The sequence below is a fragment of the Mastigoproctus giganteus genome, chromosome 8, assembly GCF_048544385.1.
Source record: "Mastigoproctus giganteus isolate SK-2022 chromosome 8, ASM4854438v1, whole genome shotgun sequence".
NCBI classification, from domain to species: Eukaryota; Metazoa; Arthropoda; class Arachnida; order Uropygi; family Thelyphonidae; genus Mastigoproctus; species Mastigoproctus giganteus.
Window position 1 is genome coordinate 103,697,240 of NC_143582.1, and position 72,089 is coordinate 103,769,328.

Sequence of the window (72,089 nt, forward strand, 5' to 3'; positions counted from 1 at the left end):
CCTTAGCCCTGTGGTCACCCTGTTAGATTGCGCCTAAATAAGGTTTCCAAGGCAGCTTTAGACTTCTCGTAAACTGTACCCTCTGGCAGGGTGGGATCCAGGGGAAGCTCCGGTGGCTTGTCCTCGTCGGCGTCCTTTTCGTTTGTTTATTTTTCTGTTATGTCTTTTGATTCAGTTTGGGAGCTCATCTCCCCCTCCGGTTTAGGTGTTGGCTTCCTATACTTGCGTTTTCTTGTTAGGGTGCCCCGAACGGGGTTCTGGCATCTCCTGTTGTTGGTTTGTGACGATGGGGTCGTCATTTTGGCTCTCCGACATTTGAGGGTTTTTCAATTTCCCATCCAACTTTACGAATTTCGGATTATCGAATTTTTACTGATAATCGGAGTTCATGAGTTGCCGCTTGAAAGAGCTCGTGAAGGTGAGCAAGAGGCCACCTTCCTCAAGTCTCTTCGAATTTGGAACTGAATAGTCCTTCAGCAAAGATTTTGGGCTATCCACCTGTCAGTTGGGGAAATGTCCCTAGAAGAAAGGGGTTAATTTCCTATGCAAAATTTTATATCGACGAAGACTTTTGTAGTGTTATTTTGTTATAAAGATCATCGGAACGGAAGTAGCCTCTCTCCATGGTCAGTTTATAGTAGAGGGAGGAAAAATCATTGTTTCCGGTTGGCATTTCACTCAGTTTGATAGAAATTAGTTGGGACACGATCACTGCCCAAAGTTACATTCACTGAATACTTCCCCAGTCACGAGCCAGATAGGTACGTGGCGCCCGCGTTATATCGGTGCCCCTCTATTTCCTTGTTGTGTGCCACATGGTGACCAGTACAGTTTCACAACAAAGGAAATAGATACTAACGTAAATATCTGGCTATAACCCAGTAAAGAACCAAAAGTATCTCACCGGAGGAATCCACTGGTGTTACTCTTTAGTTGAAAGCACTTTTCTGGAGATAAAATACACTTACACCACATATTTAAAAGCGAAGTTCACGGAGCGATGAATAACACGTCCGAACACTTCCTGATTCATTTCACAAATATACGTGATCTCAATTCTAATCTCAACGATGTCCATTTCCACTTGCAGTCTGCCAAACCCCAAGTACTTTTTCTGACAGAATCTCAGTTATCGGTTGATTCAACTACTGCTCATCTCAGATGCCCAATTTATTCGCTGTATGATTCCTTTCGCCTCAATAGTGACTCTAGCCACCAATGCGGAGTAATCTCTGGTTTTTTTTTCTTACATATTTTAGATGTTCTTGGAATGAAAGGTTTTTGTCAAGGCCGATGCCTAATTGTTTCAGCTGGTTCAGTAGCTTGATGGCAACGCCGTCTATTTTGATTTGCGGCGGTCGCTGCAAGTTGAGGGTGCCTTTAAGTAAGATCGATGCTGTCTTTGTATGTGATATGTTTTGCTGGTTTCTGCTAGCCCATTGTTGAAGGAGACTGCCGCTAGGTGGCGAGATACGTAGCTGCGTGTTAATTTGTGCTCTTAAATTTAACTAAACTTAATCAGTTCTAACGCTGCTTAGTGATATGTTATAGCTCTGAGTGATTACTGAAGTTCATATTTACCAGCTGAGAACATTTTCTACGTTGGATCCGAAAATGCAGTTAAGTAATTTTTAATTTATTTTCTGGATATCAATTTGTACTGTAGTACATAATGGTGGACTACATTGTATTCTTATTTAGACCTAGGCTAGCTGTACTTCACGTGTATTTTGCCTTTCTCTTTGTTGTTTCCTACCTGCCAACGTGCACCGTTTAGTCGCGACCAGGCGCCTCCAGCAATACACCTATAAGCATTCAGTCCTTCGGATATAACCCACGTCCCTAGGAAACTTCTGCAGCCCCTCTCTTGTTTGACTCATTGTCCCATACAGCTGAACAATGTCAAGTGTAAACAAGCGTATACGTGGCAATAACAAGACTGGTATCTGTCACCTATGTAGAATGGAAAGAAACGTAGATTCAAACTCTCATATCAAATGCACCGGGCGCAATAACCTTATTTGCCGTTCCTGCAGCAACATCGGGCACAAAAATTAACTGCCAGCAAAATCCCGGCGTTATTTTTTAGGGGAATGCTGCAAACCCCCCAAAAATTCGGTACCATCTCTTGAATTGCCAGAAACAAACACCTTCCAGACCTCTAAGTCCGAACTAAGGATCTGCCTCACGGGAACTTAGGGGCAAGTAATGGCAATGAAATACTGTGTGGGGTGCCAAACAACCGCAAGAACAACAATATTGCGAAAGGAACTACACTAAAGGACTAAACGGCAGAAAAATCACGGAGCGATCACGAGATCGTGAAAATAGCCAGCGAACATAAAACACCTTTCTCCTTCAAACCAATTCACGATAACATTATATCACGCAGGTAAAATCGCCTGCAAATGACATCGCCGAAATTAATGACAACTACGAAGTAGCATCCATTAATTTAGTTATTTCAAGACAGCAAGTTTTAAATAACAGGATTAGAAGGCGACACGTCAGCGACAGTCACTTATATATCAGCCAACTTGGTAAACAAAGCCAAGCTGAAGCTGGCACTAAGCAAGAAGAGTACTCAGTTCAGGTAAATATAACCCCCGACGATGACCTAGACAATAATGAAGATGCAAAGACAGGCACTGCCTCTAAGACTGACCGAGAGACTAGGAGTGCTAGTGGATTGAAAGAAGTACAAGACAACCAGTGCTCACAAACGAAAAACGCTGAGAAGGGGACAAAGCAAGACTCTATCCCACCCCTGGGCCCTTCACTACCGGAAAGAACAGCTCTTGAACAGATGTTTGCCCTGCGCACTCAACTAGAGAATTTAATGTCCAAATCAAACAGTAGAATCACCACCGGTCTCCGTTGTGAAATCGTGACAATTTGGACAAAACTGGAGACTATAATATTAAACCAGCACGTAGAACAGGAAAGGGCGAAGGCCAAGTTGGAGGTATACCTAGACGAGCGGGGAAACCAAATGCCACAGTGTGCCCCCTCGTATGCAGACGCGCTGAGGACTGCACCCAATGGGACAGAGCTGCCAAATGCAAGTGGGCCCCCCCTTGGGGAAGAAGACAGTGATCGAACAGCCAAACCTGGTCGTTTTAAGACCAACAACGCAGGATACTGCACAAACACGCGAAGACATCAAAAACCACGTTATGAAAAATCTAAATGAAGAACTGAAAAATACTAAAATCAAAAGTATAAGGAAAACCAGAAACGTGGGAGTGGTCAGAGAGACTGAAACCAGGAAAGAAGCCAAAGAAATTATGGAAAACTCAAAGATCCAAACTCTAGACCTACCTTACTGCTGCGGTCCCCAAAAGAAAAGGGCCGTCAATTGTCATCTTCGACGTAGATAAAGACATCACCCCCTCCGAGATCACCGATGAAATATACCGACGTAATGTACAAGGACATCTCCCGCAGCACGACAAGAGTGACCTTATTATGCCCAGATACTCAACCAAGCCAAGAGTCGGAAATGGAGTATATTGGAGGGTGGAACTTGTGCCGATTGTCTGGCCATTCTTAAAAGATCAAACGAGGATCTATATTAACTGGGGCAGTTACCGCTTCAGGGAGCACATGGCTGTACCAAGATGCTAAAAATGCTACAACTTCGGGCACACTTCACACACCTGTGCCAGGCTGTCAGGACCTATGGCCACTGCGCTGAGAAAGGACATGAACACAACACATGCCCTAACAAAGAATCTGAGCCTGTCTGTGCAAATTGTAAAAGTAATAAACTAGACCACCACCACTCTATGCGGGACAATACGTGTCCGTCCTATATAAACGCCAAGAGTTTATACCAGATGAAAACCGATTATGGGCTCACAGCCTAAAAGATATAACTACGGAGTTAATAATTTTTTTCGAATCAACGCACAGCGGGACAGGGCGGTGGCCGATCATATAAGAATAAAGGCAGACGAAGAAAATGCTGATATTCTCATTATACAGGAACCGTACACTCACACGAGGCAGGTGAGAGGTTACCCCCTGACCTACAAAATAATTCAAACGGACCAGGATACCCTCTGGGCTTCAATAGTTATTCGAAATCCAGAAATCACAGCAACTAAAATCTCAGCACTGTGTACAGCCTGAGCTGCGTGTGCCCACCTGATCAGCTCCACGGGATCCTTTTACGTGATCTCCTTTTACTGTAGACCAGGCAAGAGATTACCTATTCTATCAGATACCTGGAAGATGTCCTGAGAACTCTGCCAAACGCGAAAATCATCATCGGAACTGATGTCAATTGCCGATTACCGGTCTGGCTTAGTTTGACACCAGACAGCCGGAGCACTGCAAATAGACAACGCCTGGAAGACTTCCTGGCAAACTCGACAATGACAGTCATTAACCAACCGAACAATCCTACCACCTTCTCAAACACCCTATGGGAGGCCACTATTGTTATCACTATGGCCTCAAGGAACATTGTCGGCAACATTTCCAACTGGAAGGTCAACGAGGCGTGGACTATATCGGATTACAGGGTTATTTCCTTCCAGCTAAACCGATCTCTAGCTAGATCCCCAGCCATACCAGTCATGTTAAAATGACTGGTATGAAAAGGCGAACTAGAGACCCAACTAATGAGACCCAACCCCACCTACTTCCTGACAACACAGATGCCCTCCAAGGAGAAGTAACTGATCTGATCGCAACTGCCTGCAACTTGGCAATCAAAATGAAAAACCCTACCCCGGGCGCAAAGCTCTGGTGGAGCCCAGAGCTACATAGGTTGCGCCGAGAAGTCATTATAAGAAGAAAGACTTTTCAGCATGCCCGGAGGACCTGGCCGGAATGTGAAATGGAGGCGCTCAGACAGAACTACAGGAAAGTGCGAAACCAGTACACGACCCTGATCCGCAAACGAAAACAAGAATCCTGGCAACACCTGGTCACCACCACTGGCAATACCGACCCCTGGGGAGTGGTGTACAAGATCACTACAAACAAACTACCCAGGGGAGAGGTCACCACTGCAACCAGGCGCTTCCATAGCCAGGTGGGAAAGAGCAGCAGTGCGTAGAACACGCTTTTTGACTAGATCGGGGTTCGAGCCCGTCACCACCACATACGGAGGATGCAGAAAGGCCAGGGAATGACCACCGCATATCCCGGAGCAATATGGTCTTAGTTGCTAATGCTCCTAAAAATCAAATAACAAACAAACAAACAGAACCACTGCAACCAAGTCATGACAAGGTACGGAAGCAATTACATGGCAGCAATCCATAAAAATATTTTGGACGCTATCCTACCACCAGGAACAAACCCAATCATTCAGGAACAAAAATCACTCTGTGTAGAGAATGAGACTTACTACACTGAAGAGCAGGAATCTCTCTTTGACTTAGGAGAACAACAAACTGCTGCGGCCCTAATCAAAGATAGGAAATGCCCAGGACCGGACCTGCTGGAGCCGGAGGTTATAAAGAAAACAGTGGAGGGTGCCCCCGAATTAATACTTCATCTATTCAATACCTGTCTACGTATTGGTCACTACCCAACAGATTGGAAGTCGGCCAACGTAAAATTAATCCTGAAGAACCCGACGAAACCACCTGAACTCCCGAACTCCTACCGTCCCATCGCTCTCCTGTCGGTACTTAGTAAACTCTATGAAAGGCTACTCTAGTACAGACTTCTCAAACACTACAACAATGCAAACATGGCTTCTCACAGACAATTTGGATTCAAAACGGGGCACTCCACAATCTCCTTGAAGCAGTAGGAATTACCCAAAAAAACATTTTTCTGGTCATCGCTGTCGACTTAGCATTAGCATAAGTAGAGGCATTTGATGCAAGAAAGCAAGTTTATGCAGCATCAGCCAAAAAAAAAAAAAAAAAATTAAATTAAATTAAATTAAAAATAAAAAAATAAATAAAACCACTTCCACTTCACCCCTCTGTTCGTTCAAAATACCTGTCCAGCTGAGCCTAAAACTTATTTAGGCTATCAACTTCCACGACAAGGGATGGAAGTCTGTTCCACCAACCAACCACTCGCTGGCTAAAGGCAAATTTCCGCACGGCTATCCTACATCTTTTCTTTCCTCAATTTGAATGTATGCCCTCTCAGGTGATTATTCTGAGCGAGAGGAAGAATCCCATCAGCATTGAGCATGCTCAAACCATTCAACGCTTTATACACCTCTATCAGATCACCTCGCTGGTGCCTAGTCTCCAGACACTGTAATTTGGAAAACTTAAGCCTTTCTTCCTAAGAGCACCCCTTTGTTCCATTCACTAATCTTGTTGCCCTTCTCTGTACTCGTTCCAGCAGTTCTACATCCTTCTTGAAATGAGGCCTCCAGACCTGTATACAGTACTCTAGGTGTGGCCTGACCATTGCCTTATACAAGGGAATAATCACCTCCTTATCCCAGCTAGAAAAATTCCTATATATAATTGACAATACACCATGAGCTACTCTTGCAGCCCGTCTGCACTGCTCAGAGAACTTCATATCTGCCTGCACAACCACCCCCAGGTCCCTTTCATTCTCTACCACTGTCAGTGTAGTACCACAGAGTTGATACGTTGCTCTGCGGTTGCTGTTTCCCATGTGTAGTCCTTTACATCTGTCAATGTTAAACTTCATTTGCTACCTCTCAGCCCATCTGCTAAACCTTTCCAGATCCTGTTGCAGCAGCATAGTGTCAGTAGTGTCCTTGACAACCCTGCCTACCGTTGTATCGTCTGCAAACTTCGACATTAAGCTTGATATACCATCATCAATATCATTTATGAATACAGAAAACAATAATGGAACCAACACTGAGCCCTGAGGGACTCCACTAATAACATTAGTCCACGATGAGCAGTGTCCATTGATTACCACTCTCTGTCTTCTCCCCCTCAGCCATCCCTTTATCCACAGCAGCAATTTGCCTCCAGTATCACACTGCTCCAATTTGTGCAGAAGTCTTCCATGTGCAACAGTATCAAAAGCCTTTCTAAGATCCAAGTATATAATATCAAAGTTATTCCCTGCATCCAGTTCCTTTGTGACTGCATAATAGTATCCAATCAAACTGGTCAGGCAAAACTTCCCCTTAATAAAACCATGCTGTGTCCGAGCTATAACTGAAGTCTTGTCTAAATGATCCTGCAGTGCTTCTTTAACTAGTGCCACCATTAGTTTTCCTGGAACAGAAGTTAAACTCACAGGTCTATAATTGCTTGTGTCAGCCTTTGATCCTCCTTTGTGAATTGGGCTCACATTTGCAAATCTCCAGTCTGCGGGTACCTCCCCTGAGTCCAAGGAAGCTCTTATAATTAAGGCTAAGGGTTTGCTTACTTCCTCTTCTGCCTCCTTTAATAAAACTGGATAGATCCCATCCACCCCGGGTGCCTTTCTTGTGTTTATCTTCAACAATTTCTCCTCCACTTTACTCTCAGTTATTACAAGATTCTGTAGCTTAATGCTAGAGTTGAATACACCTCTGGCTTTCCCCTCGCTAAATAACTTCTCATGTGTGAATGTCGATGCAAAATATTCATTTAGTTTGTTAGCTACCTGAGCAGAATCATCAACAGTTGACCCATCGATATCAAGTGGACCAATCTGATTCATCCCCTTCCTTCTAGAGTTTACATAAGTAAAGAACTCTTTGCTGTTTTTCTTTGCATCCCTTTCCAAAGATTTCTCGTACTCTGCCTTCGTCTGCCTAACCTCCTTTGTAACTTGGTTACAGATCAACTTGTATCTATCATAGGCTTCTGTGTCATGTGTTAATTTGTATGTATCCCATGCATGTTTCTTCTCTGCCATATGCCTCATCAGTTCATCTGACATCCATTTAGGCCTAAACCTTGAACAATATTTCTTAGTTGGTATGTAAAGCCTAGTAGCTTCCAAGATAAATTCTTTGAATGCTTCCCATTTTGCATTTGCTGTTGGTAATATCATCAGTTGGTCCCACTGTATAGAACTTAAATACTGTCTCAGTCCATCGTAGTCGCCTTTACGAAAGCAATAACCCTTCCCTTTACCCCTAATGGTAGTTACCTCTTTGAGTAAATCCCACTTCAGCACACTGTGATCACTGCCACCTAGTGGTTCATTTATCTGCAGATTCTTAATGCATGAAGAATCACTGCTAATAATCAAATCAAGAGTATTCCTCCCTCTAGTTGCCTCCCGAACATGCTGATGTAGAAAACAATCATCCACTAAATCCACAAAAGCCTTGCTAGTGTGTGAGTGACCAGCCCCCAAACTCCAGTCAATATCTGGTAAATTAAAATCTCCCATTATAAGACTCTCTGATTTACTGGCCCACTCTATTTCCCTGTACAGTTTCTTATTATACTCATCAGAGTCATTAGGCCTATAGCACACTCCTACTCTCAATTTTGATCTCCCAATGCTTATTTCACACCAAACTGACTCGACACTGCACTGTCCAGCGATGTCCACTGGCTTCACTTCCTTGGATTTTATGTATTTCCTAACTAATAGCATAACCCCTCCTACCTTCCTATCCAGTCTATCCTTTCTCTAGACGTTGTACTCCCCAAATTCCAGTTCAGCATTCCTTATATCTGTGTGACACCAAGTCTCTGATATCCCAACAATATCTGCCTTTGATGTTTTGAGCAATACCTCAAATTCATCAAATTTATTTACTCAACTCCTAGCATTGGTGTACACGCAAGTATACATGCACCGATTTCTGTTCTTAGCTACCCTAACACAACCCATGTGTTTACTTGTACCGCAATGACTCCCAGCAGTCTCTGAAATATCCTGAATCTTGTTGAAATATCCTGACTTTGCTGGGGCGTTCGACTCACTTTGGTGGCCGAACGTCCTAGGCATACTGCGCCAATCAAAGCTTCCAGGAAACCTATATAACTCAATCAAAAGCTACCTTTCCAACAGGTCAATCACTGTCAATGCTCCATATATGAAAATCACCAGACAGGTATACAGAGAAAGCCCACAGGGCTCGGTTCTGGGCCCATTCTTCTGGAATCCTGTTTACCGAAATATGAATCGGCTGCAAAGTACCAAAGAATTGTGAATAAAAGTGAAACTTTCTGCTTTAAGAACAATAATAATTTGTTGACTGTAAAAATATACCTTCTGTAACAGTTATGTAAATATGTAAGTTATAGATGGAATTATTACTGAATTGTAAATATATGAGTTGTAGAATGTATGTACAGAATGATTAATGTGTAAATACTGTATATATTAAACATAAAATGTGTATATAATATTTCGGGACGAGACTACGTGTTCAGTATATGTAACCCACTGCACGTAGTATCTCGTACCCTGATATGTACTTAGCACCCTCCTGGCACTTTGCCGTCCCGGGGTGGTTTCCTTATGGAAATAAACAGATAATAATAATAATAATAATAATAATAATAATAATAATAGATGTGTTATCTCTATTCCTCTATGCGCGTCACAAATCTGGTCTTCAGCTCCGGAAGCACTATCAAGGCTTTCCTAGGAATAGAATACTGGCTCTTGAGATGGCTAAATAGAATTACCACTAAGCCTTTTACCATCTGAAGGGGTATACTATACTTCAATTTAGAAGTCACTCCCTGAAGACAAACGATCACTACAAATAATATAATGACACTTGCTCAGATCTTAACGGGACGGCTGGATTCACCGAGAGCCTGAGAGTGGATAGTAACACCTGGAGAAAAACAAAGACGAGTTAAGGAACAGCAACTCAAGCCCGCATTTACGCAGTTCGATAGTCTGGGAAGATTCTTTCCAGCAAACACTCTAAAGCTGTTTAATACCCTAAAAATCAACCCTGAAAACCTCTGCACAAGCAAAACATACAGAAAAGAAGTTCTCAAAAACTGTACCTGCAGATACAGATGTAAGAAAAAAATAAATAGCACTAAGAACCTCCATACAGGAATCAGGAATCCCGACCTCATCTGGAAACGCTCTCCTGGATATGTGCTATCTACTTCACTATACTCCCACAGAAGAAACAGTAAAAATGAACCTTTACCTTTTTATTCTGTATTAAATTATATTCTAATATTCGCGCTAATGTAAATATGGTGATGTTATACTTTAAACGTAGCAGTATAAAATTTTACTCGTTTATTTATTAAGTCTTAAGCAGATTAAAAGTTATTAATGTATCGTACAAATTTTTTTTGTATAATTCTGATAATAAGTACTACATGTATCGTATAATTTAGTAACGAGTGTTACATATTAACGTAAAATTAGATATAATATTATTCTCTGTTCCATAAGAGAATATGTATCTACACCCCTAGTCAATGGTTGTAACCGGGTGTTCCCTAGGAGAAATAAAGATAATAATAATAAAAGACCAGTTGACTGTGCTCGAGGACTTGGTCTTGATGGTGTGGTTTGGTGTCACATGATCATTTAGATTTAGATCTGGTAAATGTTTGAACAGATTTCTGTCAAACAGTTCTCTTGCGACCTCCTCTGGTTTGATATCCTTATCTATGCCATATAGAAGAATGGAGGGCCCTTTCCTTCTTGGGGGTTCAGCTCTGAGCCCCAGGGTTGCGATCTTGGGGTTGGTTATTATTTGGTTTATTTCCTCTGTGGTCTCTGTTTCGATAACCACCCCTAGATTCCTTGTCTTTTGTACTGATTTTATTTTCGTGGTCCTTATGTCATCAGAGAGTTTATCAATTATTGCCTGTTTAGTGCCTTAACTAGAATGTTTGTCCTCTTTATTAAGGGATCTCAACACTACAAGGTTAGGGGGCCGAATGGTGGATTTCTCCTTGGCTTGTATTGGTTGGGTGGCTGTGTGGTCACACTGAGCCGGTGTCCTCAGCGTATCTGCATAGGAGGGAGCGCGCTGTGGCATATTTTTTGCTCCTCCTTCCCTATAACCCTCCAGTTTAGCTGTGGCTATTTCAGATTCTAAGTATGTTTGGAATAAAACGGACTCCATTTTATTCCATAAAGTAACAATTTGGCCTCTGAGGGCTGCAGAGATTCTGTTGCTCTGGTCCCTAAATAGGTCCTCTAGGGCTGTCTTAAGAGTGCGTGCTTAATCCAAGGGGTGTCTCTCTGGGAGTGCAGGATCCAGGGAGGAATCCTTCGGCTTGGTTTTAACTTGTTTTCTTGGTTGTAGGGAGCCAGAATCATCATGAACGTTCTTTGGTTGGCTCTGGTTTCTAGTTGCTCTGTCCGATTTAGGGACTATTTGGTTTTTATTTTTTTCTTTTAGCCAAAGGTGTCGGTTTAACTCATTAGTATGGATCTGGTATTAAGCGTTAACTTGTTCGAAGTCAGAATCAAGTTGTAGCACCTTAGGCTGGTCACTGTCTTTTTTGTGTGGTTCTCCTCACCATGTTTGTATCCATTTCGGATTTTCGAAGTTATACGGATTAGTGGGTTCCAGGAGCGTTATTTCGTTAGAGGGCTCTAAGAGCTGTTTGATTATATAAACCACTAGTCCGTGGGTATATCTGTTGCCTTGCAATCTGCAGGCGAATATTTGGGTACTCCCCACTGGCAGTATGGGGGGCGAAACAGCCCAGTATAAAAGTGGCCCTATGAAAACGGGGTTACTTTCTCTGGGGGGTTTTGTTGGCTCCGATAACAGTGGTGACATCAGATTTTGATATGAGCCCCTGGCCTTTGGCCGTGACGGAACAATTGCAACTTCATTTACATCTATATATGTACATTGAATTCATTTAGTTGAAATAAAGATTTTCTCTCTCTCTCTCTCTCTCTCTCTCTCTCTCTCTCTCTCTCTCTCTCTCTCTCTCTCTCTCTCTCTCTCTCTCTTTTTGCACTACTGTATATTTGCTAAGATCCATTCTGTCCACGGTATTTCTATGGCAGAGGGGCGGAAAAGACACAAAATACAGGTTTCACTAGCACAGTAACGGTAATTAACCACAGATGACGGAGTGCGCTTGCGACTCCGGTTTGGCACAAGTCAGGGTACCTCCCCAGTCAAATGCAGGGTATTTACTTGGTCGCTTTTTATATTGGTGCCTCTCTATATCCTTGCTGCCAGCACATGGTCACCACTGCGGTCTCTCAAACAAAGGATATAGATGATAACGCAAATAGTCTGCTAAATTCCCAGTTGAAATTTAAACGTTTCTTACCATGGGAGTCCACTAATTGACTTCTTTAGGTAAGAACACTTTTTGGGGCAATAACTATAATTTAAACGCATATTTAAGCACATTTTTCATGAGCACGTCCGACTAGTATATTGGCTCTCCCACGTCAAGTAAGTGTAAGAGTTTTCAGAGTCTAACGACAACAGAGGTTACCCCCATCTGCGCATGGCTTTTATTGCGGGTGTACCAGTTCACTGGGAAGGCCAAAGATTTAAAAGTGCATGGATTATGGAAGTGTGGTGTTTTGTACCGCTGTTCCTCGGGCCATTTAGCCGCTGGACTTCTGCTGAGGCCAAACGTTGCCCCACTTACGCCCCGTGGAGGCAAACCAGGTATCCTGGTTTGCTTCCACGAGGCGTAAGTGGGGCGTAAAAAAAAAAAATGTCTATAGTTCACTCTGGCAGGTCGAGCCACCTAATTTCCTGAGTTTTCAGTGGCTAGGACCTAAAAAAAAAAAAATGTACACATATATATGTATAGATATATAGGTGTGATATCTCTCGATTGCGTAGGGTGATGTAGCTTGAATAAGGAAAGACTGAAATATTGGCGTAAGTTAATTTGGTTTCATTGAATTTGGGTGTGTGGGGGCATTCGCTTGTGTAAAGATAGAGAGGGGGAGACTGAAGACTGGGGGTTCAAAGGAGGAAGGATGAGGCCAATAGAGTAGGGGCACTCAAGTTGGTGTCAGCAGGGTATGCCCATGCCCTGCCAGAAGGAAGAATGGGGGGTTGCGAAGAGGGGAGGAAACAGTATGATCATCTCCTCCCCCACCGGAGTCGGGTAGAGAGAGCCGGACAAGGGTGAGCCCACAGATCGCCAATATGGCTTGTGTGCAACGTGGCTGCAGAGTGGCTAGGTCATTAGGTTCAGGACAGCATCCCGACAGTGGCCTCACCAGGAGGTACGTCCAGGGAGAAGGTCTCTACCGACTTGTTCACACATCGGTTGACTGCCGGCGTTGGTTGTGGGATCAAGGTCCCATCCAGTTTGTTCGTGGTCATGGTCATGGTCTATCTATTTCCATTTTGGGTGGTCATTCTTGGGATGAGTTCACTTCCACTGTTTGTTCTATTGTCTGGGGCCCAATGCAGTGGTGTCATTCCTGGGATCTGTGACCTGTCCAGTTGTTCCGTCTTCATGGGACTTTTGGTGATTTTCACATCCGAGGGTAGTTGGTGGGATAAATGACATGCGCTGTCGGTCCAGTTGACAGGGTCTCAGCGTTTGATAGCGATGTTCGTAGGAGCAAAGTCCCATCCGATATCGTGTTACTCTGTTCTTTCTAGTTCAGTTGACAAGGTAATGGCATTCATGGGAGCAGAGTCCCATCTGGTGAATTGTAGTTGTAGTCAGGTCATGCATCAGGCCTGGGGAGGTTGGTGCATTGCTCTTAGCCGTGTAAACAGCTCATGTGCAAAGCAAAAGAGAGCCTTGTAGTCTCCTTCTCATTTTATATTAGGTGCTCCCGTTCCTTCGGTTTAAAGCGTATTTTTGTGTTGAAATGACATCTGATGTCCTCAAACAGAGGACAATCGTGCATTAGGTGTGACCATGTTTGGTTTTTTCCACAGTGGCATAATGGGGAATCCGTGATGCCGAATGTCGACAGCTTGGCATTAATGGAGCCATGCCCCGTTAGAAGAAAGGTTGTGTAGAGCCCCAATGAGAACCAGTTTGGCTGTTCAGTGTACACTTGGGTAATGTCCGGGATGAACTTCCAGGTTGTCTCACCTTTAGTTGATTCCACCCATCGAGACTGCCAAGTTTGTTGAAGATATTTGGTTAGTTGTTTCTTTTCTGGTTGCTGTTGTTGGTCGAGTCTGTGGTGAAGCCAATGCAAGTTACACTGTTCCCTCTTGATAACTGATATAGCATGCCACAGTGGACAATCTCCAGGTCAAAGGGTAGGAGCTCCACAAGGGCCTGCAGTGCGTGTGAGCTGACCGTACAGCATGCTCTGGAGACGGTAAGATGCTGTGTTGTATTGTTTCTAGTTTTCTTTTATTGACTGCGGTGGTTTCTTTTCGTTTAGCCCCAATCCTTTCGCGAGACTCTTGCTATGTGGGCTGGGTAGGTTTTGATCTTTTTTTTAGATATACGAGGTGTGGAGTGAATATTAGAGTTTTATGAAGGATGATTCCTAGGCATTTTAATTCCGTGTTCAGTTTTATGCGTTTTCTCTCTATTTTTATCTGAGGTGGCCGCACGATTGTCTTGCCTCCAACATCAGGACCGGGTCATCTGCGAAGGCTTGGGCATCTGTTGCGGTTAGATCCTGGTTGAGGAAGCCGTCCAACAACAGGTCCCAGAGGAGAGACCCATGACTGAACCCTGTGGGCACCCCGGAACACGGGCCGGGTGAGTTGGCTGTAGGGTGTAGATACTTGAGCCTTCTGTCCGAAAGACAAGATTTAATGCATTGGTATAAGTTGCTGGGAATGTTTGCCTCCCGGAATCTTCCGAGGACACTTGGCCACTATAGTGAGTCAAATGCCCCGGCAATGTCCATGGAGATTTTTTTTTGTTGTTATTTGGTTTTTAGGAGCATTAGCAACTAAGGCCATATTGCTCCGGGATATGCGGTGGTCATTCCCTGACCTTTCCGCATCCTCCGTATTTGGTGGTGACGGGCTCGAACCCCGGTCTAATCAAGAAGCGTGTGCTACCACTGCTGCTCCTTCCCATCTGGCTACGGAGACGCCTCCATGGAGATAATAAGGAAGTATTTACTATTGCTGTTTGTGGCTGCATTTATTATACGTTCCAGAGCATCCACGGTGGAACATTCTAGTCGAAATCCAAATTGCTTGGGAGAGTGGAGACCTGCTTCTTGGTAGTGAGTTTGTATCCTGCTGCGTAGAAGGTTTTCGTACAATTTACTTAGTACTGGCAGTAGGACTATGGGTCTGCATGTCTCTGGTGTTCCTGTAGTTTTTTCGGGTTCTTCAGTATGAGTCTAATCCGTGCAGCTCTCCAATCATGAGGAAAATATCCTGCAGATATGCAGTGGTTATATAGGTTTAAGATGGTTGTTTGGATATATTGCACGGCTTTTTTTACAATTTCTGGCTCCAGGTAGTCTTCGCAGGGTATTCTCTTATTTGTTATTTTTGCAGTCGCCATGTAGGTCTTCAAGTGTGAATGGGTCTTACCGATGTGCTGCGCAGTAATTGGTATTTTCCTCACAGAGATGAAGTTGCTCAGGAGTGTGATCTGAGAGGAGTTTCTGGAAGGTGGTATTTAGGATATTAGATTAGTGCCAGGATGTGGTATAGTGGCCATCAGGTGTTTTCGTCGAAGATATTACTTCTCCTTTGGGTAATTTATTAGTTTCCACTTTGAATACAACCCCACAGGTGTCCTCATTTGCTGTTGTTGGGACTTGTGTCTAACATGAACATTTTTTCCAGGTTCCTATCAGGGCTGTGTATTTGTTTGTGAGCTCACGGTATTTTTGCCTAAGGACTTCTACCTCTGCCGCCGGCCAGGATCTTCTCGCTCGCTGGAAGCTTTTACGGAGTGTATTTACTTAATTCCGCAGTCTCTGAAGCTCAGGGCACCACCACGGGACTGAACCTGCAGATGGTTTCTTTCTTTTTATAGCTATGTTTGAAGCCTCTGTGAATAGACTTACTGTAGCGCGCTGATGCTAGTCCGGGGTGAGGTTTGTGTTGTCGAACAGAGCATGTTAGTGATTCCTATAATTTTTCCCGGTTTGCTTTGGCTACAGCAAATCTGTCGAGGATTGTTCTGGGTGTGGGTGGTCTATTGAGGGCACGATGCATCTGGAAAGTTATTACTCTATGGTCAGAGGTTGTCCAGTCCTCTCTGACCTTCCATGAGGATGTGTATCCTGCTGTGGAGCGAGTGGCTAGGCTTATATCTATTGTCGCTATCCATTTGCAGTTCCTCGTCGGTCAACAGTTTTACTGTGCCAGGCCAGGCTGGTGACCTGCAGTTCACATCTGCACAGACAATTATTTTAGCATTAGGGAGCTCGTGGAGGACATTTAGCAGGTATTGGGTTGCAGGGAGAATATGTTCGCCGGGTCGGCATACTGCCGACCCGGCGGAAAAATTCTACTACTGGCTTATGTTTTATTTTTATTTAATGTTAAAATATTGGATATATCTTGGCTTCATATGGAGGATTTGCATGTCGCTGCCTCTAATGAAAGCTCATTATTTATTTATTTATTTTATTTTAACTTTTGTCATTATTCAAATATAATTCAATGGTAGTAATGGGTTGATATGCTAATTAAGCAGCGCCTGTGCCGCCATCTATTTTCCTTTCTCTTCTATATAAGCTCTGTTTATAGTGCTATCTGTTCTATAATTTATTTGTCGCTGCATAAGGACCACCGCTGTGCAAATCCTCTGCATTGGTGGATCGATCGGACGGGAAAGGGTTAATTGGTACTTCGATCTTTTCGTCTTTGCGACGATTTGTATAGCGATTGAAACGTAGCAATTCCATGACCATTATTGGCCTCGTGGTCCTCTGTCGATATGGGGCATAATGGTCAGTCTATTTTATTTTGATTTTGTTATCTTTTAGTAGTTCCTTTAACACTTTCTGGTGATATTTCACGTCTTTCGGAACTGGTACCTCTCGTGGGACTACCGCTAAATTATTATATAATCGGCATTATTTTAAATTTATATCGGTCTTATTAACTGGATTTAAAGTGTGAAATTATATAAGGGTTTCTCTGCTACTGTTTATGTCTTACCTTTACTCTCCTTTTTCCGTTTGTTTGTTTTATTTTGGGTTATTTTTATGTTAATTTTCGCTCTACAGTTTTTGCCATGCTACTGGCTTATGTTTTATTTTTTTTTTTTATTTAATTTTAAAATATTGGATATATCTTGGCTTCATATGGAGGATTTGCGTGTCGCTGCCTCTAATGAAAGCTCAATATTTATTTATTTATTTTATTTTAACTTTTGTCATTATATATATATAAATAAATTGGAGAAGTCGCGAGCGTAGTTTAGTTAGCTAAGGTTCTTTTAAACATCGTTTGGGATTTACACCGAAAGTCTGTAAGGATTAAAAGGTCGGGCATACATTTTGGCGTGTCTTAAATTGATGTTGGGCTAATCGCTATGTAAGATGACAGTTTTGGGTGGGGAGGCAGAAGACTGGGGGAGAAAGTAGGAAGCATAGGGGTCGATAGAGAAGATGACCCCCCGTTTTTCAGTGGAGCATGCCCATGCCCCACCAGAGGGAAAGAAGGCGCTCTACTCTAGCTCTGGGACGCTTCAGTGTTGGTCTCTTTCAGGAAATTCGTCAGTGTGACGAGAATTTGTCTTGTCTGGGGTAGTTTTCCTCAAGGTAGTTGTTTTCTCCATTTCCTGTAAGCAACTTTGATTACTAATCAAAGTTGCTCACAGGAAAAGGAAAAAAAAGTCTTTTAGGCACTAATGGTGCATTTTTCTCTACTGTTGAATTTTCTTCTTTGATTCTGGTTTGTTTGAATTTCTCCCTTGTTCTCGTTCATCCATTCCTTCCTAGTGCTGGTTTTTCTATTGAGTGTTGATGTCTTCCTGCTGGACAGGTTGTAGTGCAATAATTGTTTCCTTCTTGTAAATAGTTGAGTTGCAAAGTTGGTAAATGCTACAAACTCCTCTTGTGTATTCAGGAGTCCGGATTCTTGGTTAATTGGATTGTACTCGATGTTTGTAATGAGGCTCGCTCTTATGTCGTCATAATCTTCACATTTATGCATGACATGAGTCCATGATTCGGATTCTCCGCAAGTACAATTTCTCTCTTCTGTTATGCCTAGCATGCTTAGTTTTTCCTTAAACGGGCCATGGCCCGTTAGTAGATACGTAGTGTTAAGGCCCGGAAAAAACCACGGTGGGGCTTTCGGGTGCATTTTTGTCACTAGTCGAAGAAATTTATGGGTTATTGCTCCTTTGGTGGTTTCATTCCACCTTCTTTGGCAGGTTTCTGTTAGGAATTCATCTATCCTTTTTTGTTCTGCCTTCCAGCCACTTGTCACGTCAACGGTTATGCCACAGGTTGTAATTGGGATCGCTTTTTTGTGATAGTACATTAGTACTGCGCGAGCAACTTCCAGATCAAGGGGTAGTGAACCTGCAATGACCTGGAGCGCCGCCGTACTAACTGTGCTACTCGCTCTAGTGATTGTAAGTAGTATGTTCCTATGAATTGTTTCAAGAATTTTCCTGTTTGTTACTGTGCTGGTTTTCGTTATCCATACTGGCGATCCGTACATAATTATCGGGATGAAGAGGGTTTTGTAATATAGGGAGAGGGTATTTTTATTTAGCCCCAGTCCTTACGCCTGATTCTTGCTATAAGTGCTGTGTATATGCGTATCTTCTTCCTGAGGTAGTTTAAGTGCGGTTTAAATGAGAGATTGTTGTCAATGATAATTCCTAAGTATTTTATCTCGGTTGATAATTTTGCTATTATTCCTTCTACTTTGATTTGTGGTGGCCTGTTTAAGTTTAGTTTCCCTTTCAAGAGGACCGAGTTGGTCTTTTCTGGTGATATTTAGTTTAACCCAATCCTGTAGGATTTGCAGCGCTCCATCTGCTTGTTTTTCAAGGTTGGCTCTTGAATCAGGTGCTGTGATGAGAAGTAAATCATCGATAAAGGCTTGGGCCTCAACCTCCCCCAGGTCCTTGCAGAGAAAGTCATCGAGGACAAAGTTAAACAGAAGCGGCCCCAGGATAGAACCCTGGGGGCAGCCCCTGCGAATTGCTCGCGATAGGCTGGAAAAGGGCTCAAGGATCTGCACTTCCCTGTCAGTGAGATAGGACTTTATAGAGTCAAATAGATTTTTTGGAAGGGCTGCAGCACGAAGCCTCGCCAGGATGCTCGGCCAACAAAGGGTATTGAACGCCCCAGCTACGTCCACCGTGATCACCAGGAAGTACTTGTTGGTACATTGTGCAGCTCTGTTAAGGAGATCTCGGATTGCATGCGGTGATGATCTGGGCACAGGCAGCCCATTCGTTGCAAAAGTGCGTTATTTTAGTAACCGTGAGGTCAGGGTTGCAGATGACCAGGGCTGCCAGGGGGTGTTGCCATAATGTTGTACAATTTTGTCTGTGGATGGGTATCCACTCACCTCGTTCTTATGTCAATTGTGTTGGGGATAGGTCATTCCCTGTGTTAAAGATTACAACGCTTGGTCCTTTGTTCTTGGGAGTTTCTGCTTGTAGGCCCAGGGACGGCACTTTTGGGTTTGCTATAATTTTGTTGGCCTCCTCCTGTGTTTCTGTCTCGATGATGGCGACGACGTTGCGGGTCTTCTTTATTGATTTTATTCTGGTGTGTTTGAATTCATCGCTAAGGTTAGTAATTACAGTCTTCTTGATTTCTTCACTTGTGTGAAGAGACTCAGTGTTTGTTGGCTTCAGTATGACCAAGTTGGGTCTTGGTAGTAGGGGCACTTTCTTTTTGCTGGGGGCAGCGAGGGTTACTGGTCGCTCGGTTGTCGTTGTGGTCCTCAGCGATTGGGCGTATGTGGGCGCCCGCTGTGGCATTCGGTTTGCCCCACATTCCATGTAGTCCTGGAGCTTTGCATTGGCTCCTCACTCTCGAGGTAGGTTTCCATCAAGAGTGTCCAGCTTATTCCACAGGTTCACGATTTGTGCCCTTAGCCCTGTGGTCACCCTGTTAGATTGCGCCTAAATAAGGTTTCCAAGGCAGCTTTAGACTTCTCGTAAACTGTACCCTCTGGCAGGGTGGGATCCAGGGGAAGCTCCGGTGGCTTGTCCTCGTCGGCGTCCTTTTCGTTTGTTTATTTTTCTGTTATGTCTTTTGATTCAGTTTGGGAGCTCATCTCCCCCTCCGGTTTAGGTGTTGGCTTCCTATACTTGCGTTTTCTTGTTAGGGTGCCCCGAACGGGGTTCTGGCATCTCCTGTTGTTGGTTTGTGACGATGGGGTCGTCATTTTGGCTCTCCGACATTTGAGGGTTTTTCAATTTCCCATCCAACTTTACGAATTTCGGATTATCGAATTTTTACTGATAATCGGAGTTCATGAGTTGCCGCTTGAAAGAGCTCGTGAAGGTGAGCAAGAGGCCACCTTCCTCAAGTCTCTTCGAATTTGGAACTGAATAGTCCTTCAGCAAAGATTTTGGGCTATCCACCTGTCAGTTGGGGAAATGTCCCTAGAAGAAAGGGGTTAATTTCCTATGCAAAATTTTATATCGACGAAGACTTTTGTAGTGTTATTTTGTTATAAAGATCATCGGAACGGAAGTAGCCTCTCTCCATGGTCAGTTTATAGTAGAGGGAGGAAAAATCATTGTTTCCGGTTGGCATTTCACTCAGTTTGATAGAAATTAGTTGGGACACGATCACTGCCCAAAGTTACATTCACTGAATACTTCCCCAGTCACGAGCCAGATAGGTACGTGGCGCCCGCGTTATATCGGTGCCCCTCTATTTCCTTGTTGTGTGCCACATGGTGACCAGTACAGTTTCACAACAAAGGAAATAGATACTAACGTAAATATCTGGCTATAACCCAGTAAAGAACCAAAAGTATCTCACCGGAGGAATCCACTGGTGTTACTCTTTAGTTGAAAGCACTTTTCTGGAGATAAAATACACTTACACCACATATTTAAAAGCGAAGTTCACGGAGCGATGAATAACACGTCCGAACACTTCCTGATTCATTTCACAAATATACGTGATCTCAATTCTAATCTCAACGATGTCCATTTCCACTTGCAGTCTGCCAAACCCCAAGTACTTTTTCTGACAGAATCTCAGTTATCGGTTGATTCAACTACTGCTCATCTCAGATGCCCAATTTATTCGCTGTATGATTCCTTTCGCCTCAATAGTGACTCTAGCCACCAATGCGGAGTAATCTCTGGTTTTTTTTTCTTACATATTTTAGATGTTCTTGGAATGAAAGGTTTTTGTCAAGGCCGATGCCTAATTGTTTCAGCTGGTTCAGTAGCTTGATGGCAACGCCGTCTATTTTGATTTGCGGCGGTCGCTGCAAGTTGAGGGTGCCTTTAAGTAAGATCGATGCTGTCTTTGTATGTGATATGTTTTGCTGGTTTCTGCTAGCCCATTGTTGAAGGAGACTGCCGCTAGGTGGCGAGATACGTAGCTGCGTGTTAATTTGTGCTCTTAAATTTAACTAAACTTAATCAGTTCTAACGCTGCTTAGTGATATGTTATAGCTCTGAGTGATTACTGAAGTTCATATTTACCAGCTGAGAACATTTTCTACGTTGGATCCGAAAATGCAGTTAAGTAATTTTTAATTTATTTTCTGGATATCAATTTGTACTGTAGTACATAATGGTGGACTACATTGTATTCTTATTTAGACCTAGGCTAGCTGTACTTCACGTGTATTTTGCCTTTCTCTTTGTTGTTTCCTACCTGCCAACGTGCACCGTTTAGTCGCGACCAGGCGCCTCCAGCAATACACCTATAAGCATTCAGTCCTTCGGATATAACCCACGTCCCTAGGAAACTTCTGCAGCCCCTCTCTTGTTTGACTCATTGTCCCATACAGCTGAACAATGTCAAGTGTAAACAAGCGTATACGTGGCAATAACAAGACTGGTATCTGTCACCTATGTAGAATGGAAAGAAACGTAGATTCAAACTCTCATATCAAATGCACCGGGCGCAATAACCTTATTTGCCGTTCCTGCAGCAACATCGGGCACAAAAATTAACTGCCAGCAAAATCCCGGCGTTATTTTTTAGGGGAATGCTGCAAACCCCCCAAAAATTCGGTACCATCTCTTGAATTGCCAGAAACAAACACCTTCCAGACCTCTAAGTCCGAACTAAGGATCTGCCTCACGGGAACTTAGGGGCAAGTAATGGCAATGAAATACTGTGTGGGGTGCCAAACAACCGCAAGAACAACAATATTGCGAAAGGAACTACACTAAAGGACTAAACGGCAGAAAAATCACGGAGCGATCACGAGATCGTGAAAATAGCCAGCGAACATAAAACACCTTTCTCCTTCAAACCAATTCACGATAACATTATATCACGCAGGTAAAATCGCCTGCAAATGACATCGCCGAAATTAATGACAACTACGAAGTAGCATCCATTAATTTAGTTATTTCAAGACAGCAAGTTTTAAATAACAGGATTAGAAGGCGACACGTCAGCGACAGTCACTTATATATCAGCCAACTTGGTAAACAAAGCCAAGCTGAAGCTGGCACTAAGCAAGAAGAGTACTCAGTTCAGGTAAATATAACCCCCGACGATGACCTAGACAATAATGAAGATGCAAAGACAGGCACTGCCTCTAAGACTGACCGAGAGACTAGGAGTGCTAGTGGATTGAAAGAAGTACAAGACAACCAGTGCTCACAAACGAAAAACGCTGAGAAGGGGACAAAGCAAGACTCTATCCCACCCCTGGGCCCTTCACTACCGGAAAGAACAGCTCTTGAACAGATGTTTGCCCTGCGCACTCAACTAGAGAATTTAATGTCCAAATCAAACAGTAGAATCACCACCGGTCTCCGTTGTGAAATCGTGACAATTTGGACAAAACTGGAGACTATAATATTAAACCAGCACGTAGAACAGGAAAGGGCGAAGGCCAAGTTGGAGGTATACCTAGACGAGCGGGGAAACCAAATGCCACAGTGTGCCCCCTCGTATGCAGACGCGCTGAGGACTGCACCCAATGGGACAGAGCTGCCAAATGCAAGTGGGCCCCCCCTTGGGGAAGAAGACAGTGATCGAACAGCCAAACCTGGTCGTTTTAAGACCAACAACGCAGGATACTGCACAAACACGCGAAGACATCAAAAACCACGTTATGAAAAATCTAAATGAAGAACTGAAAAATACTAAAATCAAAAGTATAAGGAAAACCAGAAACGTGGGAGTGGTCAGAGAGACTGAAACCAGGAAAGAAGCCAAAGAAATTATGGAAAACCCAAAGATCCAAACTCTAGACCTACCTTACTGCTGCGGTCCCCAAAAGAAAAGGGCCGTCAATTGTCATCTTCGACGTAGATAAAGACATCACCCCCTCCGAGATCACCGATGAAATATACCGACGTAATGTACAAGGACATCTCCCGCAGCACGACAAGAGTGACCTTATTATGCCCAGATACTCAACCAAGCCAAGAGTCGGAAATGGAGTATATTGGAGGGTGGAACTTGTGCCGATTGTCTGGCCATTCTTAAAAGATCAAACGAGGATCTATATTAACTGGGGCAGTTACCGCTTCAGGGAGCACATGGCTGTACCAAGATGCTAAAAATGCTACAACTTCGGGCACACTTCACACACCTGTGCCAGGCTGTCAGGACCTATGGCCACTGCGCTGAGAAAGGACATGAACACAACACATGCCCTAACAAAGAATCTGAGCCTGTCTGTGCAAATTGTAAAAGTAATAAACTAGACCACCACCACTCTATGCGGGACAATACGTGTCCGTCCTATATAAACGCCAAGAGTTTATACCAGATGAAAACCGATTATGGGCTCACAGCCTAAAAGATATAACTACGGAGTTAATAATTTTTTTCGAATCAACGCACAGCGGGACAGGGCGGTGGCCGATCATATAAGAATAAAGGCAGACGAAGAAAATGCTGATATTCTCATTATACAGGAACCGTACACTCACACGAGGCAGGTGAGAGGTTACCCCCTGACCTACAAAATAATTCAAACGGACCAGGATACCCTCTGGGCTTCAATAGTTATTCGAAATCCAGAAATCACAGCAACTAAAATCTCAGCACTGTGTACAGCCTGAGCTGCGTGTGCCCACCTGATCAGCTCCACGGGATCCTTTTACGTGATCTCCTTTTACTGTAGACCAGGCAAGAGATTACCTATTCTATCAGATACCTGGAAGATGTCCTGAGAACTCTGCCAAACGCGAAAATCATCATCGGAACTGATGTCAATTGCCGATTACCGGTCTGGCTTAGTTTGACACCAGACAGCCGGAGCACTGCAAATAGACAACGCCTGGAAGACTTCCTGGCAAACTCGACAATGACAGTCATTAACCAACCGAACAATCCTACCACCTTCTCAAACACCCTATGGGAGGCCACTATTGTTATCACTATGGCCTCAAGGAACATTGTCGGCAACATTTCCAACTGGAAGGTCAACGAGGCGTGGACTATATCGGATTACAGGGTTATTTCCTTCCAGCTAAACCGATCTCTAGCTAGATCCCCAGCCATACCAGTCATGTTAAAATGACTGGTATGAAAAGGCGAACTAGAGACCCAACTAATGAGACCCAACCCCACCTACTTCCTGACAACACAGATGCCCTCCAAGGAGAAGTAACTGATCTGATCGCAACTGCCTGCAACTTGGCAATCAAAATGAAAAACCCTACCCCGGGCGCAAAGCTCTGGTGGAGCCCAGAGCTACATAGGTTGCGCCGAGAAGTCATTATAAGAAGAAAGACTTTTCAGCATGCCCGGAGGACCTGGCCGGAATGTGAAATGGAGGCGCTCAGACAGAACTACAGGAAAGTGCGAAACCAGTACACGACCCTGATCCGCAAACGAAAACAAGAATCCTGGCAACACCTGGTCACCACCACTGGCAATACCGACCCCTGGGGAGTGGTGTACAAGATCACTACAAACAAACTACCCAGGGGAGAGGTCACCACTGCAACCAGGCGCTTCCATAGCCAGGTGGGAAAGAGCAGCAGTGCGTAGAACACGCTTTTTGACTAGATCGGGGTTCGAGCCCGTCACCACCACATACGGAGGATGCAGAAAGGCCAGGGAATGACCACCGCATATCCCGGAGCAATATGGTCTTAGTTGCTAATGCTCCTAAAAATCAAATAACAAACAAACAAACAGAACCACTGCAACCAAGTCATGACAAGGTACGGAAGCAATTACATGGCAGCAATCCATAAAAATATTTTGGACGCTATCCTACCACCAGGAACAAACCCAATCATTCAGGAACAAAAATCACTCTGTGTAGAGAATGAGACTTACTACACTGAAGAGCAGGAATCTCTCTTTGACTTAGGAGAACAACAAACTGCTGCGGCCCTAATCAAAGATAGGAAATGCCCAGGACCGGACCTGCTGGAGCCGGAGGTTATAAAGAAAACAGTGGAGGGTGCCCCCGAATTAATACTTCATCTATTCAATACCTGTCTACGTATTGGTCACTACCCAACAGATTGGAAGTCGGCCAACGTAAAATTAATCCTGAAGAACCCGACGAAACCACCTGAACTCCCGAACTCCTACCGTCCCATCGCTCTCCTGTCGGTACTTAGTAAACTCTATGAAAGGCTACTCTAGTACAGACTTCTCAAACACTACAACAATGCAAACATGGCTTCTCACAGACAATTTGGATTCAAAACGGGGCACTCCACAATCTCCTTGAAGCAGTAGGAATTACCCAAAAAAACATTTTTCTGGTCATCGCTGTCGACTTAGCATTAGCATAAGTAGAGGCATTTGATGCAAGAAAGCAAGTTTATGCAGCATCAGCCAAAAAAAAAAAAAAAAAATTAAATTAAATTAAATTAAAAATAAAAAAATAAATAAAACCACTTCCACTTCACCCCTCTGTTCGTTCAAAATACCTGTCCAGCTGAGCCTAAAACTTATTTAGGCTATCAACTTCCACGACAAGGGATGGAAGTCTGTTCCACCAACCAACCACTCGCTGGCTAAAGGCAAATTTCCGCACGGCTATCCTACATCTTTTCTTTCCTCAATTTGAATGTATGCCCTCTCAGGTGATTATTCTGAGCGAGAGGAAGAATCCCATCAGCATTGAGCATGCTCAAACCATTCAACGCTTTATACACCTCTATCAGATCACCTCGCTGGTGCCTAGTCTCCAGACACTGTAATTTGGAAAACTTAAGCCTTTCTTCCTAAGAGCACCCCTTTGTTCCATTCACTAATCTTGTTGCCCTTCTCTGTACTCGTTCCAGCAGTTCTACATCCTTCTTGAAATGAGGCCTCCAGACCTGTATACAGTACTCTAGGTGTGGCCTGACCATTGCCTTATACAAGGGAATAATCACCTCCTTATCCCAGCTAGAAAAATTCCTATATATAATTGACAATACACCATGAGCTACTCTTGCAGCCCGTCTGCACTGCTCAGAGAACTTCATATCTGCCTGCACAACCACCCCCAGGTCCCTTTCATTCTCTACCACTGTCAGTGTAGTACCACAGAGTTGATACGTTGCTCTGCGGTTGCTGTTTCCCATGTGTAGTCCTTTACATCTGTCAATGTTAAACTTCATTTGCTACCTCTCAGCCCATCTGCTAAACCTTTCCAGATCCTGTTGCAGCAGCATAGTGTCAGTAGTGTCCTTGACAACCCTGCCTACCGTTGTATCGTCTGCAAACTTCGACATTAAGCTTGATATACCATCATCAATATCATTTATGAATACAGAAAACAATAATGGAACCAACACTGAGCCCTGAGGGACTCCACTAATAACATTAGTCCACGATGAGCAGTGTCCATTGATTACCACTCTCTGTCTTCTCCCCCTCAGCCATCCTTTTATCCACAGCAGCAATTTGCCTCCAGTATCACACTGCTCCAATTTGTGCAGAAGTCTTCCATGTGCAACAGTATCAAAAGCCTTTCTAAGATCCAAGTATATAATATCAAAGTTATTCCCTGCATCCAGTTCCTTTGTGACTGCATAATAGTATCCAATCAAACTGGTCAGGCAAAACTTCCCCTTAATAAAACCATGCTGTGTCCGAGCTATAACTGAAGTCTTGTCTAAATGATCCTGCAGTGCTTCTTTAACTAGTGCCACCATTAGTTTTCCTGGAACAGAAGTTAAACTCACAGGTCTATAATTGCTTGTGTCAGCCTTTGATCCTCCTTTGTGAATTGGGCTCACATTTGCAAATCTCCAGTCTGCGGGTACCTCCCCTGAGTCCAAGGAAGCTCTTATAATTAAGGCTAAGGGTTTGCTTACTTCCTCTTCTGCCTCCTTTAATAAAACTGGATAGATCCCATCCACCCCGGGTGCCTTTCTTGTGTTTATCTTCAACAATTTCTCCTCCACTTTACTCTCAGTTATTACAAGATTCTGTAGCTTAATGCTAGAGTTGAATACACCTCTGGCTTTCCCCTCGCTAAATAACTTCTCATGTGTGAATGTCGATGCAAAATATTCATTTAGTTTGTTAGCTACCTGAGCAGAATCATCAACAGTTGACCCATCGATATCAAGTGGACCAATCTGATTCATCCCCTTCCTTCTAGAGTTTACATAAGTAAAGAACTCTTTGCTGTTTTTCTTTGCATCCCTTTCCAAAGATTTCTCGTACTCTGCCTTCGTCTGCCTAACCTCCTTTGTAACTTGGTTACAGATCAACTTGTATCTATCATAGGCTTCTGTGTCATGTGTTAATTTGTATGTATCCCATGCATGTTTCTTCTCTGCCATATGCCTCATCAGTTCATCTGACATCCATTTAGGCCTAAACCTTGAACAATATTTCTTAGTTGGTATGTAAAGCCTAGTAGCTTCCAAGATAAATTCTTTGAATGCTTCCCATTTTGCATTTGCTGTTGGTAATATCATCAGTTGGTCCCACTGTATAGAACTTAAATACTGTCTCAGTCCATCGTAGTCGCCTTTACGAAAGCAATAACCCTTCCCTTTACCCCTAATGGTAGTTACCTCTTTGAGTAAATCCCACTTCAGCACACTGTGATCACTGCCACCTAGTGGTTCATTTATCTGCAGATTCTTAATGCATGAAGAATCACTGCTAATAATCAAATCAAGAGTATTCCTCCCTCTAGTTGCCTCCCGAACATGCTGATGTAGAAAACAATCATCCACTAAATCCACAAAAGCCTTGCTAGTGTGTGAGTGACCAGCCCCCAAACTCCAGTCAATATCTGGTAAATTAAAATCTCCCATTATAAGACTCTCTGATTTACTGGCCCACTCTATTTCCCTGTACAGTTTCTTATTATACTCATCAGAGTCATTAGGCCTATAGCACACTCCTACTCTCAATTTTGATCTCCCAATGCTTATTTCACACCAAACTGACTCGACACTGCACTGTCCAGCGATGTCCACTGGCTTCACTTCCTTGGATTTTATGTATTTCCTAACTAATAGCATAACCCCTCCTACCTTCCTATCCAGTCTATCCTTTCTCTAGACGTTGTACTCCCCAAATTCCAGTTCAGCATTCCTTATATCTGTGTGACACCAAGTCTCTGATATCCCAACAATATCTGCCTTTGATGTTTTGAGCAATACCTCAAATTCATCAAATTTATTTACTCAACTCCTAGCATTGGTGTACACGCAAGTATACATGCACCGATTTCTGTTCTTAGCTACCCTAACACAACCCATGTGTTTACTTGTACCGCAATGACTCCCAGCAGTCTCTGAAATATCCTGAATCTTGTTGAAATATCCTGACTTTGCTGGGGCGTTCAACTCACTTTGGTGGCCGAACGTCCTAGGCATACTGCGCCAATCAAAGCTTCCAGGAAACCTATATAACTCAATCAAAAGCTACCTTTCCAACAGGTCAATCACTGTCAATGCTCCATATATGAAAATCACCAGACAGGTATACAGAGAAAGCCCACAGGGCTCGGTTCTGGGCCCATTCTTCTGGAATCCTGTCCTTGATGAATTCCTTGGAATGGACCTGGGAGGGGTCACCTCCCAGGCCTATGAAGATGATCTTATTATCACCGTTACAGGCGATTCTAGGAGACGACTGGAGACTTTGGCGAATAATGCACTACAGAAGCTACAGGACTGGGCTAAACACCACAACCTCACCATCTCTGCCACAAACACAGATTATATTCTTCTCAAAGGAAGTCTCAATGAAGCCAGACCGAGACAGTTAAAAATCGACATCAGGACCATAATATTCTCTACTCAACTTAAGTATCTAGAAGTTATCCTTGACAGCAAACTAAATTTCCAACCACATCTTAAATACCTAAGAAGAAAGATACGCAATTACACCGCCCTTGTCACCAGGGTCTCCAGACGGGACTGGAGACTCAATAGGCACATTCTGTCCTTATTCTATAAAGTGGTATTTACCCGGAATATAGCGTACGCAGCAGGCATCTGGTACCCGAAAGCAATCACTGTTAGTGGTAGAAGAGTCCTCGACTCTCTACAAAGAAACATCCTGCTCGCTACTACCCGTGCCTGCTGCACTGTCAGTACTCATGCTTTCCAAATCCTGGCCGGCGCCATGCTACTGGACATGGAGGTGGTCCGCTGTGGGCTACTCTTCCACCTCTCGAAAGCAAATTCCAAGATCATCCTCGACTTCACAACAGACCCCGTAAACGACAGAACAGCAGAAAAGAAGCGTCTCCTCGCGCATCTGCAGCAGGAGTGGCAAGCGAGATGGACTACTTCCAACAAAGGCAAAATCACTAGAAAGTTCTTCCCTTACATTAACAGAGTACTCCCCAGGCTTCCCCCCTGGTTTTCACCTGGCCTTTATGCTACATACCTGTTAACTGGTCATGGATGATTAAACGGGCAAAGCGACGGCCCTGGGAATCATCGATGATCCCACTTGCACCTGTGGTGGGACTGAGAGTTGGTCGCACCTTATGTATGACTGCCCCCTGTATGAGGACCTTCCGCTGCACCTTCATCACTTCCTTGACCTACATACCCAAAGACCAAGAAACACACCTACTTTATAGAAGGGAGAAATATACAGCTTTTATGCGTTTTGCACAAGAGCTCTTCAGCAGAAGGAAATCCTTATCTACAGTTCCTGTACAGGCACCACAACGGTCACAAGAAAGACAACAGACGGTTTGAGACCATGATGGACTTTCATCCAGAGTAGACAGTCATGAACGTGACCGTCACACCATCAAACGGACAACTATCCGACGATTGGAGTTTAACAGCTACCATTGGATTGAATTAAACCCCTGGATTGGACACCACCCAATGTCAATGACAGAGGCGCCAAATGGCGACCCTATCTGTGCTCCTTTGTACAGTCACTTTCGACCCCATTCCTTCCCCCTTTCTTCGCCTTCGCCTGATAGACTGAGTGTCCATTGATTGGTTGAGGATGCCTTCCCCTATATCCCCTTACTTTTACTTTCATTCTCCCCCTCTCCTTCCGTACACCCTGTACTACTTCACTCTATATAATCGCTTTTTTTTTAAATGCATTTATTTATTTTATTATTATTATCATTATTTTATTATTATTTTTTTTTTTTTATTTGTATTTTTTTTTTAACTTGGTCTCCGCTCAGGAAACTGAGGCATAACGGAGACTAGCCAGAGAATTATGGGCAGCCTGGCTACCTCCAAGTGGAGTGTGCGGGCAACGTGGGGTTCCAACAGGGGCCCTGCGGCCAAATGCCAGGACACACAACACAATACTACACATCCAACACACAACACTTTTCTGGCATATACAGTAGTACTGTATTTCTTCACAGTGTACATATGGCGCAGATGCGGGAAATCACAGGTGGTGCCTGACATTAACACTATGTTGAAGTTGCTGTAGTGCCCTATTTGCCTTGGTCTCCAAGTCGGCCTCTGTGGTCTCGATGAGGTCATCCGCAAAGGCCTGATCACCGACGGGTCGTAAATCCATCCCCAGGAACTCGTCGAGGACCATATTCCACAGGAGTGGCCCAATCACCGACCCCTGCGGACAGTGCCTTTGTATGAACCTTGAAATTTTTTGATACTGGACGTTAATTTCAACTTTTCTATGTGATAAGTAGCTTTCCATAACTTTGTAGAGGTTGGTTGGGAGGACTGCGGCCTCCCTCATCCTAGCCAGGACGCTCGGCCACCAAAGTGAGTCGAATGCCCCGGCGAAGTCAATGGAGATGACTAGCAGGTACTTCATGCTGCAATCCTGTGCCGTCCTGAGTAGATTACTCAATGCGTCAACCGTTGATGTACCTGACTTAAAGCTGTACTGGTTCGCAGCCGCTAGGTCAGCAGCTTCATAGTGCTTAAGCAAACTTCTGTGCAGCAATCTTTCAAATGGCTTACTAGCTACTTGGAGCAGCGCGATGGGTCTTTAAGATTCCGGGTATTCAGGATTTTTTGTTGAATTTTTAATGAGGAATTTTAAGTTGCCCGTTTTCCATGCGTCTGGGAATTTTCCTGTCTCTAGGCATCAGTTGTAGAGGTTGAGTACGCATTACGCATTCTACTATTTTCTTTAGCGTTTCTGGTTTCATCATGTCTGTCCCTGAACATTTTCTGTTCCGAATCCAGGTGGCTGCTTCGCTGAGCAGGCGGTGGTTTCGTTGCAGGGTTGGAGTAGATGGCGTTGTCCTCGCATATTTGTTGTTGCTCTTGTTGGATTGGTGTTACTGGTTCCCGATAAATTGCGTTCAATATATCACTTATCGACTGCTCCCAGGTGGCAAATGGCAAACATCAGGCTAATTTTGAAAAATTCCAGCAAACCCCATGACCAACCAGATTCCTATAGGCCCATCGCTCTCTTGTGAGTAATAAGCAAGTTGTTTGAGCATCTTCTAAGACAAAGAATAGAGACATATTACAACAATGCCAACTTACTGTCCCCAAATCAATATGGATTCAGAAAGGGTCGTTCCATTGTTGATGCACTGGAGAACATGATTGAAGGCGCAAAGAGTACGGACAGAAAATATTTATTAGCCATCTCAGTGGACTTTGCCGGGGCGTTTGACGCACTCTGGTGGCCAAGCGTCCTCGGCAGACTCCGTACAGCAAATCTCCCTAACAACCTGTACCAATGCATAAAAAATTATCTATCACAGCGGAGCATAACCATCAGGACACCATTTAGCAAAGTTACACGCCAGATCTACAGAGGATGTCCCCAGGGCTCTGTCCTGGGTCCCCTACTATGGAACATCGTACTTGATGAGTTCCTGAACATAGACCTACAGAATGTACAATCTCAAGCATAAGCGGACGATTTAGTCCTTACCCTTGCCGCTGATACTAGATCCCAACTGGAAGCCGCAGCAAATAGAGCACTCGGAACTTTACAGGACTGGGCTTGGCACAACCGCCTGGAAATCTCACCAGTAAAGACAAACTCCATCCTGCTTAAAGGCTCTCTGAACGTAGCGAGGCCACCGCAAATCAAAATCCAAGGGAGAACTATCCGGTTAACAACTGAGATGAGATACCTTGGAGTGATCTTGGATAGGAACCTATCTTTCACACCACACCTGAAATATCTACATACCAAGATTCGAAAATATACTGCGCTAGTGGCAAGAATCGCACGTCGGGTCTGGGGATTGAAGCGACGCGTGCTCACCCTCTTCTATAAGGCTATGTTCACCCCCATAATCACTTATGCATCTGGTATCTGGTTTCCAAAGGCCACCACAGCAGTTAACAAGAGGAAGCTTGACTCGATTCAGCGTGTCTTCCTGCTCACCATCACCCGGGCCTGCTGCACAGTCAGCACACATGCCTTGCAAGTGTTGGCCGGCGTGCTACCTCTAGATCTAGAAATCATCAAATGTGGTTTGCTTTATATGCTTTCCAAAGGTAAAGCCATCTCCTGTCTGGATTTTACCACCGACCCCTCAAATAACATCAACCCCCCCGAGAAGACGCGCCTCACTGCATACTTGCAGCAGGTCTGGCAGTCTAGGTGGACACAGTCTACAAAAGGAGAAGTCACCAGAAAATTCATTCCTACAATAGCAACAGTATACCCAAAATCTCCCAAATGGTTCTCCCCTGGCCTATACGTCACTTTTTTGTTAACTGGCCATGGATCTATCAGAGGACAGCTCACTGGACTCGGGATCACTGAAAACCCCCAATGCCTCTGTGGTTCCCTCGAAAGTTGGGACCACCTGATGTACGAGTGCAAAATATATGAAGATTTGAGATGCCTCCTCCTGACTAGGATACATTATCTTCCTAAAAACCAAGAACAGCACATCCTCGAAAGAGAAGAAGATTATGTCGCCTTTACGCGCTACGCACAAGATTTATTCGCACGGCGGAAGACCCTACCATGGATATAGTCAATATTCCGATCATCGTCAAAACCAAGAGAAGCCAACCACCTATATTTTGGGAATCGATGCAGAGACCTACCAGCAAATGAGACTACACCACCACCACCAAATCTAAGAAGATCCAGTATAGGACAACCACAGCTACATTCCTATCTATATTCCTACTGATTTAGACACAGATCACCGGATGACATCACCACTGAAATTGACATCACGACCGGACCTGAATGAGAAGAACAAGAAGATTTTGCCAAATGGCGATCACGCTTGTGCTCTCTTGCACGGCAACTTTTGTCCCTTACTTTCGCCTGATGGATGTATTCCATTGTACCTGGAGGATGCCTTCTTCATCCCCCATATTTCTACCTGTCCTCCCCTTTCTTGACTCTAAAGCCCACCTGCTCTAACTTTTTTTTTTTTTTTACATTGGTCTCTGTCAGGAAGCTTAGGCGACCCTGCAGAGACTAGCCAGAGAATAATGGGCAGCCTGGCTACCTCCTAGCGGTGTGTGCAGGCAACGTGGGGTTCCATGAGGGGCCCTGCGGCCAAATGCCAGGACACCCAACAGAACCCAACGCAAAACTACGTATTCAACACAGAACACTTTTCTGGCATTTACAGTAGTTCTGTATTTCTTCACAGTGTACATATGGCGCAGATGTGGGAAACCACAGGGGGCGCCTGACCCTAATACTATGCACACTATGCACACTATGCTCCCAGGTGGCACCTTCCACAAAATACTATACTCCCAGGTGGTGGTAAGGTTCCCTTGCGGAGTCCTAGTGGTGGTGGTTACCCCTCCTCTAGGGAACCTGCCAGTAGTTACTTTATATACTACGCCCCAGGGATCAGTGTTTCCTGTGGTAGAAACGAGGAGTTCCGACGACTGCTTCTTGCTCTTCTTGATGGTGTCCGTGTAACGATTTCTGGTTTCTCTCAATCTTTGCCTGAGGACTTCAACCTCGTTGGCAAGCCATGATCTGCGAGCCCTCTGGAATTCTTTCCTTCTTTTATTTGTTTGTTGTCTCAGTGTGACTATTTCCTGGGTTCACCAAGGAACCGCACCGAATTGAGGATTTTTCCATCTGATTCTTTGGTCTCTAATACTTGTTATTATATCTGTGATTCCCTTCTGTAGGTCACTGGGGTCGCTCTGAGGATTTAAGATCTGTGGGTTGTTTCCAATTGCCTTAGTCATTATGACTAAGGATTTGGAAGGGTATCCAGGACCTTATACAGGGGCCAGTCAGCTTTGATGACTGCATATCTGTTTTGCAGTTTGTTTGTTGATATTGCTTCTGTCAGCGCTTTTGCTATCCTATTAGTTAGCACTCGGTGATCTGAGGTGCTCCAGGCTTCTTCAACCCTCCAATTGGTCACGTAGCCAGCCAGGTTCCTAGTGGCTAGAGAAATATCTATCGTGGCCTCCCACAGGGTGTTTCAGAAGGTTGGCAGCTGGTGTGGTCGGTTTAGTACTGTGAGTTTGGATCCTGAGAGGTAATCCTCAAGTACTTGTCCGTTTCTAGTTCCTCGTCTGTCAGGTGTGGTGCTGTAGCACATTGGAGAGCGACAGTTTATGTCTGCGCTTTTTATGATTTTTTGATTTGGAAGGGTATCCTGAAGGTGACGCAGGCAGTTAGTCGCAGTGTATATCCCACCGGTTACAGACGCACAAGTAGTTGATGAACTCTTCAATTGGCTGCATAACCATCTCCATTCATCACTGAAACACGTCGTGTGTGGGGTTTCAATCTCTCGAATACTCAGGGAAACCTCAAGAGGAGACTGAGTCAGCGTCTAGGTATATTAGGTCTCAAACTGGTTAGCACACCACCCACGAGGGGCGAAAGAACATTAGACCTTGCGTTCGTGTCAGCAAATTGTGTGGCTAATCAAAACCCTACAAGCAACATTCAGTCTGATCATAACCCCATTATTCTCTCTGTGCAAATAGAAATGCCCATCACTTCTGGAAGAAGGAAAGTCACAACCAGAACAATTACAGCGCCCAAATACCTTAATCCTGAAAAGTGTGTTTATGCGGCCCAAGCAATCCCATGGGATGTCCTTGAGGAATGTGATCCCGAACTCAGGATTGACCTGATGACAAGATGGATAGCCACTGTTTCTCTCTATGCTGCAACTGAGGAAATTAACCGTCACAGAGCATTCAAAGGCCTGGTGAAATCCAAAAGTCTCTGAAAGTTTCCACGTTAAACAGAATTTGCACAAAAAGTGGAAAAAACTCCGGTTCACCCTCGGACAGAACTGCCTATTCCCGAGTAGGGCGCTTTTTATTTGGAGCAAGAGGAAGGCAATAACACTTCACCTAGAGGATACCATAATTTAGGGCAAGCCCTTCCATAGAATCCAATCAGAGGACGCCGCCATTGACTCACTCAATATGAGCAGCTGGTTCGACCATATAAGTAGGTTCGCTGCTCAGCCAAATTCCACTACGCCAGTGGAATTTCCAATCAATCCAATTTCGACAGACCCCTTAAATTCAGTTCACCTCACTAAATACCAGCTGATCAACCCAATGAATAGCTTAGCACCTACGGCCGCATCAGTTGCCGACAGAATTCCTCAGTTTATGCTGAAATGCCTCAGTACATTTGTTGTTGATCCTATCCTGTCGTTATTTAACAAGATCCTTAATCAATTTTTTTTCCTCCTGCGTGGCATGTCTATCTATTAAGACCGCTGCCGAAAACACGCTCTGCTTCTCAGCCCAGTCACTTCCGTCCAATTTCCTCTGCATCATGCCTATTAAAGCACTTTGAGAAATCTCTTCTAAGAACATTAACCATCCAAATTATGCCACAACAGCTACCGCAGATCCACTATGCTACCCGGTCATGATCCACTGCTACAAATCTAGTCCCCACCACTACTAAGATCCTCGAAGCATTTGAGCACCGTTCGGAAATCACCGTTACGTATATCGACGTCCAGGCAGCATTTGATTCCGTATCCGTTCACGCATTGGCAAGGCTACTACGTGAGTATTACCTCATTGGTGGAGACGTTCTCTGGTTCATTCAGACAATGCTGGAGAACAGGACCATTGTTGTGCGCGATGGCAATCTGCGCTATACCAGGACTATTACAGCTCCCACAAGGCAGGGTCCTGTCCGGAATCTTATTCTCAGCTGCTCTCGTCCCATTTGTGACAGGCCGAACTGACATCCTCACCTTTGCCAATGACATAAAACTGTTTACTCCCATCAGCCCTGGAGACACTGCTGAACACCTTAATCCTTCAGAAAATCCGGAACCTTGAGGCTTCCTCTCCGGTTTCGGACTTCAAATCAATCCTGAGAAGTCAAAACAGTTGCCTTTCTCTTTCAGACGGAGCCCAACAATATTACAACCCATTTTAAGAGGATGCGCGATTTCTGCCGTCCAACAACATACAGATCTGGGCGTTATTTTTGACCAAAAGCTCTCCTTTCTACAGCATATAGACCACTTGAAAATAAAGTTCTGTCAACTCCGATGGATGATTAAACAACAACTAATGCATATCCATGACCAGGCTGTTGGGTGCAGATATATTAAGACATGTGTTTATCTCGTCATACTCTATGGCGCCGAAGTCTGGACTTCAACTGCTACGACCCATCTTAGACTGATTTTCGCGGGGGAATTCTGGCTAGTGAAGTGGGCCATATGGAAATTTCGGCTTCCCCCTACACCACAGACCACCCAGATGGCGGCAGCTCTCATGAGACGTCTTCCCGACATCATTCACGAGAGAAGACTTGTCTTTGCCATCAAAATGATGGTCGGCATTATTTCAGTATCAGATTTCTGAGATAACTGTGGATGAAGGATCCCGGTCCCAAGCCTTAGGGCTAATCCAATCCTACAGGCCATTCCATACCGGTTAAAGCTATCTAATCGGTTCCTACCAGTGCAAATGTTGCAAGACATACTGTCATTGGACACCGACCTCTACGAATTCGCAGTCGACAAGGAATATAGGCAGAAAGTACTCGGTCGACTTCCTTCCCAGGACCGCGTCAGATGCCTTTAGAACCTGCTCCCCGAGACCTATTCATCACTGCCTTGAATCCGTCATCCCAGTGTTCAAACCTTTCAGGAGTAATAATGCTTTTTTTTTTTTTTTTTGTTTATTATGTTATGTAATTTCTTTTGTGTAAACCCCTGGCTTGTAGCCGTAAAGGGAGTTGTATACAACAATGTGCTTTCTGTATATAATAAAGAGTTCTTCTTCTTCTTCTTCTTCTTCTTCTACATAGAAGGACCCCAGGATTAGTTGGGCCCATGCTGTACATAATTGAGTTACTTTTGTAGCGGTGATGTTCTTGTTCCTAACCAAGATAGCCGCCCACGGTGTGTCGTCTTCCGCGTGTATCATTTTATATTGGAGTGGGTACCCAATTATTTGTTTGCGTGTGCGTACGGCTCTTGGAGTATTATTATATCCACGTTTTCCTCTTCCGCTTTAACCCGAATCTGGTCAGCCACTGCTTTGGCTCGCTGTGCGCTAGAGGCGCCTCCGCAGCCATGTGGGAAGGAGTAGCAGTGCGTAGCACATGCTTCTTGATTAGACCGGGGTTCGAGCCCGTCACCAACAAATAAGGAGGATGCGGTAAGGTCAGGGAATGACCACCGCATATCCCGGAGCAATATGGCCTTAGTTGCTAATGCTCCTAAAAACCAAAATAACTAACTAACTAAGCTGTGCGCTAGTTTGGAATATCTTTATCGTAGCCCTATTGTATGTTTTGGTTTTAGTTCCCATAATCAATCAATCCTGCTTTGGTGTGTGTTCTTGGCTTTCAGGTAAGTTGGACGTTGTGAATCCCTGGTAGACTGGTTAAGGTCAAGTTTCATTGTTTTGCAGTTTACACATGTGGCTTCCTTGTCTTTGTATGGGTCTCAGCTCTGAGGATGCCATCCATAAGCTCATCTCCCAAGCCAATAAAAGGCAGAACAAGTATATCTTAGTCATTATGGTGGATTTCGCCGGCGCCTTCAACCAGCTGTGGTGGCCCAGCGTTATTAGGAGGCTGCGGCTGACTGAAGTTTCCTACAATCTCTATGAGAGTATAAAATCCTACCTCAACAATAGATCCGTCCAAATTGTAACCAAATATCAAAGAGTCTCCAGATATGTTATCTGGGGTTGCCCACAGGGCTCTGTTACCAAGGCATGCCTCACAGTCAGCACCCCTGCGCTCCAAGTCATCGCAGTCTCCACGTCATCATGCCCCTCTACCTGGAAGTACTGAAAAGAGGCCTTTACCATATAGTGTGCATAGTATTAGAGTCAGGCGCCCCCTGTGGTTTCCCACATCTGCGCCATATGTACACTGTGAAGAAATACAGAATTACAATAAATCCCAGAAAAGTGTTCTGTGTTGAATACGTAGTTTTGCATTGAGTTCTGTTGGGTGTCCTGGCATTTGGCCGCAGGGCGCCTGATGGAACCCCACGTTGCATGCACACACACCGCTAGGAGGTAGCCAGGCTGCCCATTATTCTCTGGCTAGTCTCTACAGGGTCGCCTAAGCTTCCTGACAGAGACCAATGTAAAAAAAAAAAAAAAAAGAGTTACAGCGGGTGGGCTTTAGAGTAAAGAAAAGGAGGGGACAGGTAGAAATATGGGGGATGAAGAAGAAGGCATACCCCAGGCACAATGGAGTACATCCATCAGGCAAAAGTAAGGGATGGGAGTGTGACAAAAGTTACCCTGCAAGAGAGCACAAGCGTGATCGCCATTTGGCAGAATCTTCTTGCTTTTCTCATTCATGTCCGGTCGTGATGTCAATTTCAGTGGTGATGTCATCGGGTGATCTGTGTCTAATAGGAATGTCAGTAGGGATATAAATAGGAATGTAGCTGTGGTTGTCCTATACTGAATCTTCTTAGATGTGATGGTGGTGTAGTCTCATTTGCTGGTAGGCCTCTGCATTGATTTCCAAAATATAGGTGGTTGTCTTCTCTTGGTTTTGACGATGACTGGAATAGTGCCTATATCCATGGTAGGGTCTTCCATCGTGCGAATAAGTCCTATGCGTAGCGCGTAAAGGTGACATAATCTTCTTCTCTTTCGAGGATGTGCTGTTCTTAGTTTTTAGGTAGGTAATGTATCCTAGTCAGGAGGAGGCATCTCAAATCTTCATATATTTCGCACTCATACATCAGGTGGTCCCATCTTTCGAGGGAACCACAGAGGCATTTTGGGTTTTCAGTGATCCCCAGTGCAGTGAGCTATCCACTGATAGATCCATGGCCAGTTAACAAAAAAGTGACGTATAGGATATGGGAGAACCATGTGGGAGATTTTGGGTATACTGTTGCTATTGTAGGAATGAATTTTCTGGTGACTTCTCCTTTTGTAGACTGTGTCCACCTAGACTGCCAGACCTGCTGCAAGTATGCAGTGAGGCGCGTCTTCTCGGGGGGGTTGATGTTATTTGAGGGGTCGGTGGTAAAATCCAGACAGGAGATGGCTTTACCTTTGGAAAGCATGTTAAGCAAACCACATTTGATTATTTCTAGATCTAGACGTAGCACACCGGCCAACACTTGCAAGGCATGTGTGCTGACTGTGCAGCAGGCCCGGGTGATGGTGAGCCGGATGACACGCTGGACACGCTGAATCGAGTCAAACTTCCTCTTGTTAACTGCTGTGGTGGCCTTTGAAAACCAGATACCAGATGCATAAGTGATTATGGGGGGGTGAACATAACCTTATAGAAGAGGGTGAGCGCGCGTGGCTTCAGTCCCCAGTCCCGACGTGCGATTCTTGCCACTAGCGCAGTATATTTTCGAATCTTGGTATGTAGATATTTTATGTGTGGTGTGAAAGGTAGGTTCCTATCCAAGATCACTCCAAGGTATCTCATCTCAGTTGTTAACCGGATAGTTCTCCCTTGGATTTTGATTTGCGGCGGCCTCGCTACGTTCAGAGAGCCTTTAAGCAGGATGTTTGTCTTTACTGGTGAGATTTCCAGGTGGTTGTGCCAGGCCCAGTCCTGTGAAGTTCTGAGTGGTCTATTTGCTGCGGCTTCTAGTTGGGATCTAGTATCAGCTGCAAGAGTAAGGACTAAGTTGTCTGCGTATGCTTGAGATTGGACATTCTGCAGGTCTATGTTCAGGAACTCATCAAGTACGATGTTCCATAGTAGGGAACCCAGGACAGAGCCCTGGGGAGATCCTCTGTAGATTTGGCACGTAACTTTGCTATATGGCGTTCTGACGGTTATGCTCCGCTGTGATAGATAATTTTTTATGCATTGGTACAGGTTGCTAGGGAGATTTGTTGTACTGAGTCTGCCTAGGACGCTTGGCCACCAGAGCTCTTCAAATGCCCCGGCAAAATCCACTGAGATGGCTAAGAAATATTTTCTGTCCGTGCTCTTTGCACCTTCAGACATGTTCTCCAATGCATCAACAATGGAACGACCCTTTCTGAATCCATATTGATTTGGGGACAGTAAGCTGGCATTGTTGTAATATGTTTCTATTCTTTGTTTTAGAAGATGCTCAAACAACTTGCTTATTACTGACAAGAGAGCGATGGGTCTATAGGAATCTGGTTGGTCATGGGGTTTGCTGGAATTTTTCAAAATTAGCCTGATGTTTGCCATTTTCCAGTCTGTTGGGAACCATCCACGCTGGAGACAATGGTTAAATAGATTAAGGAGAAGCTCTGGATTGTACTCCGCCACCTTTTTTGCAATTTCCGGTTCCAGCAAGTCTAGTCCCAGTGATTTTCTGTCTCTCAGTTTTGATGCTGCGATACTGAGTTCTTCGGATGCGAATGGAGGCTCCTGCTGTTGCGTGGTGTAAGTTTTGTTGTCTTCACACAGTTGTATTTGCTGCGGAGTGGATGGACCAGCTGGCTGTTTGAATATTACATCAAGTATGTTATTTATCGATGCGTGCCAACTCGTGGTTATAGTTCCAACAGGGGTCTTTGTGGATGGAATCACTTCACATCTGGGGAGCTTGTTGGTAGTTACCTTGAAGACTACACCCCAGGGATCCGTGTTGCCAAAAGTAGAAACAAGGTCTTCCCACAATTTTCGTTTGCGCTTCCTAATTAATGCGGTGTAGCTATTCCGGACTTCCTTGTACTGCTGCCTGAGGGCTTCTACCTCAGCCTCTGGCCATGATCTGCGAGAGCGCTGGAAAGATTTTCGTCTGTGATTTACTTCGCGTCTTAGGGCTTCTAGCTCAGGACCCCACCAAGGGACTGCACTCGGTTTGGGGTTCTTCCTTTTGATGGAGATGTTGCAGGCCAATGTGATCATATCTGTGACAGCACGTTGGTGTTGGTCTGGATTTAGTGCTTGGGAATCACTTATTTGAAGCCTGTGAGAAGAGTCGGCCAGCACCTGCTTGAAGAGGTTCCAGTCTGCCTTGGTGAATGCATATCTATGCATTATCTGTCTGATTATTGGCGAGCAAGAAATGGACTGTTTCAGCTGGAAGGTAATGGCCTGATGGTCGGATATTGTCCATGAGTCATGTACCGTCCAGTTCGAGAGATATCGTGCCAGTGATCTGGTTGCAAGGGTCATATCATTGCTGGGTTGTTTGGTTGATTTATTACGATGAGAGTGGAATTTGCAAGGAATTCTTCCAGTCGCTGGCCATTCCCACGTCGGTCTGCAGTCTAACTGTGCCACAGCTGGGAGCGGCAATTAACATCAGCATCGATGACGATTTTTGCGTTGGGAAGTTCTGCAAGGACTGTCTGCATATATCTGATTGCAGGTAGAATGTCTTCCCCTGGCCTACAATACAGCGAGACGACATATAATTCTCCTATATGTGTAATAAAGTGCACACATGCAGCCCAGGCTGAGCTGTGTACGATTTCCGTGACTGTAATATTAGGATTACGGACCTCTACAGCGGCCCATGGGGTATCTCCATCCACTTGGGCGTTCTTGCAAGTTAGAGGGTACCCCCTGACTTACTTATTATGCGTGTATGGCTCTTGTATTAGGATAACATCGATGTTCTCTTCGTCAGCTTTTTATCTTATTTGGTCTACTACCGCTCGAACACGCTGTGAGTAATTTGTAAAAATTTAACCTCCTTGGTGTTGTAGCATTTATGCGGCATACCCATCATCGGTTCGGGCCTGGTGTATGCTCTTGTATTTTAGGTAGACAGGGCATTTATTATCCATGATTGAATGGTCATGTTGCATTTTCTGTGCCTTGCAGTTCGCACAGACGGGCTCGGCGGATTTATTAGGGCATGTTTTGTATTTGTGCCCTTTTTCGGCACAGTGCCCGCAGGTTGGCTTAGTCTGTGTGCATGTGTATGTGGTGTGGCCGACGCGGTAAGCACTTAAACACTTGGGGACAGCCACATGCTCCTTAAAACGGTGGCTTCCCCATTGAATGTAAACTCTGCTTTGTTTACTTATGTTTTGCCATACTGATGGGGCAAGCGCGACCACCCAGTTGGTGGCATTTTCATTCCTAGATCTTGTTTTATATTTCGCGGTTACTAGTTGAAAGTCCTCCTGTGAGTTTCTATAATATAACTCCTCTTTAAGTTCATCCGGGGTCAGGTCTTTGTTGACATCAAAAATTATTATTGCCGGGCCTTTTTTTCTTGGAGTTTCAGCCACTAGTCCCAGCGACTGAATTTTTGGGTTTCTACCAGCGCCACAAGAAAGGTATTCCTACCCAACTACTGGATCTGCATATGGACCTCACAAATATCTGCATATGGACCATAAGCAAGAAAAAAGGCGTGTCGCCAGCCACTTTCAGCGTGTATGGCAGGAGTCCTAGAATTCAACAAATAAAGGAGAAGTAACAAAGAAATTCTTCCCCACAATTGCCCTTACCTAACAGGCGTAATACCAGAGAGGAGGCCTGTCCCAAGCCTCACTGGTATTCACCTGGACGGCAGGCAACCATTCTGCTTACTGGGCACGGCCCATTCCTGCAAAAGTTAACAGCGCTCGGTATCGAAAACAATCCTTACTGCCACTGTGGAGATGAGGAGTCCTGGGTCCACGTCATGTACGAATGCCCCTAATATGATGATTACCGCCTACGACTCTTCACCGAGATACATTTCCAACCCCTGCCAACAGGACCACATCCTCATAAACAATGAAACATCTTATGAAGCCTTCACACGATTTGCACAGGAAGTTATTAACACCAGACGGGTTTATGACACCCATGACAGGCCTGAGCGGAACATTCCACCACCATTGCAAACCTCAACAGGGGTAGAATAAATGCATTACCCACATCTTACTCTAATTCGTAGTATGCAAGAAATTATAGCAACCAAGCTATCATGCAAACCCCACTCTGGAGTAGGATCATGATGATACCCTCTTGTGGGTGCCGGATCTATGCTGCTGGCACTCTACTGAGTGCGGGATATCCCTTCAGAGTGCAAGGCCAATCGCGCTCATACGGGGGCACCTGCACCTATGACTTTAATTCCCTATACCCTCTCCCCCACTTCGCCTTAAATCACCAGGTGGGCCCTTCACCTTGGTCCATCTCTGTTCCTTACCCTACATTCTGACCCACTCTACTCTTACTCTAATTCCTAGTGTGCTCTCTTCAACAAAAAGTTTTATTTTTTTATATATTTTTATTTATTTATTTTTATTATTATTATTTTTTCTATTTATTTTATTTATGTATTTTTTTTTTTAACTTGGTCTCTGTCATGAAGGTCAGGCGACACTGGAAGAGACCAGCCAGAGTATAATGGACAGCCTGGCTCACCTCCCAATGATGGTGGCGGGCAACGTAGAATTCCACTAGGAGCCCTGCGGCCAAGCAGCCAAAGGCAAAACAACAAAACAAAACACAGTACTTCATAAACCAGACATTACACTTTTTTCTGGCCTTTGCAGTTGTTCTGCATTTCATTGCAGAGTACATATGGCGCAGATGTGGGAAATAACTGCTGGCGCCTGCCCCAAAATACTATGCCACTACGTCACTAGTTTTTGACATGGGAGATCGCGGATGTGCGGTGACTGTGTAAGTCCAGTTATTTTGTGCTCCTACATTTACTTAAAATTCAAGTATAATTAAACAACGAAGTATAAAGTATTTGGGATATTAAGCGTAAGTGTTTTCAGTGTCTAACGGCACCAAGGGTTTCCCCCATCTCCGCATTGCTTTTATTGTGGGTGTACCAGTTCACTGGGAAGGCCAGAGATTTAAAAGTGTATGGATTATGGAAGTGTGGTGTTTTGTACCGTTGTTCCTCTGGCCATTTAGCCGCTGGACCTCTTCTGAGGCCCAACGTTGCCCCACTTACGCCCCGTGGAGGCAGACCAGGTACCCGATAGTCTTTAGTTCACTCTGGCAGGTCCTGCCACCTAATTTCCTGAGATTTCAGTGTCTAGGACCTTAAAAAAAAAAAAAAAATAAAATAATAATAATAATTTTTTTTTTTTTTTTTTTTTTTTTTACACATATATGTATAGATATATGTGTGACATCTCTCGATTGCGTGGGGTGATGTCGCTTGAATAAGGATAGACCGAAATATGGGCGTAAGTTAATTTGGATTCATTGAATTTATGTGTGTGGGGGAATTCGCTTTTGTAAAGATAGAGAGGGGGGGGGAGAATGAAGCCTGGGTGGTTAAAGGAGGAAGGATAAGGCCAATAGAGGAGGAGGCCTCAATTTGGTGTCAGCAGGGCATGCCCATGCCCTGCCAGAAGGAAGAATTGGGGTGGTGTGGAGGAGAGCAAACAGTATGACCGTCTCCACCCCCCCTGCCGGGGTGGGATAGAAAGGGCCGGACAAAGGAGCCGGCACAGGTTGCCAATATGGCGTGTGTGCAGCCTGGCTGCAGAGTGGTGGCTAGGCCAGCAGGTTCAGGACAGCATCACAACACTGGCACCACCAGGAGGTACATCCAGGGATAAGGTCTCTACTGACTTGTTCACAGATCGGTTGAATGCCGGTGTTGGTCATGGGATCAAGGTCTCATCCAGTTTGGTCATGGTCCTTCTATTTCCATTTCGGGTGGTCATTGTTGGTATGTGGTCACTTTCACTGTTTGTTCTGTTATCTGGGCGTCGAAGCAGTGTTGTCACTCCTGCATATGGTGATTGTCACATTCTAGGATAGTTCGTTGGGTAAATTACATGCGCTGTCGGTCCAGCTGACAGGGTGTTCGTGTTTGATTGCAATGTTCGTGGAAGCAAAGTCCCGTCCGATATCGTGGTACTTTGATCTTTCTGGCACAGTCGACAAAGTAATGGCATTCATGAGAGCAGAGTCCCGTCCGATGAGTTGTAGTTGTAGTCAGGTCCTGCATCAGGCCTGGGGAGGTTGGGTCATTGCCCTTAGCCGGGTAAACAGCTCATGTGCAAAGGACGAGAGGGCCTTGTAGTGCTCCTCCTCATGTAATATAAGGTGCTCCCGTTCCTTCGGATTAAAGCGTATCTTTGTGATGAAATGACATCTGATGTCCTCAAAGAGAGTACAATCGTGCATTAGGTGTGACCATGTTTGGTTTTCTCCGCAGTGGCATAATGGGGAATCCCTGATGCCGAACGTTGACAGCTTGGCATTAAAAGAGCCATGCCCTGTTAGAAGAAAGGTGGTGTAGAGCCCCGGTGAGAACCAGTTTGGCTGTTCGGGATACACTTGGGTAATGTCCGGGATGAACTTCCGGGTTATCTCACCTTTAGTTGAGTCCGCCCATCGGGACTGCCAGGTTTGTTGAAGATATTTGGTTAGTCGTTTCTTTTCTGCGTTGCTGTTGTTGGTCGGGTCTGTGGTGAAGCCAATGCAAGTTACACTGTTCCCTCTTGATAGTTGATATAGCATGCCACAGCGGACAATCTCCAGGTCCAAGGGTAGGAGCCCCACAAGGACCTGCAGTGCATGTGAGCTGACCGTGCAGCATGCTCTGGAGACAGTGAGTAAAATGCTGCGCTGTATCGTTTCTAGCTTTCTTTTATTGACTGCGGTGGTTGTTTTTTTAAACCGGATCCCTGCTGCATAGCTGATGGCTGGAATGAAGAAAGCCTTGTAAAAGAGGATCAGGGTTCTTTTCCTTAAGCCCCAATCCTTTCGCGAGACTCTTGCTATGAGGGCTGAGTAGTTTTTGATCTTTTTTTGTAGATATACGAGGTGTGGGGTGAATGAAAGATTTTTGTCAAGGATGATTCCTAGGTATTTTAGTTCCGTGGTCAGTTTTATGGTTTTTCCTTCTATTTTTATCTGAGGTGGCCTCCTGATATCAAGGGAGCCTTTTAAAAGTATTGAGGATGTTTTATAAGGAGATATTCTTAAGTGATGATTTTTTGACCATTCTTGGAGGGTATCTATGGCCCTCTTTGCAATAGCCTCAAGTTTTGCACGATTGTCCGCCTCCAGCATCAGGACCAGGTCATCTGCGAAGGCTTGAGCATCTGCTCCGTTTAGATCCTGGTTGAGGAAGCCGTCCAACACCAAGTTCCAGAAGAGAGGCCCCAGGACAGATCCCTGTGGGCATCCCCGAAACACCGGCCGGGTGAGTTGGCTATAGGGTGTAGATACTGAGATCCTTCTGTCCGAAAGATAGGTTTTGATGCATTGGTATAAGTTGCTGGGAATGTTTGCCTCCCGGAGTCTGCCGAGGACACTTAGCCACCAAAGTGAGTCAAATGCCCCGGCAAAGTCGATGGAGATAATAAGGAAGTATTTACTATTGCTGTGTGTAGCTGCATTTATTATACGTTCCAGGGCATCCACGGTGGAACATCCTCGTCGAAAGCCAAATTGCTTGGGACAGGGGAGGCCTGCTTCTTGGTAGTGAGCTTGTATCCTGCTGTGCAATTTACTTAGTACTGGCAGTAGGGCTGTGGGTCTGTATGACTCCGGGAGTTCCTGTGGTTTCTTCGGGTTCTTCAGTATTAGTCTAATTCGTGCTGCTCTCCAATCATGGGGAAAATATCCCGCAGATAGGCAGTGGTTATATAAGTTTAATATAGTTGTTGGGATATATTCCACGGTCTTTTTTACAATTTCTGGCTCCAGGTAGTCTTCGCCGGGTGTTCGCTTATTTCTTATTTTTGCTGTTGCCAGATGGAGGTCTTCAAGTGTGAACAGGTCCTCCCTATGTGCTGGGCAGTAGTTGGTATTTTCCTCACAGAGCAGAAGTTGCTCAGGAGTGTGGTCTGAGGGCAGTTTCTGGACGGTGGTATTCAGAATATTGTCTATTGATTGGTGCCAGGATGTGGTATAGTGGCCATCGGGTGTCTTTGTTGAAGATATTGCTTCTCCTTTTGGTAATTTATTAGTTGCCACTTTGTATACAACCCCCCAGGGGTCGTTATTCCCTGTTGTTGAGACTAGTGTCTCCCATGAACATTTTTTCCGGGTTCTTATTAGGAGAAGAACTAGGTACGAAAATTACGTATCGTTCATCCTTACCTGCCACCCAGAGATGATGAGCTTCGTGTTGGAACCAAGGCTATGGAACATTTCAATGTTCCATAGCCTTGGTTCGAGAGTTCCAATGGGCCTATAGCCCATTGGAACTCTCGTCAAAGCCTTTCTAGACCAGACGCCAAGAACCGCGATAAACCACAAAAATCATCAACAAATGCAATAGCAATTAAAACTACTAAGCTACCAAGCCAAAGAAACGCAGAAGAATTCAAATGAGTCTACTGAGAACAAACCTACTTCAGGAAACAAAATGTCCACATATCAATCAATCCAACTACCAGCCGTTTATGATGTCAATCCCCAAGGCTGCAAACCTGTCTCTAATATCCCTGTACATATCGCAACGCACAGCAGACCAATGTGGCCCCAAAAAAAGAGACTTGCCACCCATACGAACTCCGATTGCTCTGGCTACCACCATTCGAATTGTCTTTCAAAATGCAAGAATTATCTGTAACAAGCTAGACACTGTCGAACAGCTTCTACTCTCGAAAACCCTAGATATCCTCTGTATCGCTGAAACGTGGCTTAGGAATGGGCAGGACTCCGTTGCCTGTGCACCTCAGGCTGGTTACCAGATGCTCTGCTCCTCTAGAGTAGATCGTAGAGGAGGGGGAGTCGCAATACTCTACAATCTCTTTTATTCCAGCCTCTTTTCATTTGTATATTCTGTGGTAAGCCAATACCTTGCATTTGAAGCTGCCGTGGTGTCCCTCAAGCTTAACACCTACTTGATAGACATAGCAACAGTATATGTTCCACCAAAACAAAACAGTGATATCATTGAAGATGTAATCCATTGGCTAGTGAATCACCTCTAGGCCACTGCTAAGCACATTGTTTGTGGAGATTTAAATCTTCCACCTACTCTCGCACATCTTAGTAGGACACTCGTTAGTAGTATGGATTCACTGGGTATCAGCCTTCTCAACTGCCACCCCACGATAGGATCCAATCTCTTAGATTTGGTATTCTCCTCAGCACCATGCGACCTCGAAGACAACCCTCACAATCTCTTTCAATCCGATCACGAACCCATTGCCATACTCCTGCACTTAGCCGCACCTAACTTCCATATACAAGGCCCAAAAAAAGAAAAAAATAAATAACATCCCCCAAATTCATTAATCCACCACGATGTCTCGAAGCCGCATCCTCCATCCCTTGGGAAGCTCTGAACAATCGCGATCTCCAGCTGGCTGTGAACCTCATGACCACGGGGATCCGGACCATTGACAACTCCGGAGCGACAAAGACTGTCTGCATCACTCCCCGTTCAAGAGCCTGGTGGACACCTGCACTGAACAAAACCTTCCAAGAAAAACAAAATCTGCATAAGAGATGGAAAGAGTCAGGCGCTGTGCAAGATCGGATTGCCTTCTCCAGAGCAAGGGCAGTGTTAAACCGCCAGAAATCATCTGCAATCAAAAAACATCTAAAAGCAACCCTACAAAAAAGCAAACCATTTTATGACTCTCGGCACACAGGAATTCCTAAAACACTGGATCTTGAACTGTGGATGGACCACATTGTGCGGGGTTCTCGAACAATGTGGCCCCGACATATCCAGGCAACTTACTTGTCAACATCGTCCCAACGGATATGCTTGATACCGTTAGCATCACCAGGAAACAGCTTATAACTGCTATAAATGGATTGCCATCCCGCCGCAACCACAGGCCCTGACCTTGTATCACAATTCAAGATCAAGTGTCTCAGCACGTTCATCATCGATCCACTACTCTCAATATTTAACGCAGCACTACTTTCCCCCTGTCTGGAACATAGGTGCTGTGAGGCCACATCCAAAATGCCAATCTGCATCCCCCATTAAACAGTTCAGGCCAATCTCTCGCTCTTCCAGCCTCTTGAAACTTATGGAGAAGGCATTACTTCCAACCATCACCAATCAAATCTTGCCACACAAACCCCCACAAATTCACTATGCCATTCCCGGTAGATCCACAGTCACCAATTTAACATCCATTTCCAGCACCATTCTCAGAGCACTTGAAGCTAAAGCAGAACTTGCCGGCTCATACGTCGACCTGGAAGCTGCCTTCGACTCAATCAGCATTCCCTCGCTCGTTCATTTCCTAGAAAATTACTTCCATATAAAGGTGACATGGTGTGTTTTATCACAACCCTGCTATCAGACAGAATCATCGTTCTTGCAGCGGATCAAGATATAATCTCAAGAAAAATGACTGCGAGAGTTCCCCAAGGCGGAGTCCTCTCCGGAGCATTATTTACTGCAGTCATTATTCCGTTTGTTCAAGAGAGAGAAGACATAATCTGCTATGCTGAAGTTATTAAGCTACACACACCCAGATTAACCCGGGCGAACATATCTCAAAAATTAATGAAAAGATCAATCGAAAGAATACGACTACACGACTTAGAATCCTATCTCCATCAATTTGGACTACTTATTAATCCTGCAAAATCAATTCAAATTGTCTTTTGTTTGAAGCACCAAGCCAGTGAAATCCAAGCTTCTCTAGATGGCAGTCTCCTTCCAGAGGTAAATACACATACGGACTTGGGAGTCGTCTTCGATTTCAAATTGACCTTCACGCCCCCATTAACAAGCTCATAACAAAATTCTGCAAAATGCAGTGGATTACCAAACAACAACTACTTCACGTTAAGGATATGGATGTGACTCGGCGGTACGTATACACCTCTGTATACTCCGTCGTGTTATATGCCTCAGAAATATGGGCATCTGCAGCCCCAACGAATATCAAGCGTGTGCACTCCTCTGAATACTGCCTCCTTCGTTGGATCACACATAAACATCATAATCCACCCCAGCAAAGAACAACTGCGATGGCAACCGCACTGAACTTTGCCCGACTGCCAAACCTTATCAAGGAAAGACGCCTCACACTAACTGCCAGAATGACCACTGGAATAATCTCGGAGCCAAACATATGGGAACTGTTCAGCTGCAGAATCCCTCAACCCGGACTGAGGTCAGCTCCAATACTTATAGCCAACCATAATAGACTAGCCCTTAGAGACCTCTTTCTACCCAAGCAAATGCTTATCATAGTCCAAGCAATCGAAGGCGACCCCTACAAATTTGTCAAGGATCGCAAATACCAGAGAGAGATCCTTGATGACCTAAACTCAACCAGGCAAACTGCACAATAATGTCGCAGTATAATACATTTACAAAAGGATATCTGTATAATATTGTATAAATTGTCAAAAATGCTGTATAATGTCTTTATGAATATATTGTGAATAATTTAACTGAAACTTATTATATTGTTGGCACAGGGCGATGAACCTGAACTTCGACGTGGATCCCGTCCTCAAGGCCTTCGTGAAGTCACTAGCATTCCTGCCTTGAAGGGTACATTGTATACATCCTTTTGTACACAAATATATATATATATATATATATAATAGACTAGCCCTTATATATATATATATATATATATATATATATATATATATATATATATATATATATATATATACATTTCAGCATAAACTGAGGAATTCCGTCGCCAACGGATGCGTTCGTAGGTGCTGAGCTATTCATTGCATCGATCAGCTGGTATTTGGTAAGTTGAACTGAATTTAAGGGGTCTGTCGAAATCGGATTGATTAGGAATTCCATTGGTGTAGTGGATTCTGGCTGAGCAGCAAATCTAGTTATATGGTCGAGCCAACTGCCAATAGTGGATATAGTGTTTTTGTCAAGCGGGTTCCTGTGGTTCCCCACAAATCCGCGTTGAGTACTCTGTGATGTATGGACAACATTACAAGGCCACTCAGTGTGGGTTATGTGTGAGTACTGTGTTGTTTGACTGGCCTGTTAGTTACTGGGATGCTCGATCAGTATGGAAGAAGCCTTTTAGCATCCGTACACCGGCACAAGGAGCCAGGCCATGAAGGTAGAGGGACCGCCTGACGGGCTCTCTTCCCAGTTGCAAAGCAAGAGAGGAGAGAGGCCAAGTGAGAGGGACGGAGCGAGTTGGATAGGTAAGGTAAGAAAAGGGGACGAAAGCAAGGGTAGGCAGAGCGGAAGCTTACCCCCAGCAGAGGGCCAAACGGCCAGATGATCCCACGCCTGTCAGTTGACCAGCGTCAGCAGAACCCCTTCGATGAGGATTCATCGCGTGTGGTTAAAATCCTGCCTGGGAAGTACCCCAGGCCAGCAAAAGAGCCCGAAAGCACCTAATCCCACGCCGATGGAGAGGTGGCGTCAGCAAAGGAGCTTCACGGAGAAGGGGTGATTATGAATCCCATTGGTTTATCCCCTCCAGAGAGCAGTGTCGGCGTCGGCGAGATTCTCTGGGGGAAGTTTTGTCAAAGGAAGTTGAAAACCACCTGATGAAGTCTTCTAGGAACAGCAGAGAACATGTTGGAGGAGCATTGCAGGAGAAGATGAAGTTACTGTGGATGGACAGGAAGAAAAAAAAATAGAGATGACACACGAGTGGCCAGATAATAGAAACTTGGGGACGTGATTGCAATGGTGCATCCTGTGAAGTAGAGAATCATTACTGGGTTTGGTATATCCTTATGGCTGACAAATTATTTAATTTCTGGTGTGACTGGCAGTGGGGAAGCTAGTCGACAGAATGAGCTGCGGTAGTCATAGGTGTGCCAGTTGGTGATTGTGAGTGATAGCGGCGTCTATTGAAGACCGCGATTGCATAGGTCGAGAATGCTTTGTAGGCTTCTTCTGATTCAAATATCCTAGCCTCTGGATGGATCGAGGGCCGGAAGAAGCTGGTTGCGGTGGTCAAGATAGATCAGACAGGAGTGCACCATGTGGTTCCAGTCTTCTGACTCTCCACAGATGCAAAAAGCATCGTCAGCCAGACCAAAGTCGACAAGAAGCATTTTAAATGATCCATGGCCAGTCAAAAGAAAGGACGTGTAGACGTTACTATAGAACCAGTTGCAACGTCGTTTGTTGAGAAAGGTGACATCCGGAATAAAGAGTTTAGTAATTTCATCCGTTGATGATTTATTCATCGTGTATGTAATAGGAAAATCAGTTCAGTCCAAACATGGTTGATGTTAGTATCTGTACGCGTTTTAATGGTGAACAGTTTAACCTCTTTATTCTTCTTGATGACATGAGAGAGGCCGAAGTATACGACATGGTGATTTAGGGATAGGCATCCAGTAAAGAACTTGTAGCGCAGCGGTTGACGTGGTCCGACTTGCACGAGTCATTTGCAGCATCATAATCCGCTGGAACTGAAGGATCAGACGTTGCATTCTTACTATCTTCATCCTGTTGTACTATACTGTGGCGCCATATGTGACATATGTGGAATAAATACAGCTGTGTAAGGAAGATGTAAAACCCGGTCTTTGAGGCCCCAGTCTTTGCGGGTGAAGCGTGGCAACATGACAATATAGGCTTTAATTTTCTCTTTGATGGAACATAGGTGGGGAATGAAAGTTCTTCAGTTATCCAGTGTAATACTCAGATATTTGACATCGCGTTGGGTTTTGAGTGATTGCCCTTTATAACGGATGGTCGGAGGCCTCCTTACATCCAACTTTCCTTTCAGTAGAAGCGTTTTACTCTTTCAGTAGAGACTGAAAGTTTGTTGTTCTCAGAACACTCGGAAAGGGCAGACAGTACTGCACTGGCCCTAGTTTCTATTGTAGCGCTCGTAGGTCCTTCAACGACGATGACAAGGTCGTTGGCATAAGACGCTTGTGTGACCTAGGGATATATCCTCAGAAGCCAGTCACCAGGATCGTATTCCAAACTGCTGGTCCAGGAGGGAGCCTTGGGGTCAGCCTCTGGTAAGTTGCCTAATGATGGAATGGAATTGTGTTTTGATGGTGAGACGTCAGTTAGAGAAGCAGCTTTTGAGGCAGTTGAACAGATTCTGAGAGCAATCAGTGGCCCTGACCCTCTGTAGAATGGCCGGCCAGCAAACGGTATCAAAGGCACCCTTAATATCTATAAAAATTGAAAAGATAGGTGGCCTCAGAATCATTTGCAAGTTTCAGAATCGTGGTGAGAGCATCAATTGTGGAACAACTCGGCTTGAACTCGAACTCGAACTGGAGGGGAGCTGCAAGACCTTTAGCTTCGTATGCAGGCTGGAGATAAAATAGCAGGAGTCTCTCAAACACTTTACCCAGTATTGGTAATAGTGCTATAGGACGATAAGTTGATGTCCTGTTAGTGGGATCCTTTGGCAGAAGTCCCAGGTTTGCAAGCTTCCAGCGTGATGGAAATATGCCATCTTTTAGGCAGGTGTTGAAAAGCTGGATGAGGATAGCAGGAGCAACAGTCCAAAGACGTTTGACAAATTCCGCCTCGATGAGATCCAGACCTGGAGCCTTGCCATTCTTGATCTTGTTGATGGCCATGGCCACTTCCTCTTCAGTAAAAGGATTTTCAATAGCGGTATGTTGGAAGTTTTGGTTGTCGATAGTGATTATGGAAGTCTGTGTTTAAGGCAGCCTCATCTTAGTAAATCAAGTCATCCAGAATTTTGTTCATTGTGTGCAGCCAATTTGTTGTCTCAGAAGAGCCACTATTGCGTATGGAAATTATGATGTCTGTAGACCTCATTTTGTTCTTGACAAAATTGCCCATATTGATTGAGTCAATGGCGACCTGTGATTGGATTCTATGGAAAGGGTTCCCTTTATTTATGGTAGCCTCTAGGTGAAGTTTCATCGCCTCCCTCTTGTTCTGAATAAAAAGCGCCCTAGTTCGGGAGAAGGTAGTTCTGTCAGAGGGTGAGCCGGAGTTTTTCCACTTTTTGTGCATGTTTTGTTTAACATGGACGCATTCATAGACTTTTGGATTCCACCAGGCCTTCGAATGCTCTGTGATGGTTAGTTTCTTCGTTGCAGCATAGAGAGAAACAGTGGCTATCCATCTTGTCATCAGGTCGATCCCGAGTTCTGGGTCGCATTCCTGAAGGATGTGCCATTGGATTGCTTGAGCCACATAAACACACTTTTCAGGATTAAGGTAGGTTATTAAGGTACGGCGCTGTAATTGGTTTGGTTGTGACTTTCCTTCTGACACAAACGCAAGGTCTAATGTGCTTTGGCCCCTCGTGGTTGGTGTGCTAACTAGTTTGAGACCTAATATACCTAGACGCTGACTTAGTCTCCTCTTGAGGTTTCCCTGAGTATTCTGGGGATTGAAATCCCCACACGACGTGTTTCAGTGATGAATGGAGGTAGTTAAGCGCAGCCAATTGAGGAGTTCATCAACTACGTGTGCGTCTGGAACCGGTGGAATATACACTGCTACAATGTCGAGAGAATTGTTCTGCTGTTAGCAAGTAGTTAATGCCGTTTACTGTTCTTCGAGTTTCACAAGGTCAAAGCTAAATGGGACTATATTATTATTATTATTATTATTATTATTAGCTAAATGGTGCAAGGAAGCCTGAGGCTTATGCTGCACCAGCCAAAAAGAAAAAAAAAATTCTGAATTACCTGAGAGAGAGAGAGAGAGAGAGAGAGAGAGAGAGAGAGAGAGAGAGAGAGGAGAATGATGATATCCAGCTCAGGACCCTGGGTGTGCCATGCCCATATTTCCCACGTATACAATATGGAAATCTATTTACTAATTCGCCCTACTCTTAAAAACATTTAAGTCAGCTTGCAAAGTAAACAAAATCTCTTGCGATTCTCTAAAAGACAATAGTTGTGGAATCCTGAAAATTTAGATTGCTTTTTTTTCTTGAATTTTGCGCTGAACAACAACCATGTAAGATTTCGACGTTGAATCTATGAACAGAGACTGCGCAGACGCTGGCAGACGCACTAGAAATGTTAATCTCCTTCATGAGAATGATGAAGCTATGAGAGAACTACAGAGGCAACAAAGCACGCTGAAAGCTAGGAGGACAAACATTGATCTGGCACAGAGTCAACCCCCCCCCCCGTAAGGGATATAACTCGGGAACCAGCTAGGGTTCCCGAGATATATCCGATACAAATAACACTGATGACAAGGAAGAACAATTAGAGGCGACCCCAATTGACCAATTCTTAAAACTGCGCGACATCCTTGAGAAATGTATGGACAAGAAGACAAACAGAATCATTGCTATCACTCGCACAGGCATTATTAGAATTGGTCGAAAATGGAGGGCATTGTTTAAATTTACTCACACAAGAACGTAAAATCAAAATGCTACAACGCCCCTGTTCTTTTGCCGAGGCGTTGAGAAATGGCACTACCTAAGAGGGAGGCACCCACTGGGCTGCGGTGGCTGTCAGGAATCCCGACATAACTGTGACAAGAATAACACACCTGTGCTCGGAGTGGGCGGCCTGCGCTCAAATTGTTACTCCATTGGGAGAGCTATATATCATCTCTCTGTACTGCCGCCCAGAAGCAGACATCCAACCAGCCATCCAATACCTAAATCAAGTACAAACAGAACTTGTGGGTTACAGGATCCTCGTATCTGCGGACCTAAACTGTCGTTCGCCACTGTGGCATAGTGAGACTCCTAAACGTCGAAGAACCAGGAATGGCCAATATGGGGAGGAATTTCTGGCTAACAGCAGCTTCGTTGTCCTAAATCGACCAAACAATCTCCCCACATTTAGTTTCACTCTCTGGGAGGTCACTATAGATGCAACAATGGCTACCAGATCCCTTGCTGAGTACCTAAATGAGTGGGCGGTGCAGGAAGACTGGACTTCCTCAGACCACAGGGCTGTCACCTTCACAATGCACAGATCGCTTCACCGGGCTCCAACAAACAGCTACAAACTCAACAGATATGCCGTTGACAAGGCTAACTGGAACAACTTTAAAGAAGCCATAATTAGGAACACAGAGAACACAATCAACACATTAGGAACACAATCAACACCAGCGTGCTGTGACTAACGCCATCCTACAAGCAGCTGACCAGTCGATCCGGAGAAGGGCCCCCGGTCAGGCGCTGTGTCATGGTTGTCGCAGGAACCTGAACTACTTAGGAGAGAAATGAACAGGAAAAGACGTGCCTTCCAAAGAGCCAGACGGTCCTGGCCTCCTGCTGAGGTTGAACCCCTCAGACAACAATACAGGGGGGCCAGGAATAACTACACTGCGATGATCAGGCAGCGGAAGAAACTGTCCTGAGAGCATCTGGTTTCCACAGTCGGCAATACAGACCCATGGAGCATCATATATAGAATAACCACAAACAAGTTACCGAGAGGAGAGGTCACGCCCTCCACCATCACCCCACAAGGCATCATGACCAACAACTGGCACGACACCATCAACAACATTCACAATGCCACCTTCAAACCCATCGAAGAGGACAACACACCTCAACAGCATCAGCTGTGCCACGCCAACAAAACCTACCAATCGGCCCGAGTGGAACAACCATTCACTCTTCAAGATTTACAAACTGCTGTAAGAAAAATAAAAAACAAAAGAACCCCGGGACTGGACATGCTTGAACCAGAACTGGTAAAAAAGGTGGCCCAGTATGCCCCGAACTTGCTGTTAGACTTATATAACCACTGTCTTCGTCAGGGCTGGCTCCCCTCGGATTGGAAGGTAGCCAGCAAAAAATTAATCATAAAAAAACCCATCTAAGCAGCCACATATACCGGAGTCCCACCGACCTATAGCCCTCCTGTCTGTACTCAGCAAAGTCCTGGAACAACTTTTTAGACAGAGGCTTGAAGTACATTACACCGCAGAAAATTTAACAACAGACAAACAATTCGGACTGAAAACGGGGAAATCCACTCTGGATGCACTAGAATATATCATGAATGCCGCGTCAAACTGCCAACGAAAGTACCTTCTTCTCATCTCTGTGGACTTTGCAGGGGCGTTCGACGCCCTCTGGTGGCAGAGCATCCTCGCAAGACTAAGAGCTGCCAACCTGCCAACAAACCTATATGGATGCATTCAGAGCTACCTGAACAATAGGAGGGTCCTAGTGCAGGCTCCCTACTGCAAGGTTGAACGCCAGGTACACAGGGGCTGCCCTCAGGGCTCTATACTGGGTCCCCTCCTATGGAACTACGTGCTGGATGAGTGGAACTACGTGCTCCATGGAACTGGGGTGGGGCGTGCAAGCGCTACCATACGCAGATGACCTATCCCTAATCCTCTCTGCTGATTCAAGAGCACAACTGGAAACGCCTGCCAACTCAGCACTTTCTACACTAAGAGAGTGGATCGAAACTCATCACCTTAATATCTCTGCCACCAAAACCCAATCTATCCTACTAAAGGGATATCTAACTCCTACCAGACCACCGCAGATAAAAATCTACAACAGAACGATTAAGTTGGCCACAGAACTCAAGTACCTAGGAGTGATCTTGGACCGAAATTTATCATTTACACCCCACGTAAAATACATCCAGAAGAAAATTAAAAACTACTCTGCCATGCTTGCCAGGATTACTCGCCGCGACTGGGGGCTGAAAAGAAGAACCTTAGCAATACTTTACAAGGCAGCCATCATCCCTGCGATTGCATATGCTTCTGGTGTCTGGCACCATAAAGCCTCTACGTCGGTAAATCTTCGGCTACTCAACATCATTCACAGACCGATTTTATTAACCCTCACCAGAGCGTGCAGCACCGTATCTACTCATGCGCTGCAAGTACTCACTGGGACCCTCCCCCTTGATCTTGAAGTGATTCGTCGAGGCATGTTACAGCAGCTTAGACGCGGAAATCTGACTACCTTCCAGTATCACACCACAGACCCAACTGCAAATCGGACAGTGGAGAAGAAAAGACCCCAGATCTATTTGCGATCAATATGGCAGCAGCGCTGGACGACTTCCACAAAAGGGGAAGTCACGCGGAGGTTCCTCCCCGATCTACAACAAATATACCCACAGTATCCGGCATGGCTTTGCCCTCGATTGTACAGCACGTATCTCCTAACAGCACATAGAGCGATCCGCCACAAATTACACCTTTTCGGACTCAAAAACAACCCAATGTGTGCATGTGGCTCTGTGGAGACATGGGGACACTAGATGTATGACTGCGAACTTTATGAAAATCTTCGTGTTGAATTAATCATCCAAGTGCACCTTAATCCCAAAAACAGAAACACTACTTACTGGAAGATGAAGCCTCATATATAGTATTCACCAAGTTTGCCCAGAACCTGTATGCCAGACTATTGACCATTCCTCTGCATGCAAACTTCGAATACACGTGTCAAACAAAGCTTCTCAGAAACCCCCAACCAGACGTCAGGTTTGACTGCTTGATCCTTCATGCAGGACAAAACTGGAACTCTTCTGAGAAGTGACAAAACTACACTTCCCAGAACATTGACTACCGGACGGGACAACAGTCCCATGAATGACTCCCAACTATGACATTTTGCACAACCTATTCAGCTAAACCAACATTGAATCGCCTCTGCTGGGCCTCATGTTTTCTGGATGGTGCGGACTTGACCCTGTGGTCTGGTTTGCTTCCACCCATGCACACAGGCCACATTGGCAACCTGAGCCGGCTCCCTTGTCTGGCTCACTATCTCACCTCTTCCTGGCAGGTTGGGGAGGGGACAGTTTGCTGCCCCCTCCCCACCCTGCCACCCTATTTCTTCCCTCTGGTGGAGCATGGGTACGGCCCACTGTAAACTGGAGTTGCCTTCCCTTTCGGCTCCATATTTCTGTCTATCTTCCCCCAGTCTCCAGCCCTCATCCCACTCTATCTGACAGCAATGTGAACACGCCCCACAATCTAAAATCACCAATCGAAATTAATTTTGCCCAACATTTTGGACTTCTCCTAGCGCTTCCCACGACGCGTACGCGTTTTTTTTTTTTTTTTTTTTTAGGGCCTAGCCACTGAAATCTCAGGAAATTAGGTGGCAGGACCTGCCAGAGTGAACTATATACTAGTGAGTACCTGGTCTGCCTCCACGGGGCGAAAGTGGGACAACGTCGGGCCTCAGTAGGAGTCTGGCGGCTAAATGACTAGATGAACAACGGTACAAGGCATCACACATATACAAAGTCCATACACTTTTAAATTTCTGGCTTTTCCAGTCAACTGGTTCACCCACAATGTAAACTACGCGGTGATGGGGGGAATACCCTGGTGCCGCTTGACCCTAAACACACTTTACACTTTACCTAACAGGACGTTTGCTCACATTTCGGTCTTTAAATCTAGCGATCAACCCACGCAAACTTTTTTTTTTTTTTTTTTTTTTAGGCCCTTGCCACTGAAATCTCAGGAAACTAGGTGGCAGGACCTGCCAGAGTAAACTACAACTACTGGGTACCTGGGTACACGGGGCGAAATGTGGGCAACGTCGGGCCTCAGCTTGGGTCTGGCGGCTAAATGGTCAGAAGAACAACGGTACACGACATCACACACACACACCTCAAGATCCATATACTTTTAAATCTCTGGCCTTAACAGTGAATTGTACCACACCACAATGTAAACTACGCGGAGTTGGGGGAATTCCTCTGGTGCCGTTCGACCCTAAACACACTTTACACTTTACACTTTACCTAACAGGACGACAGATATCCTTGGTGGCTGATTGATGCTTTAGAAATTGATGCTTATTCTCTAGTTGTTATTTTAAAGTAATGTTTGCATTCTAGGACTCGAATACTGGCTCTTGAGATGGCTGAAGAGAATTTCAGCTAAGCATTTTACCATCTCAAGAGCTATACTATACTAAAATTTAGAGGTCCACCCTGGAGACAAATAATCACGTTAAGGAACATAATGGCCCTTGCTCAGCTTTTAACGGAACGACTGGATGCACCGAAAGCCCGAGAGTGGATAATACCCGGCGAAAAACCAAGACGAGTTGCAGATAAGGAACCGCAACTCAAAGCGGCATTTACGCAGTTCGATAGCCTCGGAAGATTTTTTCCAGCAAACACCATCCAGCTATTCAACAACCTCAATATCAATCCTGAAAAGCTCTGCAATTGCAAATCCTACAGAAAGGAAGTTCTCAGAAACTCTTACTTGCAAATACAGATGTAAGGATACAGTTTCAGCACCTTGTTCGACCAGGCACGAGCCACTGGGCTTTTAGGAAACCCGACCTCATCAAGAAATAGGTACCTACCTACTCCACTCTAATCCCCACAGAAGAAGACGACTGCTGGAAAATTGAACTTTCAAATTTTATTTTACTGTATCGCGGTCATTCCTGTTGTCATGTTGTTTCATATGCAGTAGTTGTTTGGCTGTAAATATTTGTGTTTATGTAAATATGGTGAAACTCCCACTTGTGTGTGTTTAAGCAGAAGGTATGCTTCAATTGTCACGGTATTATGTTCTTACCAGTTTACAGTAGTTAAGTAGTAAAAGCCTTTGCGAGTAATTAATAACTCAAATATTTTATATTCCAGATAAAATGTACTTATAAATCAGATATTATGTATTTCATTTATTTTATAATTGTATTACATTTTGTAATACAATAGTTGTATATGTATGATCACCCCCTAGCCAGTGGCTATAATCGGGTGTTCTCCTAAGAGAAATAAACTGATGATAATAATAAAATAAAATAAACTGAAAGAAGGCTTTTCCTATAGCTAGGTGGACGCTATCTATCTTCCTGTGCAAGTTTTGTCTATTTTATCAGGTATTTCCTTTACATATTATAAAGTTTGTCTCATTAGGCTTAGGATTCTGCTGACCGTATGCTAATACGTTATGTCACGGGTTGTTACATCGTAAACAGACTAGGCTTAGCTTGTTTGCTACTGGCTACTGCTTAAACTCTGATAGCAAATGCTCATTAACACCAGTTATTGAATCCGCTGATGTTAGTGAATCACTACCACATCCTGCTGGGAAAGTAGTCCCGTTCTCCTAGGGGAATTTCTATATGTGGCGTTTCCCACCCCCTCTCAAAGTGCTGTGGGGACACCCCCAAAACTTCCACAGTCCACTGTGTGCCTTCAAATACACCGACGAACTTGTGGTTGGCATCAATCGCCATCATTTTTAACAAACTATCTGACCCCAACACTGTGAACCCGATTAACTGAACATTTCCGGTAATCCGGAATCCACAGATATGGAGAAGAAATTAGACAAGCACAAAGATCCCCTGACTGAGACACAAAATGATGACCCCGTCATTATTGATCAACTGGAGAATTTAGAGGACACCCGACCTGGGACCCCCTCAACCAAACGGAAAACCCGCAAGCGAGTGATTCTCGAATCGGAACGGGAAACACGATCTCGGGCTGAAATAAAGGAACAGACAGAAGCCACTGCATCGTAAAAAGAAAAAATTATGAAAAACAACAAGAACCATCTCGGGACCATACCATACTAGAGGGCTCCGTATATGAGAAACCTCTCTTTCTGTAAACGGCCCTCGAAACCATTTTTAAGGAGAATCCCAGTAGGATATCGTCTGGCCTGAGATCGCAGATTGTCACCATCTTTCACAAGATGGGGACAATTCTGCATGACACACATGTAGAAAATGAGAGAGCCATCACACGGCTACACGCCTACATGGAATGCGGGGCAAGACAAATGTCACAGCGCGCCCCGACATATTCTGAAGCGCTGAGGACCAAACCTGCCACTACTACTGTCACCACCACTAATCTGGCACGCAGGAAGACACTGCTCCCTACCCAACACTTCGTGGTTCTCAAATCTACAACCACTGACATTCTTAAAACTAGTGAAGAGGTCAAGAAAAAGGTCATTCACTCCCTAACTCAAGAGTTTAGAACAGCTAAAATCAGAGCCATTAGGAAGACACGAAACACAGGGGTCATAATTGAGATCGAAAACAAACGTGATGCAGATCTCATCATCAATAACTCCAAGATTTCGACTCTTGGACTCTCTGCTGAGCTGCCCAGAGAAAAAGGCCCCTCCATTGTCATATTTGATATCGACAAAGACCTGACTCCTACTGCCATATGTTAGGAGATATATATACGCAACCTCCAGCAAGACTTACCCGATAGAGACCATATTATCCTACTAATGCCCAAGCACCAAACCAAGAGTAGGAATGACAACTTGACAAACTGGGTGGTCGGATTAGCCCCCGATGCATGGAAACTCATAACAAAACAAGATAGAATATACATAAATTGGAGCTCACATCGCTTCAAGGAGCACATTGCCGTGCCAAAGTGATTCCGGTGTTGCGGATTTGGCCATACCACCCACACATGTGCTCAACGGGGTGCAACCTGCGGACACTGTACTGAGAAAGGGCACAACTTTGCAAACTGCCCCAACAGAGAAAATGATCCAGTCCGTGAAAATTGCAAGTGGCAAAAGCTTCCCCACACACATTCAACCAGAGATAACAAATGCCCTGTTTATATAAAAGCAAGAAGTGCCCAACAACTAAGAATCATTATGGGGACTCTGCCTAAAAGACATAACACTAGTTGTATTAAATTCCTACAACTTAACGCACAGAGCAATTGCTGTAGCTGGACAGATCAGACAGAAGGCTGAGGAAGAAAACCTCGACATCCTCCTGCTAAAGGAACCCTACACCTGTGCGGGTGCTGTCGGGATATTCGCCTAACTACAAGATCGTCCAGGTGGATGGCACAACCCCTTGGGCTGCGGTGGTGGTCAGGAATCCGGATATAACGGTCTCTAGGATCTCGTACCTGTGCTTCGAGTGGGCCTCCTGTGCACACATCGTCTCCTCCCTAAGGGAACTCTATGCGATTTCACTATATTGACATCCAGGGAAGGACATCCTTCCAGCAATTCAGTACTTACAACAAGTCCAAACCGAACTTTCGGGAGCAAATATTCTTGTCTCTGCTGACCTCAACTGCCGCTCGTCCCTGTGGCATAGCGAGACACCGGAGCGTAGAGGTTCTAGAAACGGCCAGCATATGGAGGAGTTCCTGGCAAACAGCAGCTTTGTTGTTATTAATCGTCCTAACAACCTTCCCGAATTCAGCTCAACCTTTTGGGAGGTCACTCTCGATGCCACCATGACTACCAGAACCCTTGCCGGCCATTTGACAGAGTGGATGGTGCAGGAGGACTGGATCAGCTCTTACCATAGGGCCATCACCTTTACCATGCAAAGATCACTCCATCGAGCTCCAATAAACAGCCTCAAACAGAACAGATACGCAGTTAACAAAGCAAACTGGGATGCGTTCAAATTCGCCATCATGAAAAATGCACACAATCTAATAGCTGACCAGCTACAGAGCCAAACCCTGGATCAACACCAACGTGCGGTCACAAATGCCATTGTGAGTGCAGCCAATCTAACAATCAAGAAGAGGATTCCGATGCCAGCTGCTGTCCCATGGTGATCACGAGAACTCGACATGCTCAGAAGAACCATGACTCAGAAGAGGCGTGCCTTCCAAAGAGCCAGATGAACTTGGTCCCCCCATGAAGTAGAGTTCCTCAGACATCAGTACAGGGAGGCTAGAAACACATACACTGCAATGATCAGCAGCGAAAAAAGCTGTCCTGGGGGCATCTGGTCTCCACTGTGGGCAACTTTGGCCCATGGAGCATCATTTACCGAATAACTACAAATAAGCTGCCCTTGGGGGGTGATGGTGGTACCCTCCACCATCACCCCCCAAGGCGCCATGACCAACAACTGGCAGGACATCATCAATAATATTTTAAGGAAATCTTTAAGGAAACCTTAAAGATCAAAAGCATAAGAAAAACCAGAATGCCTGGTGTTATCATTGAAACGGATACTAGGGAGGAGGCACTTATTTTACTAAAGAATTCAGAAATCCCCAACATAGGACTGAAGGCGGAAACGCCAAAACAAAAAGGATCTTCCATTATCCTCTTCGGTTTGGACAAGAGTACTACTCCTCAAGAGCTAAAGGAGGAGATAGCATATCACGAAGTTTAAGACAGCTGCTACAGTTAAGTGGGTAGTCGAACTTTCCCCAGAGCATGGAAGGTTATTAGACAACATGAGAGGATCTCATTGGATGGAGAAGCCGCCGATCCAAGGAGTACGTTCCCGTTCCCAAATGTTTCAGATGTCTGCAATTTGGGTACACATCGCACACTTGCAACCAACGGGTGCCAACGTGTGGTCACTGTGCCCAGCAGGGACTTGAGTTTAAAGACTACCCCAAAAGAGAGGAACAAGAGAGCTTGCACAAAATTATAACGTTCATTTACCTCACCTGCACTCCATCAGAGACGCCAACTGCCCTGTATATATAAAATTTAAGGGAATATACCAAGATAGAACCAATTATGGATAGACGGGCCACCCAACCACCAACACAGAAGAAGCTGAATTTCTTGCAGATTAATGTACAGCGTGTCAGAGCGGTGGTTGAACAAATTAAATTAAAAACAGAGGAAGAGAATATTGACATAATTACGCTCCAGGAGCCTTATGCCTACAAGTGTAGGTCAAAGGTTATCCAGCCTCATACAAAATCATTGAAGGTACTACTTATGCACCACGGGCTGCAATCCTAGTCAGTAACACTGAAATCTCTAGCTGAAGTAGCTCCAGTTTGTACATCCCTTAGTGTCTGGCTCAAGTTCTTACTGCCATGGAATCCTTACATCTGCTCTAACTCTATAGCAGACCTGGTGAAGACAAAAACTAAAAACCAAACTATTATATCAGGCCACCCGAATATTTAAATTCATCTGCCGTGCATTGTGTATAATGTTCGTGAATTGTGTGTTCTCTGGTCGATTTCCTTGTTTTTCTGGACGAAAAACCCAAGTTGCCGAGGGAAAACCTTGCTATCTGCGCCTGAGACTGACTAACTCAGCCACGGAGTGAAAAGAGTCCACTAAAGTTCCTCGCGTCATCGACGGAATTCGAACACGGGCCTTTTCCATCCGTTGTGGGGAGGACGGTGACGATACCACTATGCTACACGCGCAGACTCCTGGTGAGGACATCTCAATTGCGATCGCCATAATATAAACAGCACTTGATCTTCTCCCAGGACGGGGTAAGCTACTCATAGCCATAAACATGAATTGTCGCTCCCCCTTGATCGTACGGCTACTCGAAATAGGGAGGAACTTGAAAACTTCATCCTTGCCTCTAGACTACAAGTACTCTTACAGCTGGAAATCTCCCCACATACAGTAGAACCCTTTAGTAAAGTACCATCGACATCACCCTGACCACGCTAACTATTTTTGCGAAGTTCAGCAAGGGGAAAATCATTGAATCAGGGACCACTTCTGACCACAAAGCGATCACCTATTCTCTTGGCCGCTCTGTGGATTGTGTTTTCCCCAATACCAATGGATGTAGTGCGATAATGCACAAAAAAGTCAGCTTTTTGGCCACGTTTTCAAGTCGAACTTCTAAGAAGACTTCATGAAGACTCTTCACAACTGAATTACATCACCTTGAAGACTGTGCAGTTTCCCTCTCCAAGACCATCAAAGAGGCCTGTGCTATGGCAATCCCCAAGAGAAGGCCTTTCAAAAATGCAGTCCCTTGGTGGAATGCTGAACTACAAGACATGAGGAAGAGACTCGACCAAGCTCGTAGAACTCTTCAGAGAGCCCTTGCTCATCTCCCACCTTTGGAGGTCAAAGCCTCAAGAGCACTTACCGATTATTAAGGAACAGTTACACTACCATGATTAAACGCTGCAAGAAATCCTCCTGGCAAAATTTAGTCTCGATCACAGGAAACGATAACTCCTGGGGAGTTGTCTATCGCATCGTTGTGAACAAACTCTCTAGAGGTGAAGTCCTCAGTACAACTGTAAAGCCTGATGGTTCTTCCGCCTTCACTTGGGATTACTCTATACACAACATGTTAAATGCCTTCTTTCCAACGATGATGCACAGCTAACTGAAGAGCAACTACAGATTGTTACCGCTAACAATTCTTACCCAAGGGAAAGAATGAAGAACCTTTTACAAAAGACAATATAAAAGCTGCACTGGACAAAACTAAAAAAATAAAACTCCTGGCAATGACCGCCTCGAGGTGGATGTTATCTAGAAATTTGCAACCGACTTCCCAAACACCATGCTCGCCACTTTCAACAGATGTCTAATAGAAAGCCACTTTCCTACTATCTGGAAGGAGGCATACCTCAAACTCCTCATGAAGAACCCAGAAAAACTACCTGAAGAGATAAAATCTTACAGGCCAATTTCTTTCTTTCCAGTCCTCGGAAAACTTCTGAAAAGGCTTCTACTCAACAGGTTGTCAAAATGCTACTCTAAAGAAAACCTCTTCTCCACTTCAGTACGGTTTGAAAGCTGATTACAGCACTGAAGTTGCTCTTCATAAATTAATATCTACTGCTTCAAGCACTCAAGCCAAGTATGCGCTAGCCATCACAGTTGACTTTGCTGGAACATTTGATCGGCTGTGGTGGCCAAGTATTCTCAGAAAACTCCGTCATACCAAAGCGCCACTCAACCTTTATTGCTGTGTCAAGGAGTACCTGAGACACCGCACTGCCCTTGTTAGTACCGGGTACAAATCTGTCACTAGCCATGTCTCCCGAGGATGTCCCCAGGGCTTTTGTGGCCTTTCTTTTGGTCAATTGTCCTGGAGGAGTTGCTTGGGATGGACTTGGGGTGACTCAACCCCTTGCGTTTGCTGACGATTTGGTTTTAGTGGTGCATGGTGACACAAGAGCTGATCTAGACGAGCGTGCAAATTGCACACTGACCTAGCTCCAGGATTGGGCGGCCTGCACCGACTAAAGATCTCAGGAGGGAAAACAAAATCTATATTGCTAAAAGAAACACTCTAACTACTGAGACCACCGATTATCAAAATTGACAACACCTCCATAACATTATACCCAGAAATTAAGTATAAGGAATCGTCTTAGATATGAAGCTAAATTTCCATCCTCACTTGTCAGAGAAAAAAAAAATACTCGGCCATGATCATCCATATAAGCCGTGCAGACTGGTTTCTTAAGCGACGGGCTCTGGCCCTCATCTGTAATGCCAAATTTGTCCCAATAATTTGATATGGAGCCTCAGTATTACGGCCTCTCTCCATACAGCGTTCTACGTTCTTTGCCGTAACAAGGACGTGCCGTACAGGAAGCACCCCAGCTCTACAGGTGCTAACTGGATGTATACCCCTACATCCAGTTAGAGGTAATAAGAAGAGGTTGTATCAACGATTGATGAAAGGTATTCCCACCGAAACAGCAGGCATCACTCTAAACCTTGATAACAACCCCAAACAGGAAAGGAAGACAATCTCTGAAATTATGTACAGGACCTGGCAAGAGATATGGGACACCACCAATAAAGGATTAATAACCAAAAAATTTATTCCCTCTGTGAACCTCCTCAGTCCAAAGCCTCCTCTCTGGTACTGACCAGGCTTCAATTCTACATTTCTATCACAGGCCACGGACCCTTTAAAGGGAAGCTAACAACCCTAGGCATAGAAGACGATCCACTGTATCACTGCGGGGCTGAAGAAACTTGGGATCACGTGATATATGGCTGCCATGAATACGACGCTTTCCGTCTAAGTTTTGCCACTAAAATCCAAGATAAACATTGCGAGCATTTGATTATAATGGACGAGCAGCGCTACATCGCCTTTACTGAGTTTGCGCAGTCTGTCTTCACTGCTACACGTGTTAGGCACCGAAACACCACCCATTGAAGATCAAAATAAGAAACTTCCTAGGATATGACAATCCTCTCAGAGAAAAAAAAAAAAACGCCTTCCCTGGTTCATCCCAGGAGGGACACAACCTGCTGCTGCCATTAGGCCTTTCCTAGCTACGCTCCCTTGCGTGGTCCTTTGGCTCCACTCCCTGGGTGGGAGAGGGAGATGAACCCTGGTCTCTCCCCTCGCCAACCCTCTTTTTTCACTTTAGTGGGGCACCTATCGGCCTGCTCCACTAACTTGGGGTCATATTCTCTATGGACCCTGTATTGCTATCTTTTCCCCCCAGTCTTCAGTCTCCCTCCCCTTCTTTAACTTACAACTAGCGTCCAAATCAACTCCAAATCAACAAATTAGGTGGCAGGAACTGCCAGATTAAATAATTATAATACTCGTGTGCCTCATCTGCCTCAACGGGGCGTTGTGGGGCAATGTTGGATCCCATAAGGGGGGGCCCAGCGGCTAAATGACCACAGGAACAACGATACACGACACTAGACATATATAAAATCTATACACTTTTAAACCTCTGGTATTGAGAGTGTTCTGTTTCACAACCACAGTGTATAGCACGCGGAGGTGGGGGAAACCCCTGGTGCAGTTTGACACTAAACACACTCTACACTCTCTAGTCCCTGACATGAGTAGCAATAGAGGTCGGTTTGAACCGATTTCGTCGGGACCCGCATCCCTCAGGAGGATTGGGATCTAAGGGAACAATCAGAAATGAACCCTAGCTAATGGTTTCTGTATCGTGTCAAGAGGGAGAAGATTTGTTATCCTGAAGCGGGTTTGTGTGGGTGGTAAAAATTTCTATCCACCAGTTGGTATTGTTTATTTCCTGTTCCGCTAGGTGTCGCTGTTTCGTTTTGTCGATCGACAGTTTTGTCCATCATAACGATACACACTACAACTATGAGTGACTCATAGTTGTAGTGTGTATCGTTATTTCAGTTTCAAGTTATTGTCCATTCCCCTGTACCCTAGAGATGTTGTACAGTTAGCTGTAGAGCATGCCATGTTAGTGGTGATTTGGGCAACACAAGAGTACACCGTCTGTCCCCGCGACAACGTTTCTCCCGTTTTTGACATTCATGTCGATTTCGGTTTTTCACATTGCATAAGGAGTTAGCAGTTTTGGTAACAACAGCGAGAAACTTTGTCAAGAAGAAAAGACTAAGTTAAGGTTTTTCACCCCAAACAACAAAGCACTAACTTTAAGTGCAGTCTGTGAATTAGACAGAAGACTGATATCTTTGCATGTCTCAAACGAGAGCCCACATACCAAGGAGTCGTTATAATCTAACAAACACGTTCTAGGATCATTATTTCTGAAAGGTTCCTTTTCAATCTTTGGTTTAGTGTCGACAATGTATAGATATAAAAATATATAGAATATATAGAAAAAATGTATAGATATAAAAATATATAGAATATATAGAAAAAATGTATAGATATAAAAATATATAGAAAAAAATGTATAGATATAAAAATATATAGAAAAAATCTATAGATATAAAAATATATAGAATATATAGAAAAAATGTATAGATATAAAAATATATAGAATATATAGAAAAAATATATAGATATAAAATCTATATATATATATTTTTGAAATTGTACGATCATCTTTAAAGGGAAAGCGTGTTTCTAAGAGTAATGTACATTAACTTCACACAACTTCAATGGTCGCAGAAAGTCCGTTGTCTTAGTTATCCTTCAGTAAAAATACATAGGTCATAAAACAAGAAAATAATACGGAGTGTGTAAGAAGTCAACCTTTGATGTTCCGACACATAGCCTGCGCTTTTGAATTATTGTTGTTTGCCACGGTTTGAATTTCTTCAAACTTCAGCAGTCTGCACTCCATACACTCTTGTGTTGCTAAGAAACATATCGGTTTTCAAAAGTAGAGAAAACCAAAGATCGAACTTTTACGTTTCAATTTTGAAAGTTTTTCAGTTTAAACACAACAACAAACATAAAACCAAATTCAAAAAGAGGAAAACGTTTGCACAGATGTTGGCAAGCCCTAACTCCTTCCCGACTATAGATATTAAGAGTCCAAGATACCTCCTCTAACCTGTGAATGTGCAATTCTAACTTTTATTCTTGTGGTGAGAACCAAAATGTCTAACTTAATGCTGGTAATTTCCACTTTAACACATCTTGTGTTAACAACTAAAACCACAAAATTAGAGGGAGAGAGAGAGAGAACCTGATGGTTACAACTGTCCACTTATGATTTTCATTGTAATGCGATTTCATAATGTCAAAAAGAATTTCTTTCATAGTAAGAAGAACCACATTTTGTTCTTTTTCTGATTTCAATGGTGTGGATTGAGTTTGAAATTATACGTGAGCAGGAAGAATATAAACTTTGCACACAAGAACAGTCGACATAATGTAAGTTCACATTGTCACAGTGTTTTCTGAAAATTTAAAATTTCTAAACTTTGACAAAATCAGACCAAATTTACTTTGTGAATCTCTTTAAACACTTAAGTTTATCTTCTTTAGCAGTTAATTTTTAAAGTTTTATTCTGTCAAAGCTTCTTATCCTTAAAAAAAAAAAAAAAAAAAAAAAACTACACAGATATATAAAATTTACAAATGCATAGTTGTACGGACTACCTACATACCCGTTAATGTATTTGGAAAATTAAATGCACTAGGCATAATCCTTATGGGTTTTGATAATTAACTATATAATATCGGTGTAAATACACCATAGTTAACCCATATATTTGAGCTACGATTGTAGCGTAGAACAGTAGTCTTCTCTACTAGAACAGTAGTCTTCTCTACTAGAGAAGCGTTATTTATTTGAAGTAATTCAATAGTAGCTATCTTGTTGTGAAGGCAACCACATTATGAGATACATTTAAAACGATGCCTTCTACGCTACAATCGTAGCTCAAATATATGGGTTAACTATGGTGTATTTACACCGATATTATATAGTTAATTATCAAAACCCATAAGGATTATGCCTAGTGCATTTAATTTTCCAAATACATTACCACCACAGCCTTCTGGCATCTCTCATAATGTGGATATAACTTCGCAACTGAGATGGCTTGTTGTATTGCCTGGGTACCTGCCCGCCCACTGATGACGAAGCCAAAAAGCTTCGAAACGATCGTCTGGGTGGTGGTACTGCTGAAAATAAATAACAGTAGTCTTCTCTACTAGAGAAGCGTTATTTATTTGAAATAAATAACAGTAGTCTTCTCTACTAGAGAAGCGTTATTTATTTGAAGTAATTCAATAGTAGCTATCTTGTTGTGAAGGCAACCACATTATGAGATACATTTAAAACGATGCCTTCTACGCTACAATCGTAGCTCAAATATATGGGTTAACTATGGTGTATTTACACCGATATTATATACCCGTTAATGGAATTAAATTCGTTGGGTGAACACGAGCAAGCCGATTGACCAGTTTCAATATACTGCGTAATTGTTGTGCATTTAGAATTAAGCTACAGACAATAAGTGTTGGTTTTAAACGAAATATGTCAATTTTAATTCAAATTACAGAAGCGAAAATACGTTATTAAGTATAATTTTATTCTGTATACATGGGAACGTGTCATTTTTTTTATTCTGTATACATGGGAACATGTCATTTTTTTTTATTCAGCTAATATCAGGAAAGTGTATTTTTCCCTTATACACTACATTTTGGATCTATCCTAAAATCGTATTCACATGGCTTGAAGATAAAACGGGTAATTTCGTTCTCTTCAAAGTGACCGGAAACGAGGGTCGAACGCGTTGGTGTCTTCAAAACTATATTCTTCTTGAGCGGATATCAGTCAAA